Consider the following 72,089-nt stretch of genomic DNA (forward strand, 5'->3'; position numbering starts at 1 on the left):
TTTGGCTTTGACATTGTTGCCCCCTTCTGAGTTTGTGTCTTGATATTCCCTGTCTCATACTAACTTTATATGGTCAGGTTCTTTTGTTGTTGTTGTTGTTGTTGTTTGCTCATCATTTTTGGCCTTTTTCCTTTCTTTTAAATTTGAGCTCTGCTCCTTGGGTAGAAGGGGCACTGTTTCAGGCTTCTGGTGCCAGGGGCTGCATGTGCTGACCATTTACCTGGTGCAGCATTAATATTGCCCTGAGGCCCACGGGGGACCTTCATGTCTGTTGCTGTGCTAAGCTGGCGTTGTGGAGTGTGGTTGAAGCTGCTAGGGACTTCAGCAGTCTGGCAGCTTACCTGATGCTAAGCTGGGATCCTAGTATTGGTGTCTGGCATGTGCTGAGGCTGGTGGGATGTTTCTGCATTTCCCAGGGATACACTGAAGCACATGATGGTCTGGCCACTAGAGGTTGCCAGTTTGTCTGGGGCTATGCTAAAAGCACATGGCATTTCTCAGAGCTTGAGTCTGCCTACTTCCCTGGCTATACTGAGGCATATTGGGGGTCCTGGTGTTGGCATTTGCCTGCTTCACCACACTGGGGCGCAAGATCTACTGCTGGTTTCCTGAGGTGGGGCTTGCTGCTGGTTTGCTGGGATACTTCCTATCCTGGACTGTGTTCCCCTTTCACCTGAGTTGGACAGACCTTTCCTACCAATCTTTCTAGTTTCTTGGGCTCAAATCCCTTCTTTTTGCTGGTTATGCTACTCTAGGATTTATTTTTGGGTAGTATTTTATGATTATTTGAAGGTGAATATGGGAGAGTTACAGTAATTTACTTCATACCCCACCATCTTAGCTCCAGAATTCATCTGTCACTAATCTTTTAACCTAAAGTGTGACTATTAGATTAATGGTATGGTCACTTTGGTAATTTTCTTTAATTATATAACCTATTTCAGAGGATCATGGATATAGAATTTGAAGTGAACTTTGAACTCACTGTCCTTATTTTATGTAGGAGGATTTTTGGGATTTGGCAGGGTAAAATGATATACCCAAAACCACAAAGGATTTAGGTAATGGAGTTGGGATTTATGCCAAGGTCCTGCCACAAATCTACAAGACTAATCAGATGCTTTTAGACTCCTCTGAAGTACAAGACCTGTGGCTACAGAATTTCTTTCCTCTAATCCCTGAGGATTCAGGTTGCATAAAGAAGGTCCTTAGCCAGGGATGTGCTGGAGCCAGTTCCTTCACTATTAAATTTCCCCTTAAGTTGAATTTAATTAAAGGAAACTAAGGATTCTAAGAGGTAGGGATGAGGGAGGACTGAATTCCAAGAATTTGAAATAGGTTGGGCAAAATAATGGAGATAAGTGAAAAAAAACTATACATATAAAAGATAGTAAGAAGATCAGTGTGGCTGTATCACAAAATATGTAATAAGCATGGAAAGATTAGCTATAGCCAGATTGTAATGTGCTATAAATGCCAAAGAGGGGAGTATATAATATAGAGGAATATAACACTTTGACAAAATTACAAAGGCGGGGGCAGAGCCAAGATGGCAGAGTGAAAGCAGTGACTTGCTTGAGCTCTCCTCCAAACCTCTCCAAATACTCATAAAAAATGGCTCTAAACAAATTCTGAAGCAGCAGAACCCACAAAAAGACAGAGTGAAACAAATTTCCAGCTCAAGACAACCTGGATGATCGATCAGAAAGGTATATCGCGCCAGGCTGGGAGCACAGCGGCATGGGCGCACAGGCCGCAGTAAACCTGGAGCAGGCCTCAGAGAACTGAATCACGGGCAGCTGTGGAGGTTTCCAGACTCCTCCATCCATGAATACCAAAGACAATTTAGAAGGTCAGTGGGAAAAGTCTGTTTCTGTCGGTGCTGAGACAGGAAGGTGGGGTTTAAGCTCCATTCCCCAAGAGTGGCCCTGGGGGGGGCAGCTGGTTCCTGAGCTTCCAGCCCACAGACTGAGGGGGAATCCAGTGGCTGATCAGAGAGGGACTGCAGGGATCTCTTTGCCAGTGCTGAGGTAGGAATCTCTTGCTTTGCCCATGTTTGGATCTGAGTCACAGTTCTAGGCGGCATTGCTGGGGTAAGGAGGAACGCTGGTGTGGTGGAGCATGGAGTGGCTGTGGAGAGAAATCCTTCCTCACAGTTACAGGACAGAAAGGAATATTTGTGGTCACAGGCTAGGAAAGGAGTAAACACCTCGCCCCTTATCATACAACCTTGGAAGAACTGAAAATTTACAGGTCCCTACAAGTATCTCTGAAAACAGCTGCACAAACCCCCTAAGCTTGGGACAGTACATTCTCCACATTGGAAGCAGACTCTTACCTTAACAAAGAGTTTAAAACTCAAGTAATTGGCTGAGATCATGAGAAAGCAGCGCAAAAAAGTCATACTATAGAATCTTACTTTGGTGAAAAAGAAGATCAAAATATACAACCAGAACAAGACAACAAAGTCAAAGCTTCTACATCCAAAGCCTCCAAGAAAAATATGAATCAGTCCCAGGCCTTGGAAGAGCTCATAAGGGATTTTGAGAAGCAAGTAAGAGAAGTAGAGGAAAAGCTGGGAAGAGAAATGAGAGTGATGCAAGAAAATCATGAAAAACAAGTCAACAGCTTGCTAAAGGAGACCCAAAAAAATACTGAAGAAAATAACACCTTAAAAAATAGCCTAACCCAAATGGCAAAAGAGGTCCAAAAAGCCAATGAGGAGAAGAATGCCCTAAAAAGAAAAATTGGCCAAATGGAAAAGGAAGTCCAAAAGATTACTGAAGAAAATACTTCCTTAAAAATTAGAATAGAGCAATTGGAAGATAGTGACTTTATGAGAAATCAACACAGTAAACAAATCCAAAAGAATGAAAAATTAGAAAACAATGTGAAATATCTCATTGGAAAAACAACTGACCTGGAAAATAGATCCAGGAGAGAGAATTTAAAAATTATTGGACTATCTGAAAGCCATGATCAAAAAAAGAGCCTAGACATCATCTTTCAAGAAATTATCAAGGAAAACTGCCCTGATATATTAGAACCAGAGGGCAAAATAGAAATTGAAAGAATCCACAGATCTCCTCCTGAAAGAGATCCCCAAAGGAAAACTCCTAGGAATATTGTAGCCAAATTCCAGAGTTCCCAGGTCAAGGAGAAAATATTACAAGCTGCCAGAAGGAAACAGTTCAAGTACTGTGGAAACACAATCAGGATAACACAAGATTTAGCAGCTTCTACATTAAAGGACCGCAGGGCATGGAATATAATATTCTGGAGGGCAAAGGAGATAGGATTACAACCAAGAATCACCTACCCAGAAAACTGAGTATAATCCTTCAGGGAAAAAATGGTCATTCAGTGAAATAGAGGACTTTCAAGCATTCTTGATGAAAAGACCAGAGCTGAATAGAAAATTTGACTTTCAAATACAGTACTCAAGTGGAACATGAAGAGGTAAACAGGAAAGAGAAATCATAAGAGACTTATTAAGATTGAACTGTTTACATTCCTGCATGGAAAGATGATATTTATAACTCATGAGACCTTTTCAGTATTAGGGTAGTTGGAGGAAAAAAAATATATGTAGTATATGTAGATAGATAGACGGAGGGCACAGGGTCAGTTGAAGATTAAGGGGTCATATGTGGAGAATAAAATTAAGGGATGAGAGAGGATTATACTCAGAGAAGAAGAAAGGGAGAGGTAGAATGGGGTAAATTATCTCACAAAAAAAAACAGAAAAGAAAAGTCTCTTGCAGTGGAGGGGAAACGGGGGAAGGTGAGAGGGAATGAGTGAATCTTATTCTCATAGGATTTGGCTTAACGAGGGAATAACATACACATTCAGTTGGGTATGGAAATCTGTCTTACCCTACAGGAAAGTGTGGGGAGAGAGGGACCAGAGAGCAGGGGGATGATGGAGAGGAGGGCAGATTGGGAGAAGGGGTAATCAGAAGTAAATACTTCTGAGGAGGGACAGGGTCAAAAGAAAGAATAGAATAAATGGGAGGGCAGGATAGGATTAAGGGAAATAGAGTTAGTTTTTCACATGTCTACTATGGACATGTTTTGCATAACTGCACATGTGTAACCTATATTGAGTTGCTTGCCTTTTCAATGAGGATGGGTGGGGAGGGAGGAAGAGAGAAAATTTGAAAGCTAAAGTTTTAAAAACATGTGTTTAAAAAAATGTTTTCACATGCTACTGGGAAATAAGAAATACAGGAAATGGGGTACAGAAGTCTATCCTGCCCTATAGGAAAATAGAAGGGGAAGGGGATAACAGAAGGGGAGAGAGATAGAAGAGATGACAGACTGGGGGAAAGGATATTCAGAATGCATGCCATCTTGGGGTGGGGGAGGGAGGAGATGGGGTGAAAATTTGGAATTCAAAAACTTGTGGGAGTGAATGTTGAACACTAAAAATAAATGAATTTATATTAAAAAAATTAAAAAAAATTAGGAAGGCTCAGAAACAAATGAGACAACTCTTTAGGTTGAGGCATAAAATGTTTCCTAAAGGGAAGCCTTGAAAACATAAATTTAACTGTTCCCAATGAAAACTATAGAATTCCTAATCATCAGTATTTAAGGTCAATGTAATTAAAACCATGTAAGCAAAACTGCACTTTTTAAAGTTTCTAACAATGAGTTCACTGGCCCTGATTATAGCCTTCACAATCATTCCTGCCACGGCAGACAGCAAGTACTTCAGATGTATATTTCAACTTTCTCCCTACTTATTGTAGTTTTAGAGAGTTTTTTTTAACGAAGAGGACTAATTTGAATGCAGCAAAATTTTCCTTTGAGCCATTCTTTTCCTTTTCCCTGTGATGATATTCAAAGGGAGAAAAGAAAGTTTCATTATTAATAGATATCATGAACTAGATGAGTCATCAAGTTATGCACACAGCACTCCAGGGTCAAACACTTCCCTCTTTTGTGTCAGTTCGCTACTGATGAGGGCAGCACTTTACTTTGGAGTCATGTTAACGAGGCTGATGTAGTCAAGGAACAATATGTGCAGTGATGATTCACAGGATTTATAGCCATGAGGCCAGGCCAAGCATCCAAGTAATGTTGCTGAAGTAACTGAGTTGAGAAGCAGCCTGATTTCTGCCACCTTATAATTTCTAACTCAATTTGTTTAAATTCTCCAATTTAAAAAAATGTACCTAAGGAAATTGGTATGGAATTTATGAATAAGTTTCAGGAGAGAGATGAAAGCATGAGAAGGACATAAAAGGAAAACTTTCCCTATGCTCAAAGTAAAAAAAAAATTGGCAAACACATAGAATCTCAAACTCTGAAGGTGCATAGAGGTCATCTAGGCTAATACCTATTGAATAATAAATTCCCTTGTAGAATGCTCACAAAAAAGCCTCTGCTCAAGCACATCCAGTGTAACATGCATTTGCTACTTCATGAAGAAATTCATCACATTTTTGCAAAATTTTGTTAGGAATTTCTTCTATATACTGAACTGAACTATGTCTCTTTTTATCTTATTAATCATTAGTGTTTGTTCTGCAATTTGAATATAAATAGAATAAGATCAGGGGCCATTTCCAGTTGTCCTGATCTGTATCTTGCCATTGGGCCCAGCTGGCTCCTGAGGAAAAAATGAGGCTGGTGACTTTGCACAGCCCTCGCTCACTTAAATCTAATTTACTTGAAAGTCATGGCATCACCTTCCTGATGTCATGATCCTCTTTGACAACAAAGGACAAACAACAACCTTGAGTAGTCCTAGCTGCCCCATGGGGGACCCAACTGGCCAGTTCCATTTGGACAATGCAGCTCCTTCCTTCCTTCCTTCCTTCCTTCCTTCCTTCCTTCCTTCCTTCCTTCCTTCCTTCCTTCCTTCCTTCCTTCCTTCCTTCCTTCCTTCCTTCCTTCCTTCCTTCCTACCTCGCTCCCTCCCTCCCTCTTCCCTCCCCTTCCCCTCCCTTCCCTTCCCCTTTGTCCACATAGAGTATCAGACTCTTACCTGCAGCTGCTCTGCTCAAAAGAAAGTAAATTTGGTTTGTGGAAACCTAACAAGATGTCTTTGAGTTTAGGGGGCAGATTTCTTTCTTAAGGACTGTGACTTAAACACAAATCACTCTTCTCTCATTGATTGGCCAACAATAGGTCTCAGCCCAAGACTCACTTGGTCATTCTTGGGCCTGGCTGGCTCCCAGTGAATGTAAATAGTAATTGCTCCTGTTTTGGCCAGAAACCCGGAAGGTCCTCCCCTCCCAAAAGGGGCCATTCTTTGGCTCATTTCTTAACCAATGAATGGGTATTGCCTCAGTAAAAGTGAGAACTCTGAAAAACTTTAGCCTAAAAAGTTCCACTGCCAAATGAATCTTATTATTATTTTTTCTAACTATAAAAATTTTTTTGGTAGTTTGATTGGTATGGCCCTGAATAAGTAAATTAGCTTAGGTAGAATTGTCATTTTCATTATTTTAGTTCTGCCTACCCATGAGCAACTGATGTTTTTCCAATTATTTAGATCTGCCTTTATTTGTGTGAAAATCCACATCCAAAGAAATAACTATGGAATTTGAATGCAGATTGAAGCATACTATTTGCTATTTTTTTCACTTCTGTTGAGTTTTGTTTCCTCTTTCTGGTGATTCCTCCTCTTGGTTCTGTTTTTAATTACAACATCACTAATCTGAAAATATGTTTAATAAGAATGTGTGTGTGTGTGTGTGTGTGTGTGTATATATACACACACACACACACACACACATATATATATATATATATATATATAGACTATATCAGATTGGGCACCATCTTGGGGAGGATGGTGGGGAGTAACAGGGGAGAAAAATTTTAAACTCAAAAGCACATGGAAGTGATTGTTGATAAATCAAAATAAATTAATAATTTTTTTAAAAAGTCCCACTGCGTGGGGGAAAGGGATATTTCCAGTTATCCTGCTTTATATATCTTGCCACTGGACACAGATGGCTCCAGAGGAGAAAGTGAGGCTGGTTACACAGCACAGTCCTGCCTCACTTAAATCTAATTAACTTGCAAGTCTTGGCATCACCTTCCTGTTGTCATGGTCTTCTTTGAGAATGAAGGATAAACAACAACAATAACAACAGAATAAGATCAGCCAATCTTCCATATGAATTACAATTCAATTTAAATATTGATAAATGCCTACTATTTTTTTTGGGGGGGCTGTATATGTAAAAATGAAAGGTGATATAATAGCTCATACTCTCTTAATATCCATTCAAACATTTGAGGACAGTTCATTTGTCACAAGTCTTCCCTATGTTAAATAATTTGAATCCTTTTAGTGAATCTTAAAGCTGTTAGGAATCTCAATGGATAAAATGAGGGATGTAAAATCAGGAAGACCTGAGTTCAAATCCAGCCTCAAATACTTACTGTGTGATGCTGGGCAAGTCATTTAACTTTGTCTGACTCAGTTTACTCAACTACAAAATGAGGATAATAATGGCACCTACATCCCAGGATTGTTATGATGATAAAATGGGACAATATTTATAAAAATAAAAGTGTTCCTTTCCCTTCACTTCCTCTGATATTTCACTCCCACTCTTCCCCATTTTCCATAAGGGTAGAATTTTGTATAAATTCTGGTTTGTCAATCAGAAAATGCCTCAGACATTTAATTTTCTGAGGGATTCTAGGCTAGTAGTCCCTTATTTGTTACACCTCTACATACAAGAACTTTTAAGAAGATCAAATGAGATAACATTTCTGTGAAGTACTTTGTGAATATTAAAGCCCTATATGTTAGCAATTTTTGCAAGTTAAGGCAAACAAACAAGAATTTACTAGACAATTGCTATGTGCCAAACACTGTTACAAGAGCTGTGGCTACAAAGAAGGACAAAAAACAGACTGTGACCTCAAGTAGCTTCCAGTCTAATAGGGAGAGGAGGATTGACACAGAGATAACACTAAAACAACTATGTACAGACAAGATATATACATAATAAATTGGAGATAATCTCCAGGGCATCTAGGTAGCACAGTAGATAGAGTGCTGAACCTGGAGTCAGGAGGACCTGAGTTCAAATCTGCCCTCAGATACTTACGTGCTGTAAGACCCTGGGCAAGTTACTTAACCCTGTTTGTTTCAGTTTCCTCATCTATAAAATGAGCTAGAGAAGGAAATGGCAATGCACTTCAGTATCTTTGCCAAGAAAACCCCAAATGGGGTCATGAAGAGTTGGACATGACTGAAAAATGACAACACCCTAGTATAACTTTCATATGACAGCAAGGTGGCACAATGGATAGGGCTCTTAGTCTGGAGTCAGGAAGATCTGAGTTGAAATCCAGTCTCAGACACTTACTAGATGTGTGACCTCGGGCAGGTCACTTTGGCCTTGTTTGCCTCAGTTTCCTCATCTGTTAATAAAAAAAAAAAGATCCAGAGAAAGAAATGGCACTCCAGTATCATTGCTAAGAAAACCCTAAATGGCATCATGAAAAATCAGACATGACTGAAACAATTGAACAACGAACAATAACAAAAATATCTCAGACAGAATGTACTCATATTAAGGAGGACCAGGAAAGGTTTCTTCCTGAAGGTAGAATTTTAGTTGAAATTCTGAGAAAACTAAGCAAGCTAAAAAGCAAGTGATGAGGAGAAACTGAAATCCAGGCATAGTGATTAATGAAAATGCATCGAGTCTGACGATGATATAGATTGTACAAGGAACAATAAGGATAGTCCATTGTCACTAGATTGAAGAGTATGTAGAAGAAGATAAGGTGTATGAAACTGGAAAGGTGGGAATGAGCTAGGTCAAAGGGGATTTAAAAACCAAGCTGAGGACTTTACATTTTATTGTGGAGGCAATAGGGAGTCACTGGAGGTTATTGAACAGTGGGAGACTGTATGGCCTGCCCTACATTTTTGGAAGATTCCTTTGATAGCTGAATGGAGGTTGGACTAGTGTAGGGAGAAGCTTGAAGCAAGTTGACCAACCAAAGGTTATTGCAAAACTATAGGGCTTTCACAAGGGTTGTGGCAGTGTCAGAGGAGAAAAGGGGACAAATATCAGAGATACTAAGGTAGACTTGACAGCACTTGCCAACAGATTAGATAAGCAGAGTAGGAGAGGGAATGAAGTATTAAAAATGACACCTAGGTTTGGAGTATGGATGAATGGGAAGGTAGTGGCCCCTCAGCAGTATTACAGTAGTTAAGAAGAGGGAGGATTCTGGAACAAAGGTAGGGAATTCAGCTTTGGACATGAAGATGAAGGTGTCTGTGGGACATCTACTGTTCAAGATACCCTAATAAGCAGTTGGAGATGTTAGACTGGAGGTTAGAAGAGAAGTTAGAGCTTATAGATACAAGAATAATTTGCATAGAGTTGATAATTGAATCCATGGGAGCTGATAAGTTTCCTAATGAAATATTATAGAGGGAAAGGGAAGGTCCAGAATATAGAACACTGGGGGACACGAATGGTAGTGGTTACTGGATGAAAATCCAACAAAGGAAACTGAGAAAGTAATTAGAGATGCTAGACAGAAGATCGGGAAAGGGGTTAGAGCTGAATAAGAATATATCTATGCTTTTATATTAACCGATACTTTCTCTTCTTTCTTAAAAGGATTAACCATACTGTGAATAATTTCTAAAGAAGCTTCCCTGTTTTGTTTTCAACAAGTCTTTCTTCCATATCCTCTCACTTATTCTTCATGGAGTAAAAACCGGAAGGGAATAAGGTTTGAAGTCTACATTCTAAGTTATTGCTCACTTCCTCAAAATCCTTATTTAGGCAGTAAGAAATCCTTTTTCAAGGTGAAACAGAAATTAATTCCTCCATTACATACATATATACATATGTACCTACATATAATCTCTCTGTGTGTATATACACATATATACCTACATACATGTGCACATAGGTATGCATACATGCATACATATAATACACACACACCTAGCTCAGGGCTTATACATAAATAATAGCACTTAATAAATGCTTATGGAATTGATTTTTAACTACTCCATTTTTTTTAACCCACAAAAGCATGTACATTGTTTTTGGTTTTGTTGTTTGTCAGTCAATTAATGTTTATTAAGTGCTTACTATGTGCCAGGTCCTATGCTAAGCTCTAAGGATACGAAAGAAGGCGAAAGGCAGTCCCTGCTCTCAAGCTCATGACCTAATAGGAGGGACAACATGCAAACAACTATGTTGTTTTTAATGGCAAATAGCACTTCTAACTTAATGCAATGTAGTATAGTAGATAAAGAACTACACTGTGAAACAGAGGAGGTAGTATAAAGCAGTAGAAAAAGCAATGGTTCTCAATTCAGAAGACCTGCGTTCAAATCCTACACTTGCCATTTGATCTCTATGGGACCTTCAGTGTGTCATATAAACTCTCTGGGCCTCCCTTTCCTAATCTATAAAATTAGGGAGTTGGAGTATCTGGTGTCTGAAATTCTTTCTACTTCTAAATCACAGGCTTTTAACATGGGGTCCACAGATACCCTAGGGGTCCATGCATAGATTCTAGGGGATCCATGAAATTGTTTGGGAAAAATAAATTATCTATCTCTCTATCTATCTTTATTGTCACCAACCTCTAAGTTAAATTTAGCATTTCTTTAAGTTATTTAAAAGTATTCTTCAGAAAAGAGTTTTTAGGCTTTACGAGACTTTTAGAATGGTTCATAACACAGAAAAAAAAGTTTTAATATTCCAAATCTAAATCTACGACCCTAATATTCTAAACTGACACTAACTAGCATTTTGACCTTGAATATTTAAATTCATTTATATGAAATTCAGTTCTGTCATCTGTCTGCTGAAGAAAGGATAGACTGCATAATTGCTATTACCTTCTATTCTAATGTTTTACTCTAATGCTCCATAAAGTCCATAGAGTTTCATGTTATCCAGGAGTTGCTAATCAACAACAATGGTGAGAAAAACTAACATAATAAAAGGAAAATATTCCATATTAATTCATGTTGTTTGTTTGTTTGTTTTTCCCTCAAAGGGTTGGAGTCAGCAGGGTGCTTAGGCTTTCACAAAAATTTCAAAAACAAAAAAAAAGAGGCTAAAACTTCAAGTTGGATTTTCAAGTCACATTCACATCCTGACAGCCTTCATCCTGAAATGATGGTGGTAATCTAAAAAGATGTTCTGGCAATGTTTCTTTATCTCATCCAAGTTGGAAATGAAACAAATGTCTCTCTCCTGGCTCTATGCTCCTATGCTTCTCAAATTACTGCAGGCCTCTGAAAAAGATATATGCATTGGCTCCAGCCTCAATTCAAAATAGGCTTATCCACTCATCACTTACAAAATTGTTATCTCTACCTCCACTACTATTACTAATATTTTGTTAAATGAGGAGGCAGACACCATAGAGTTGTCATCTTTATTTTTATTTCCTAAGTTTTCAGTCAGTACTGACCTAACAATGGAAGCTAAACCAGCTTTTATAAGAAGCCTATGAATACACATTTTACAGGAATGGATTTCTGTAATTTCACTAGGTGATGACTCTGACCTTTCATGTTTGAGCACTGAGAAAGTATGGGAAGGAAGAAAATAATGAAGTCTGAATTGAGGATTAATTGGATTCCGCAGAGTTGGGGTGGTAAGGATGCAAGTGACGAGTGATTGAGTTGTCTCGGGAACTGAGTCAGAGATAGTTGATGGGGAAGCAGAGAAAGTTGTCAAACTATCCTATCTCCAGAGAAAATATTTTATCACAACATTTTATAGCTCTTTGGTTCAGTAGCAATATTCTGCCTTTAAATGACCATACTTCCTTCACCTTTAACCTAAAACAAATTGGTTTAGAAGGAGTTAAGGAATCCAACATTTCTTTTGTGTTATTACCTGATGACTCTGTTGCTTCTTTTAGTCTTTCAGACTAAACAGATGAGGAAGCTGAGGCAAACAACATTAATTGACTTGCCCAGGGTCACACAGCTAGTAAGTATCTGAGGTTGGATTTGAATTCAAGTAAGAGCTTTCCTAACTCCAGGCCCAGCACTCTATCCACTGAGTCACCTAGCTGCCCCAAGAGTCAGGGGACTTAGGTTCAAATCCCACTTCAGACCATTACAGGGTGAATGATCCCAAGGAATTAATTTAATCTCTTTGGATTTCAGGTTCCATATCTGTAAAATGGAAAGCTACATGTGCTACAGGGTTGATGTGGGGAAAGTGCCTTTGCAAGACAAATATGTGTGTGTGTGTTTGTGTGTGTGTGTGTGTGTGTGTGTGTGTACACACATATATATACATTCATGTTGCCTGAATCTGTTGGCTGAAATTATTTTTAACAGCATATGATCACAGAAAATATAAGAGGATAGATTCTTTTAACCTCAAAAAAAATTAGACAAAAAGGGGCTGAGAGGCTGAGCCAAGATGGCAGAGTAAAGGAAAGGATTCACCTGAGCTTGATCCAAACATCTTTAAATAATACCCCCAAACAAATTCTAGAGCAGCAGAACACAAAAATGGACAGAGTGAAACAATTTTCCAGCCCAAAACAACTTAGAGGGTCAGCAGGAGAGATCTGTTGTACCAGGGTGAGAGTAGAGTTTGGTCCAGTATAGACTGTACCAGTACAGACAGGTCTCTAGCAAACCAGGAACAGGCCTTGGGAGAGACTGAATCAGTGACAGTTTGCTGACCTCTCAGCCCACAAATGGTAAGAGGATTAGACAAGTGGTCAGAAGGAGATGATAGGATCTCTGCTGCACTGGGGGAGGAGTGTGTTGCATTGCCCATATTTGTCCCTTATATCTGAAAACAGCTGCACAAAAAATCTGAAGCTTGGGACAATGACTCCTCCATTCAAGAAGCAGAGCCCCACTTTAACCTGGACTTAACAGTGAAGAAATAGGCTGGAAAATGAGCAAACAATAAACAAAATCCTGACTATAGAAAGTTACTTTGGTGAAAAGAAGGATTGAAACACAAATTCGAGGAAGAGAACAAATTCAAAACTCCTATATCCAAAGCCTCAAAGAAAAATATGAATAGGTTCCAGGCCATGGAAGGGCTCATAAAGGATTTTAAAAATCAAGTAAGAAAGGTAGGGGAAAAATTGGGAAGAGAAATGAGAGTGATGCAAGAAAGTCATGCAAAAATAGTCAACAGCTTGGTAAAGGAGGCATAAAAAATTCTGAAGAAGATAATACTGTAAGAAACAGAATAGGCCAAATGGTAAAAGAAGCACAAAATGAAGAGAAGAATGCCTTGAAAAACAGAATTGATTAAATGGAAAAAGATATACAAAAATCTACTGAAGAAAAGAACTTAAAAAGTAGAACTGGCCAAATGGAAAAAGAGGTAGAAAAGCTCACTGAAGAAAATAATTCCTTAAAAACTAAAACTGATAGAGCACTGGCCCTGAAGTCAAGAGGACCTGAATTCAAATCTGGCCTCAGACATATAACACTTACTAGCTGTGTGACCCTGGGCAAGTCTCTTAACCCCATTGCCTAGCCAAAATACAAAACAAACAAACAAAAAACACCTAGAACAACTGGGCAATTAGGAGCTAATGACTTTATGAGATATCAAGAAATAAACAAAATCAAAAGAATGAAAAAATAGAAGAAAATGTGAACTATCTCATTGAAAAAACAACTGACCTGGAAAATATATGCAGGAGATACAATTTAAGAATTATTGGATTACCTGAAAGCCAGGATCAAAAGAAAAGCCTAGACATCATTTTTTTAAAAAGAAGTTATCAAGGAAAACTGCTGTGATATTCTAGAACTAGAGTGTAAAATAGAAACTGAAAGAATCTACCAATCATCTCCAGAAAGAGATCCAAAATGAAAACTACCAGAACTATTATGGGCAAATTCTAGAGTTCCTAGGTCAAAAAGAAAATATTGCAACCAGCCAAAAGGAAACAATTCAAATATCATGGAGCCCCAGTCAGTCTAACCTAAGATTTAGCATTTTTTACATTAAAGGATTGGAGGTTTAGAATATGATATTCCAGAGGACAAAAGAACGAGGATTACCCCCAAGAATCACCTATTCACAAAACTTAGTATAAGCCTTCAGGGGGAAAAAAATGGACATTCAATAAAATTGAAGTCTTCTAAGCATTTCTAATGAAAAGACAAAAACTGAATAAAAAATTTGACTTTCAGATATGACTCAAAAGAAGCATAAAAAGGTTAAACAGAAAAAAGAAATCATAAGAGATTCGATAAGGTTAAAGTGTTTACACTCTTACATGTGAAAATAATACTTGTAACTCCTAAAATCTTTATAATCATTAGGGCAGTTAGAAGTATACCTAAACAGAGGACATGGATATGAGTTGAATATGATGGCATGATAATTTTAAAAAAAAATTAAGGGGTGAGAAAGAAGAATGCACTGGGAGAAGGGGAAAGGGAGAGGTAGAATCCGGTAAATTATTTGACACAAAAGAGGCCTGGAAGAGATTTTGTAGTGGGGGTGAAATGAGGGAAGTTCCACAAAAATGCATTTCAAAAGACTACACATGTGTAACCTATGCCAAATTGCTTGCCTTCTCAATAGAGGGGAGAGGAAGGAGGGAGAGAATTTGGAACTCAAAATTTGAAAAAAAGTTAACATTTTTTTATGTGTAATTGGGGAAAATAAAAATATTAAATCAATATAAAAGGGGTATGGATAAATTCTTGCAAAATGATGCTGAGGAAAAATTACTAAATCTAATCTTAAAATATCATTTATGTCATGTATTATCATTGATACTGTACTATCAAGAAAAACCTGGAATGTTGAAAACATGAAGATCATACTAAATCTCAGTCCTACAAGGAAAGCATTAAACTTACTATATGATATTCACTTCATGGTATATGCTTTCCTTATCTTAAAGCTTAATGAAAATGACTTGAATATCAGATTTACATGTATTCAAGAGAGAAAATATTCATTAAGCACTAAGTGTAGAACTTTGTGTAGAGCACTGGGAAATATATAGAGATAAATATGATGCATTTTGTACCCTGAAAGAGTTTACAGTGCGATAAAAGGACAAGAAATGCGCGCACACACACACACACACACACACGCTCAAAATGCAAAATAGAGGATAAGAACATAAGAGAAATGTAAACATATATGCAATGGATGATTAAATACTTCTTTATTTTCAGTGACCTCTAACTGAAATTTAGCATTTTATTCCATTATGGATAGAGGAAAAAAATATATTCTGAAACAGTATGCATAGGTTTCATTAGACTTCCAAAAGGTTTAAAAATTCTGCTCTAGGTTTTAGTCAAACTGAACTATTTAGTAGTCTCCTGATCTTATAATTTCATCTTCCATTTCTGTGCATTTGCTAAATCTTTTCATCACTCCTGGAATTCACTTCCTTCATATCTGTGCCTCTTCATGGAATACTCTAGATGTCACTTCTTTCATGAAGCTTCTCTATTTAACCCCATTTTTAGTGCTTCCTCTTTCCTTAAATTACTTTGTATTTACTTATTTATGTATGTGTTGTAAGCAGCCCCAGACCCCTCTCCATGGAATGAAAGCTGAGGGAGAGCACAAACTGTTTGATTTTTGTCTTTGTATCCCTATGACACTGCATAGTGTGTTCCATGTGGTAGGCTTTATTAAATGATTTTAAATTGAACTTATGTGGCAGCAAAACTGAAGGCCAATCAAAATACCATAATATTCTCCAAACAATTTTTGATATAATTTTTCTGCTTAATGCTAGAGGCCACTTCTTTTTGTACTGATAGCCTTATTTTTCTATATTACCTGCATTTCCAAATATAGCCCTTCCTCTCCCTACTGCCAACAGCCATTTCTTAAAAAAAAAAAATAATAATGAGAAGGGGGGAAAAAGGGTTTGGTTAAACACACTAACACATCTAAAAAATCTGTCATACTTATCATACTGCATTGATAATGCCCAATGTTTTTTTTTTTTGAAAAGAGGAAGATGGAAGTGCCTTTTTACTCTTCTTTGGCCATTATACTTTCATAGCATTCAGTTTTGATTTTGTTATTGTTTGTACTATTTATACTGTTGTCATTGTGTATATTATTTTCCTAATTACATTTACTTAACCTTGCATCAGTTCATGTCTTCTCATGTTTTTCCAAATTCATCATATTCATCATTTCTTACAACATAATAATATCCCTTTAAGTCATGTTTAGTCATTGTTCAATGGATTGGCATTTAATTTTGCTTGTAACTCTTTCCTACAATAAAAAGTGGAATTATAAATATTTTAGAATATATATTTTTCTTTAAATCACAGACATACTCCAGGCATATGTTTAATTTCTGCCTTCCAGAACACTTTCTAGAACGACTGAACCAATTCACAGTTCTACCAACAGTGCATTAGTGGATCTGTTTTGTTTTGTTTTTTAACATTCCTTCCAACACTTACTCTTTCCACCTTTTTCCATTTTTGCCAATTTGATGGGTGTAATGTAAAAAAAAAATCATAGTTCTTATGATTTGCATTTTTCCCATTATTAGTGATATGAAGCATTGTTTGATATGACACTCAATCATGTGTAATCCTTTTAAGAACTGTTTGTTTATACTTTTGACCATATGTTACTGGAGAGTTGCTGTTGGTCTTATTATTTTATTAGTTGCAGTATGGTATGGTGGATAGAGTGGATGTCTTGAAACCAGGAAGACCTGAGTCAAAGGTCACCTCTGATATATTGAATGTGTCACCTTAGGAAAGTCACTTAACCTTTCCCTTCTCTAGGGAATTCGCTAATATTATAGGTTAGTGGATGCATTCACCTGCTTTGTTATAGGGAGCTTACTCATATTAGAGTTCCCCACAGTAACAAAATCACAGGGTCAGTCCATATCCCTTTGACTTCTTATTAGAGTGATCTGATACAAACACATTTTTCCTACTCTCCTGTTTCCTTCCATATTCTAGTTGCATGATTGTGTGTGTGTTTATATATGCACAAAGTGTGTCAGTTTCATATAATGAAATTCACTCATTTTATTTTTTAGGATTTGCTCTATTGTTTAGTTAAGTTTTACTGACTTAGCACAGGTGCTAATGGGCACCACATCTTGAAGATTACACCACTATAATGAGGAATCAAAAATGCTGTCCTATGTGAGGAATTACTAAAGAAAATTGAGATAGATTAAAGAAGATCGAGCTATGATTTTGTGCTTCTCTTTTTTAAAATCATATTTTAGGTAAGCTCCAATTAACTTGGAGAATGCTAAACCATCTCTTCCCTTTCTAATGCATGCCCCCTGATAATATTGATTTTCAGAACATGGATCAATATGAGAGTTCGGAAAGAATGGAAGAAAACCCAAGTGAATTATAATGCCTCTTCTTCATTGTGAAATACAACCAGTTATAGAATTTTGAAGCATACTGAAAACAAAATTCCTTCCACAATTTAAAATTGCTTTAATAAGAACAGATAGCACCTTAAGCAAATGTTCAAAAATAAATCAAATGAAATTAACTTTGCCATTCCTAGGAAAATGAGTATGAAATTGACTAACATAATATCCTCAATAGAATGTGAGCTTCTTGAGGTCATGCTCAGTTTGATTTTTATTTTGGATCACTGGTGCCTAACACTGTAGCCTACACAGAGTATTTCTTAGTAAATGTTTAGTGAACAGATAAATGCGTGTAAGGCTAAAAAACTCCTCTCTCCCACTATTTTAAGCTTTTTTCATAGTTTAAAGTTAAAACCAACCTAAACTTTTAAAAGAACTAGCTTCATCCATCAAAATATAGTCCCAGATGACAGAACCTTCCTGTGTGTACATGAGCACAAATGAGAACGTTCAAGGTAAAAGCATTAAATATGTAAAGAAATTCTAATCATTTCCAAGCATTTCTTGGATTACTAGATAAATTATTCTTAAACCAACAACATGAACAACCGATGTGACCTTCTGCATGTCACTCAGACTCTTGGGGCCACAGGTAATTCATTTGTAAAATGAAGGGATTTAACTAGGCACACTCTAAGGCCTCTTCCAGCTCTAAATCTATCATCCTATGATTCTATAATGAACTGAAACTGAACTCTAACAAATTGATGGAATTTTCTCCACGGATATTATGTCATCCTTAAGGGGATATTGTTGATCTTTCTTTTTCATTTCTCCTTCTCTCATCCTTTTCAGCTTTGCTGTCTTTAAATAGAACTCTTCCGTCTTCCCGAGTATTTCCTTAGAACTGACGAAATGATACAACTATACTAAATATAAATAGAAAATATCTCTGTGTCTAGAAGTTAACATTGAAAGGTAACATCTACTTATACGTTTATTTATTAAGAATTTATCTTCACCTGTTACTATCTCTCTTGTCTCAAGCCACAAAAGTAGAAAACCAGAAATATTTATTGCTCTAACTTAGCTAATATTCTATAAGCACAACTTCTTTAAGACACATTTCTTCCAGTGACAAAGCAACCTATTTGCTATGACAGAGATGTGCACTATGATGGGACAAGTGACAATATCTTCTTTTAGAAATAACCCTGAAGTCCTTCTTTGGAGAACATAACCATTAAAGGAATGTATTCAAACTTTAACATGGAACATGAGAGAAGCAGCATATCCTCCTTCAGGCAACATTCTCAAAAAAACCTCCAACAACTTATTAAAGGAGAAGAAATGCCTCCACTCTGAAAACAGTACACGTTGTCATCATACTTTAGAAATCTGATTTTCTTTTGCAGTTTTCATTTTGATTCCTTTTTCCTCTTTCCTCTCTGACTGTGGTATGATTTCATCCTTGTTTCATTAGTACCAACGCTAAACAAAGATTAGCTAAAACATAAAATACCTCTCACATTGGGATGTCTAAATATGTTTGCTTTTTTTTAGACTTTACAATATCATAAAAGTAAGATTTGCTTTAGCTTATTATACAGAAATTAATTTCCTTGCTCAAAATCTCCCATCAGGTTGAAACCTAAGCACAAAACAGGATAGATAACTTCACTTCTATCTATACATTTAAATCACTTAAATCACTACTATTTTTTACTCTTAATTACTCACTATCCTATATAAGATCAATAACTGGATAACAGCCCCTTCCCAGACCTTTTCTCACTAAGATGAGGAAACTCTGTCACTCCCAGGAATGGAACAAAAATGTAGGTGTCTGTACCTACTCTACTGTCCTGTACCATCATTTCCCTCCAAACAACTTGAAAATAATGCCTCAAAGTGAATACTGGAGTTGCAGAACCAACAAAATGTCAGAGTGAAATGTTCTTCCATCCTAAGAAAACATAGGAGGTGAGAAAGAGAGATCTATGTCACAGAGATGGAGGCTGGCTCAGGGCTCATGTGAGAAAACACCAGTCCTGGATGGCAACAGCAGCAGCAGCAGTAGCAGATCTCAAGCCAGAGACAATAAAGGGACCAGGGAAATGGTCAGAAAGAGATTGCAGTGGATTCCTGTGCTAGCACTGTACACAGAACCAGATGCTGTTTGGCAACTCTATTGCCTATATATACTTCTGGATCATAGCTCAGAAGTAAAAGGGAGCTCTTTCTGCCAAGAAGGAGTGGAAGCCCTAAGGTGCAAAATCACTTTAGGTTGCAGGGGACCAGGGTTTTTGAGAAACAGTGTGGTTTGCAATATCAAAGGGGCCTTTCCTGGTTAAGGAGCAAAGTATATTCCAGAGGAGCAATGTCTATACCTTTCCTAAGATCACATGACCTTAGACGTACTGAAAACTTCCAGATCCCTGGAACTAGCTGTGAAAACAGCAATACAGAAAATTTCTGAAGCTTTAGGTAGTGCCCCACCCCCACCCCCACACTGGAAACAGAGCCAAACATTGACATAAAGTTAAAAATCAAGAAATAGGCTGGCAAAATGAGAAAATAACAAAAAAAGAAAATCTACTATGGTAAGAGGGAAGTTCATCAATTTAAAAGTCACTGAAGTAAAAACAGCTACAAGCAAAGTCTGAAAGGAAAAAAAAAGTGGATTGAACACAAGCCCAATAAGAATTCCTAAAGAGACAGCTAAAAAAAGGATTTTCTTTTTTCTTTTTTTTAAAAAAAATTTATTAATTTATTTTGATTTATCAACAATTACTTCCATATGCTTTTGAGTTGAAAATTTTTCTCCCCCTTCCTCCCCCCCACCCTCCCCAAGATGGTGCACAATCTAATATAGGATTTACATTTACATACCCATTAAACATATTTTCATATTAGTGAAGTTGTAAGTAAAAATTAAAACCAATAGGAGGAACCATCAGAAAGATGAAACAAAACTCAACAGAAGGTAAAAATAAGTGATAGCGATTCGACTTCCATAGTTCTTTCTTTGGATGTGGACAGCATTTACCATCCCGAGGCCTCTGGAGATGTCTTAGATCCTTGTAATGCTGAGAAGGGTTCAGTTTCACAATATTAGTCATTGCATAACGTGGCTATTATTGTGTACAAAGTCCTCCTCGTTCTGCTCACTTCACTCAGCATCAGACCACATTAAGTCTTTCTGGTCAGCCTGTTCATCATTTCTTATAGCATAATAGTATTCCATTACATTCATATACCACAACTTGCTCAGCCATTCCCCAATTGATGGGTATCCTCTCAATTTCCAATTCTTTGCCACCACAAAAAGAGCTGCTATGAATATTTTTGTACATGTGGGTCCTTTTGTTTGATCTCTTTGGGATATAGCCCTAGAAGTGCTATTGCTGGATCAAAGGGTATGCACATTTTTGTAGCCCTTTGGGCATAGTTCCAAATTGTTCTCCAAAATGGTTGGATCATAAAAAAGGATTTTCAAAATCAAATAAGAATGGTACAGGGGAAGTTAGGAAAATAAATGAAAGCAAAGGAAGAAAATTGTGAAAAGACAATTAAAAGAAGCACCAAAAAACTGAAGAAAATAATATCTTAAAAATTAAATTGGTCAAATGGAAAATTAGGTACAAAAATTCACTGATGAAAATAACTCCTTAAAAAGCAGAATTGGTCAAATGGAAAAAGAAGTACAAAGGTTCATTAAGGAACACAATTTCTTAAAAAATAGAATTGGGTAAGTGGAAGCCAATGATTCCATGAGACATTAAGAAACAAAAAAGATAGTCAAAAGAATAAAAATAAAATAAAATGTGAACTATCTGTTTGGAAAAACAATTGACTTGGAAAATTGGAATGAAAATATATACACATTAATGCACATATATGGCATAAAAGTATCCTTTAATTGTTTTTTTAATTATGAAAATATTTCATTAAATATTTTCAAATATGTAAACATTTCAACTATGTATATGTACATATATATATGTGTATATATATATATATATATATATATAATTTTGAGTATCAAATTCTCCCCCTCCTTTCTATCTGTTCCCCCTCTCCTTGAGAAGGCAAGTAATTTGATAAAGATTGAACGTGTGTTGTCATGCAAAACATTTCCATATTAGCTGTATTGCAAAAGAACACACAAACAAAAAAACCCTAAAAATAAAGGGTGAAAAAAGTGTGCTTCAATCTGTAGTCAGGGCTTATCAGTTCTCTCTCACTGGAAACAGACAATTTTTTTTCATCAGGTTGTTTTTATTGTTCATTTGTTTCAGTCATGTCCAACCCTTCATGACTCCATTTGAGGTTTTCTTGACAAAGATATGGGAGTGCTTTGCCATTTCCTCTTCTCCATTTCATTTTATGGATGAGGAAACTGAGGTAAACAAATTACTTGCCCAGAGTCTGTATGACTAGTATGTATCTGAAACCTGATTTGAACTTGGGTCTTCCTGACTCCAGCTTAGTGTTCTATCCTCTGTGCCACCTTGCTGCCCTTTCATCATGACTCATTCATAATTCTCTTGGATCATTATAATATCCAGAGTAGCTAAGTTTTTACACAGTTTATCATCCTTACAATATTGCTCTTATTATGGACAATGTTCACCTGGTTCTGGTCACTTTGCTTTTCATAAGTCTTTCCAGGTTTTGCTGAAATCATCATGCTTGTCATTTCTTATAGCAAAGTAGTATTCCATTAAAATCATATATCACAATTTGTTGGGCCATTCCCCAACTGATGAATATCTCCCCAATTTTCAATTCTTTGCTATCACAAAAAGAGCTGCTACAAGTGTTTTTGTTTTTTTACAAATAGATCATTTTCCCTTTTCTTCAATCTCTTTGGGATACAGTATTGAGTGGTACTTCTGGTTCAAAGGGTATGTATGGTTTTATAGCCTTTTGGGCATAGTTTCAAATTCATAGATCTAGAGAATGGTTGGGCTAGTTCATAACTCTACTGAAAGTGAATAAATGTCCCAATTTTTCTACATCCTCTCCAGCATTTGTCATTTTCCTTTTCTGTTATGTTAATCAATCTGATAGATGTGAGGTGGTAACCCAGAGAAGTTTTAATTTTCATTCCTCTAATCAGTAGTGCTTTATAGCTTTTTTTTAATGTGACTCGATAGCTTTGATTTCTTCTTCTGAAAACTATATATTCATATCCTTTTATTATTTATCAACTGAAGGATGGCACTTTTTTATATGTAAATTTGGCTCAGTTCCCTATATATTTGAGAAATATGGCCTTTACCAGAGAAACTTGCAGTAAAAATTTTCCCCCATTCCCTATTTTACTTCTCATTTTGGAGGCATTAGTTTTCTTTGTGCAAATACTTTTTAATTTTATAGAATCAAAATTATCTGTTTTACTTCCCATAATCCCCTCTGTCTTGTTTGGTCATAAACTCTTCTCCTATCCACAAATCTGGCAGCTATTTTTTTCCATACTCCCCTACTTATGATTTCATCCTTTATGTCAAAATCATTTGTTTATTTTCAACTTATCTTTGTATACACTATGAGACAGTGATTTATGCCTAGTTTCTGTCAAACTGTTTTCCAGTTTCCCCAGCAATTTCTTTTGTCAAATAATGACTTCTTACCTCAAAATCTTAGATCTTTGTGGTTATCAATACTAGATTACTATGATCCTTTACTTTATGGGTTTTGGGTACCTAATCTATTCCATTGATCCACATTCAACTTCTTAGCCAGTACCAGATTGTTTGATGATTACCACTTTGTAATATAGTTTTATAATATAGTTTGTAATATAGCATAATATAGTATGCTAGGCCATCTTCCTTAACTTTTTCCCATTGATTCTCTTCATATTCTTGACATTTCGTTCTTCAGATAATTTTGTTACTATTTTTTTCTAGCTGTATAAAATGATTGTTTGTTTGATAAACATGGAACTGAATAAGTAAACTAACTTAGGTAGAACCATCGTTTTAATATATTGACTCAGCCTACTAAAAAGCCGTTAATATTTTTCCAATTATTTAGATCTTTGTGAAAAAGTATTTTGTAACTGTCTTCAGAGAATCCCTGAGTTTGCCTTGGCAGGCAGACTTCCAAGTATTTAATATTGTCTGCATTTATTTTAAATGGAATTTCTAATTCTATCTCTTGCTGTTGAACTTTGTTGGTAATATATGGAAATACTAATGATTTATGTGGCTTTATTGTATATCCTGCAAACTTGCTGAAGTTGTTGATTATTTCAATTAGTTTTTTTTATTTAATTCACTAGGGTTCTCTAATTATACCACTATGTCAACTGCAAAGAGTGAAAGTTTTGTTTCCTCATTGCTTATTTTTATTCCATCACTTTCTTTTTCTTGTCTCATTGCTATACTTAGCATTTATAAATAATGAGTAACAGTAGTGACAATGGATAGACTTGCTTCACTCCTGATCTTACTAGGAAGGATTCAAGTTTATCCCCATTATAGATAATGGTCATTCGTGGTTTGAGATAGATACTATTTATTATTATTATTATTATTATTATTATTATTATTATTATCATTATCATTATATTATTATTATTATTATTATTAGGCAATTGGGGTTAAGTGACTTGCCCAGGGTCACACAGCTAGTAAGTGTCAAGTGTTTGGTCTGAGGCCAGATTTGAACTCAAGTCCTCCTGACTGGGCTGATGCTCTATCCACTGTGCCACCTAGCTGTTCCTACTATTTATTATTTTAAGAAAGGCTCCATTTATTGCTATTTTCTATTGTTTTTAATAGTAGTTAATGCTATATTTTGTCAAAGGCTTTTTTTTACATCTATTGATATAAATTTATGATTTTTGTTCTTTTTCTTATTGATATTGTCAATTATGCTGATAGTTTTCCTAATATTTAACTAATTTAACTAATATTAACTGAATAACTGATATAGATCTTATCTGGTGATAGTGTGTGATCTTATTGCAATAATCTCCTTGCTAGCATTTTATTTAACATTTACATCTATATTCATTATGGAAATTGATTTATAGGTTTCTTTTTCTGTTTTTGAGCTCCCTGCTTTAGGTATCAAAACCATATTTATCTGTGTAAGAGTGAGAAGAGAACTATCTCAAGCTTTACGTTTTTCACACTGCTATTTTCAGAGCTAATTCTAGGCCTTTGGATGTTTTAGGAGCTTCCAAGATGGTATGATCTAGGGAGAGGTGTGATCTCTTGTCCGGGTCTGTACTCTGGTCCTTACCAAAGAAGGAACCCTTATTTCTTGGGGTTGCAATTGATACTGTTCCTCAGGCCTCCTGCTTCCTTTGGACCAGAAGTGATACTATTCTTCAGGGTCCCTGATTCCTTGTGACCAAAACTGATATCGTCCTTCAGGGCCCCTGCTCCCTGACCAAAGGCGCACCACTGTATACTTGAAGTATGACCCAGAAGTGTGTATAGGCAGTGAAGTTGCCAAACAGAATTTGGTCCTGATTCCAGTGCTATCACATGGTCCCCTATAAACTCTTTCTGATCAGTTGCCTGGTCTCCTTACCACCTCTGCTAAGTTTCTGATGCTACTGCTTCTGTTACTACTACGTAGTTCCACCACTAGTGTTTTATCCTCATGAGGGCAACTTGTACCTTCATGTCACTGATATCTCTTTCTGACTACCTAAACTATCTTGTGCTGGAAAAATGTGTCATTCTGACCTTTTTTTGGCTCTTCCCCTCCAGAATTCCATTTGAGGCATTATTTTAAAGTCATTTTGAGGGAAATGTTAGGAGACCTCAGATAATTGATTTTTCTACTCTATCATCTTGGTTCCTCGTCACTGTTTTTATGTGTAAATGGTAAGGCATACAATGACAGTCCATATTCTCCATCAGAAAAACATTACAAAAATCTAACTAACATTCTGTGAAGGTGATATTAGCCAAATTTTATCACTAGTTCAGTAAATATCCACAAAGATAAAAGACAATGATGGTTGCTTTCCACAGCCTGCCTCAACTCTTTTCTTATCTCAATATATCCTCCTGACATTTTCCTAAAGTGCAGGTCTGATCATGTTACCACTCTATTCAATAAACTCCAGTGGCTTCCTATAGCTTCTAGGAGCAAACAGATATTGCTCTGTTTGGTATTCAAAGCCCTTTATATCCTAACCCCACTCTTACCTTTGTCAGTCTTCTTACACCTTACTCCAAAACATGTACTCTTTAATCCAGTGACACTGATCTCTTGGCTATTCTATGAACAAGACACTCAATTTTTCAGTTCTGGGATTCTTTCTGGTTATCTTCCATGCCTGGAACTCTTTCCCTCCTCCTTTTGACTTCTTATTTCCCTAGCTTCTTTCAAGTCCCAAGTAAAGTCCTACCTTCATCAGGAAACCTTCCCTAACCTCTCTTAATTTGAACGTTTTCCTTCTTTTAATTATTTCTTATTTATCTTGTATGTAGTTTATATACATTTGTTTGCATATTGTCTCTTTATCAGATTGTAAACTCTTTTAGGGCAAGGACTATCTTTTGTTCTTTTTTTTTATCCCCAGTGCCTAGCATAGTTCTTGTCACCTAGTGTATGTGTACTGATTGGTGGTTTCATTCACGATACTAGACAGTCAATGATTCAATTGAAAAGGCAGGATGCCTTTAGTGATAGCAATGTCCTTGTCCCTTACCCCATGTAAATTAGCCTAGGCTTTCTCTAAAGAATGACAAAGCTTTCTCCATAATTTGTTTGGCCCAGTAGACTAAAGCTCAAGCTCTGTCTCCCTAGACTTAGTTTCCTTATAACCTTTGGCCATAGTGATGTATCTTCTTGGTTACCTAAAGACAATAAAATACAAGCCTATTCCCATTTAGTTGGTACCCTTCAGACATGGCATTATTCCTAGAATCTCACAAGTTACTACCTCCTGCCCTATGGACCATATGGATTTACTTAAGGAGATGAGTGGAAGAGGGCACATCTACTCATGCTAAGTTCCATTGCATGTTCACTGAATATGCTTTTTGTGCATTGTGCTGACAAACACCTTTTTTTTAAATTGTTGAAGTAAGGTAGCAAACATGTATTTATTAAGTGGCTATAATTTATGAGGGACTGTGCTAATTTAATTATGAATGTTATCTCATTTGATCCTCAAAACAACCATGAGAGATAGGTACTATTATTATTCCCTTCTTACAGTTAAGAAACTGAGGCAAACAAAGCTTACATGACTTGCTTAGGTTACACAGCATGTAATATCTGAGGCCACATTTGACCTTGGTCCTTAATTCTAGGCCCTTCACCATATCCACTGCAGCACCTACAGAAGTACCTCTGTTTGAAACCTCAGAGTGTTTCATTTCACTCTAGTGTGAAACCTAAACTCATCAGGTACTGGCTTGACCCAGGCCTAGCCTTAACATTGTCCTAATGAGAAGCAATAAAAATACTCACCACATGTAGTTAAAGAATCAGTAACAGGCTTGTGGTGGTAGGTAACTGTAATCTCTCTATTGAGAAGAAGAAAGGAAAAGAGGGGAGAGGAAAGGAGAAGCAGTACAAAGTTGGAAATGGGGTCCCTACCAAACACTCTCCTAATCTTAAAGCTTCTGATTTTGATATGTTATGGCCACTTAAAGGGCAACCATAGGTCCACAAGTCTAGGAATGGCAGAGGTAGTTAAACTTCAATGCATAATGGATCTCTTTTCTAAAAACTTTTTTCTAAGGTACAGTCAAGTCTAGAAGCTTGTCAATAGCTGAAATAAATGAGTTGGGATGAAGTAATTATACTGGAAAAAAATATTTTTCCTCTTTTTGTAGCAAGCTTATTTGATGCTATGCTCATTTGATTCTCTCTTCTCCCCCACTTTTTATACAGTTGTAGAATAGAAAATAGAAAAAAAATGGTTATTTTTTCATTTGTTTTCAAAATAGATTCCATGTATGGATGAAAACCATTTTTACATTTAAAAAGCTAAAAGAAAAATAATAATTTCATGATTAATTCATCCAAATCTTATAAGGAATAAATAACATGTCATGTAAAGAGTATATAAGGACTTGAAACTTTGGTTCAAGGCTCACTGCAATTCCATTATAGCTACATGGATATATTCCTTAATCTCTTTGAACCTATTTCCTCATCACTAAAATATGAACTTTATAAAAGAGCATTAAATTTGGAGTCAGAGAATCTACATTTGAATCTTACCTCTTCCACCTACTATTGAAGTGAACTAGTCATTTCATCTCTGAGCATTTGTAAAATGCTAGATGATCTCAAAGCACTTCCAGCTCTCAATCTATGATATAATGACTATGTGACTAGCCAATCTGTAAGGTTTCTCCAAGCAATGAAATTCTAAGATATATCAAAATGAGCCCTTTAGGAATGGCTTTTTTTTCAGCCAATATTCATAATTTATTCCTTGAGAAAATCTGCAGTGCTATTATATATCACTTAAATTATGTGTAATTTCTCTTAATATTTCTCTAATGTGATCTTTCTGAGGTGTATGGAGGTTTTATCCATACTTAAATTTCTTAAGATGGGGGCATCCATGTGACAGATAGCAGCAGTCTGTGTCTAGAAGATATCCTCCATTGCCCTATTATGTAAGCAGAAGAAGCATCTTTCTATTTGTTGCACACACAGAATAGGCTGCTTATTTTGAAATATTAGACTAGGGCAATTTTGTTCTCTTTCTAGTTATGTCAAGGGGGAAAAAGGTCCTTCCTGTTCACTTACAGCATAGACACCATGACCAAAATTGTGTGGGGAAAAAGACTACTTTCTGCCATCCTGAAAACTGGCTAAGCTTCAAACAGAATTCTTCTCCCCTCCCCGGAGACTGGGGTGGTAAAAGGGGGAATTATACCATCTAGCTGTTAGAGGTGGAATGTTTACTTATTGGTTCTTATTATACCTTTGGAGTAAATATCCCTTTATAAAAGCTAATCTGACTTTTAAGTATTTATAAGTAATTAGGTTGCTTGGGGACCCCCTAACATTGGCAAATGAAATCAATAGCAGCTTCAGCCAGTGGCAGAGATATTAGACACTGCCAAATCCCCTTAGGGGAATCAGAAAACACTGTAGGAGGGGTTTAATGTAACACATCTGACCTTCAGACAGTATGATCCAGGCTAGTTACTGATATATCAGAATATCCCAAAGAATTTTAATTTCTCTGTTAATAATCTGAGTCAATACCACCATGCCCCTCCTTTCTGAATCCTTTTCACTGCATTATGCTTTGGTAAAGGGGGTTTGAATTAATGATTCCAAAACAAAAGGAAAGCAAAAATATTAAATTGACAAGATTCTAGTTGAGAGAGGTGAGAAAGAGTGGCTTAGCTAATCCACAAAATAACCCATCTCAAATCCTGGAAGATGAACTTGAATTTTGTGAGGCACAATGAATGGCTATTTTTAAAATTAGTATTCTGATTTGACCAGTATTAAAATATGATATGAATGCAGTATTTTTCCCCTACTGAAGTCTTTCTTGACATTGACTTGTCTGCTGCCACTTCCTTTTTAACATTGTAGATTATTGTAAATTTGATGAGTAAGACATTTTAAGCTTTCCCAAGCATGACCTGAGTTTCTTTCAATTTTTCTAACCTTGGGCAAAAAAACATTTTCATGTCCTGCAGCTGATATAATGCTTCCAGATGGCTAATACCAAAAAGTAACATCTCCAGAGACATTCAGAAACTTTCTAGGTGTGGGTTACTGAATATTTCTTTCTTGTTTCCATTGTTTAGGCTTTTATGGGCTACAACAGTATACTTTCACTGTTCTTACTTTGCTGAACTGATATGCAGTTATATATGTATATACACACACAAACACATATATATGTATATGTATGTGTATGTATGCATGCACACATATACATATATAAACAAGACCATGGGAAACTCATTAGACATATAGTACAATAGAAAAATTCAGTTTTAGTCCTGGAAGACCCCAGAGATTTTCTAGTCTTACCTATACCCTAATGTCCTCAACAGCTTCCATGGAAAGTGGTTACCAGATTCCACTTGAAGATTTTCTCTGAGGGTGAACAATGTCTCTGAGACAACACGTTCCATTTGTGGGTATCTTTATTTGAGAAACCGTCCTTGACATCAAGTTTAAATTTCCCTGTCTGCAACTTCCACCCATTCTAATGCCTTTTGGAGTCAAGAAAATCTAAAACCGTGCCCAAATACCAATCTGTCAAATTTTTTTTAAACTGCTAATATGTTACTCTTTTATGCAATCTACTCTTCTCCAGGTTAAACCTATACTATTATTCGAACTGAACCCCAGATGACACCATCTTCAGTCCCCTCATCATCATAGTCTCCTTCTTATGAGGTGCCATGTTATAATAGAAAGAGTGCTAGATTTGGAGTCACAAGACATGGGTTTAAAATCCTGTTTTTTCCTCTTATAAGGTCTGTGACCTTGGACAAGCCATTTAATATCTCATTACCTCAGATTCCTTTTTTTGTAAAAGGAGGGAGTTGAATCAGATCATCTCTAAAGTAAATCGTAGCTCTAAGTCTGTAACTAATTACATTCTAAGGTCCTTAAGGTTCCTTTTACCTCTTTTTGTATCCAGGCACATATTACGCACTTAACAAATCATTATTGAGTGAGTGTTCCTATGGAAGTACTTGATCTTGAAGAAATCCTTCCAAAAATATTAAGCCCAATGATGAGTACATTATATTAATTGATCAAAAAGTATTTATTAAATATGTACAGTACACCAAATGCTATTCTACCATTTGGGAATATGAAGACAAAATTGAAAAAAGCCCCTGTGTCTCAAGAACATCCTGTGATTCAATTAGGGTAAAGTTATCACAGAACTACCACTCCCTTCATGCTGGATACCATTTGGATATTTAAAGGATTTTGATGTTTTTAGGTTTACTAAATAATGCAATAGTTCTATCTCTTCCTGGGTTAGGAAAAGTCTACAATTGCTATAGACTTTACTAACCAAATACCCCTAACATAGCAAATTGATATCACTTTATTGTCAAATGTATTGAAATTTGACCCAATTGGGCCACACAGTTTTCTGGGGGCTGAGAGCTTTTTACAAATTTTATAGATAATTCATATTTTAAAGTGTCAGAGAAAAGAAGCCAAGTGGAATCCCTGTTATTTGACTTAGACTAAAACTTTGCAAACATAAATATGCATTAGAATCTGTAACCATCTCTGTAAGGATAGGTTGAGGGCCATCCTAGCACCACCAGCAATCTAGCTGGGGGAGAGAGAAGCAGACAAGATCCAGCACTACTGAGTCTGTACTATTTCTCTTATCTCCAAGAAGATGATTAGGCTACACATATCTATCTATATACATCACTTCAAATATCTCTAGTCTTGGGATATGCTTCTAAGAGTTCAGAATGAAAGCCACTTTTCTGATCTCTCTTAAGGGGGAGAATAGGTCTTAGATTACACTCACTCTAGCTTAGCCCCCTTTCATCAGATGCTGGTTACATAAAATACCATCATGAATATTTAGTAAACCTCTTTATCAAAGAAAGCATCAAGCAAAAATGAGAGAAATTATGCAGATTAGAATATACTAAAGAACATACAAGAGTAAAAGGAGTCTTATATAGGAGAAAGATAACAACTCAACTCACATTAAGAGAGAAAATGATTCCATTGAGAAGGACTCTTCTCTCAGAAATCTCTAGACCTGCAGGCCTATGAAGCTGAGAGACATGATGTGACCAGCTTCCCCTACATGTCTGTGATTTCAAATGCTCACACTTTACCTCTATTACAGGCCATGTCTCCAGGTCCTTTCCCAGTGTGCCCAATAACAGTTTCCCTTATGCAGTTATGTGGTTTTATGCTCAGCATTCTCTCAGACAATTATGAGTCACATTTCCCTCTGTGCAGGATGCAGGGCACAGGGCTGTCTTTCAGGAAAACCACCCATAGGTTTGGTAGAGCAGGGTGATCTTCAAGTCCATATTTTTTTTTTGTCCACAACTTTGGCATCCTCTCCTATTTTATATAAAACTTTAGAATTGAGTAACCAAAGCCTTCAAAATTGGTCATTACCACTATGACCCTCTTTTATGTGTACTTTGTCTAGAACAGCTGTATTCCCTCCTTTTTTCTTTCTTTAGTGATATTTCCACTTCTTCAGAGATTCTGTTGGTAATTATAAAATCAGAATCCCAATTTGTTGAGCAGTATCCTTGACAATAAAAATTACTTGTTATAAAAATTCTTATGGGTAACCCAAAACAAAATCTCCAAATATAATTAATATCGATGTTGTAAGAAGGAAATATAGGAAAATATTTGAAATATATGGATATACATATATATTGCTTAATGCTTATAAGTATATATTAGGTAAAGATGCCTGAATATATCATGACAATAATAGTAATAATGATGTAGTGATTACTATGTCTCAAACTATGAATATGCTAAGCACTTTATTATCATTATCTCATTTGGTCCTCACAATAGCTTTGCAAAGCAGAAGCTATTATTATCCCCATTTTACAGATGAGTAAACTGAGGTAAAAATGCTTATGTGACTTGCTCAGATGTACAGTAGTAGCCAGTGCCTGGGAATTTGACCCCAAGTCTCACAGAGAATACAAACTACTTTGAGTAAATGAAAAAAGCAAAAAAAGCTCCAACTATCTCATGGAAATGTTTGCATATGACCTTGGCCCATCTCTGGCAATATGCCCTCCTTAATCTGTTTCTATATAATATCTCACCTGTTCTGGGGTTGGTGCAGGGATCTATTATACCATTCTGTCCTCTTGCTGTCAAGGACTAGGTCTTGTGAGTAAACTCCCTTAACCCAATTAACCCTACTAAATCTACATATATTTACTACCAAGTTGGCATGAGCCCCACTTTCTTCAGTGTCTCAGTATCATCTCAGAGGGTCTGCATTCCTACCATTGGCATAGTAGAGCAGAACAGATCAACCTCTTTACAACTGGCACAACTGGCAGGATAGTTTGACCCCCCTAGTAATCTTGTGTCTTTACATGAAGGACATACAGCTAGTGTTTGAGGATGTATTTGGACTTGACTGTAACTGATGCCAGGCCTTGTTCTCTTTCCACTGCAGCCACCTAGTTCATTTGTTTATTGATGCACCATTATAGATTTAACATATTAGACATTTGGGAACGCAGATTAAATTAAAAACTATTCCTGCCCTCAAGGAGATTGCAGTCTAGTAGAGTATAGAAGATAATCAGCCAATCTACAGATATTCATATGGATGTATCCACATATATAATGGAACTGTGAAAATGAAGTGAGAGGAAAGCAAGACTTTATTTCTCAGTATGATGTTCCCCAATACTTGATTTCTACCAGCTTCCTTGGAAATGAAGATCTGGTTGGACTGGATTGTGTCTGCAGCACAGTACATTGTGAGAAGCCTTGCTGTTGTTCAGCTCCTTTTCTTTCATTATATGAGCATACACCCTCCATCCCCCCCAAAAAAAAAACACTCCCTAAAATGTGTTGAACATTCAAAGGGTTTTTCAGAGTTAACATATGGGTTGGAGAAAAGAACAGACCATTTTCAGACAGCTTCTAAAACAGTAAGGTCATAGGTCTTGATTTTAAGAAGGATATAGTATAGTGAAGAATATTAAATAGGAAGATAATCTTTCCATTGACACTACTACATTTCCCCTCTAAGATTTGTTTTTAAGACATTGTGAATTGTTGTAAAGTCAAAAGGAAATGAAGACATATGCCCAACTGATGCCTGCAGGCCCTAATTCTGTGCTTTTTCCTATAAGAAAATAAACTTTAAATTGCATTCATTTGGAAGCTATTGTTCCTTGTGAATGAAATGCAGAAATGCAGATGACAAGGTCTCCAGGGAGCCCAGATTCAAATACATAAGCCCCTAAGCTGAGTAATGTAGGAAGGCAATATTGGTTAAGCAGAAAAAGAAATCAAGAACTTCAATTTTTGCCATTTCTATGTAGACAAGGGACAATAAATAACAAATTATTTAAATATCTGTACTCCAGCTTCCTCCTCAGTACCAAAACACAGAGACATTATAATATAGTAAAAAAGAGAACTGAACTTTGAGGCCAAATAATATTTGGCTGGATTTAAGTCCTAGCTCTCAAACTTATTAGCTACATGACCTTGGACATGTCATATAATCTCTCTGACTCTCTGTTGCCTAAAAGTAATTGAATAATTTGGATTAGATGTTTTATTATTTCCTCTCCAACTCTAAATCTTTGTCATCTATGATATTGAGGGCTGGTGAGGTGGGGAGGCAGGAAGGGTTAGACTAGGTGTGCTTTGGGATCTCTTCTAGTTCTATATCTAACCCCATAAGCTTCATGCTATGTTATTTTGAGCAATCTAGAACAGTTTACAAGATTATAATCCATTTATATCCATTTTTGAAAGTTAAATGAACATTTGATCTTAGTTACTCAAATCAAGTAGGAAAGCCAGAAAAAAAAGACCAAGAACTTACTCTCTTTCCCTGACTACAATGAATATTTCATTGTTATAAGCTTTATTTCATTAGAATTAATAGATGACTTCCCGCTAGAATGCCCTGTGTTTACACAATGAAATTGCTATTAGGTAGCAGTTAAAGACACAAGGGCTCCTTACTATGGAGAAATTTGGTTTTGCAAGATACTAAGAATAATATTTTAATGATGTATGCCTCACAAAAATATTTTAAAATGAGTTTTTTAGAGTTAATAAAAATCTATTCTCTCCCCACTACTACTAAAAAAATTAGGAAAAGCAAAGCATTTATAACAAATAGGCATAATGGAAAACCAGTCTATTTAAATAGTTTTATATACAAGCAGGTTTTAGAATTTGATGATAACCAAGGTTTTATAATAATGCTCAGCAAAACACAATTATATGTTCGTAACAAAGACTTTGACATTATTGGCACAAGAGATAAAGGCTCATCAATTAATTTGCGGTTAGTATTTAATAAGCATAACCATAACTTCCAACCTTTTGTGTGAACTTTACAACAAACCCATGGATTTACAAGTTATAATTAGAATGGATATTGAACCTATCCAATCCCCACAAAGTAAACATTTCTGTTTATTCTGGAGAAATGGCAATAAATCCTGACTGATTATGAATCAAAACATAATGCCAAACCATTGTTTTCTTACATTAAGGACTTAATCTCATGCTTCAATAGGATATGAAAGTAACTCTCAGTTCTAGAAGGCTCTGCCAATTATCAGCCCTGATAGGTCATAACAACTTGGAAAGGGCTCAGGTCTGGGCCTAGGGATGGGCTAAGAATCAGAGTAAATAAGTTTGGAGAGGCTCTTTAATGGAAAATGATTCACCAGGGGATATACTCTTTTGGCCATAGCAATTATCAAAAACTGTTTGCTAAAGTGTGTTTGCAATTTATGTGATGAATATTGTTAAAATCATAGATCTTTCCAAGTGTTCAAACATGATTCCCTAGTGTTTCAAGCAATCACCTACTTATTCAATTTGAAATTAAGTAGTGTACATAATGATTTCATTTTGGTCCTCTTTAGGAATGAAGTACAACATCCATGTAGTGTAAATGGTATGGACAAGGGGCAGAACCAAGATGGTGGAGTAAAAGCAGTGACTTGCTTGAGCTCTCTCTCAAATACCTGTAAAAAAATGGCTCTAAATAAATTCTAGAGCAGCACAACCCACAAAAAGACAGAGTGAAACAAATCTCTAGCCCAAGACACCTGGATGGGTGATTGGAAAGGTCTATCATGCTGAGCTGGGAGTTCAGCATGGGCATACAGACAAAGACCAGGCCTCAGTGAACCTGGAGCAGGCCTCAGAGAACTGAATCACAGGCAGCTGTGATGGTTTCCAGACTTCTTAACCCACAAATGCCAAAGACAACTTAGAAGGTCAGTAGAAAAGATCTGGGACCATGGTGAGAGAGAAGTTCAGTCCCAGCCCCAGTCCTGGTGCAGCCCTGGGGCAGTGGCTGCTTCCAGAGCTCTCAGCCCATAGACTGAGGGGGAACTGAGTGGTTGATCAGAAAGGGATTTCAGGGATCTCTTTGCTGGTGCTGAGGCAAGATTCTCTTGCTTTGCCTGTGCTTAGATCTGAGTCGCAAGTCCTGGGTGGTGGTCCTGGAACAAGGAGTGCTGGTGTGGCAAAGCTTGTGGCAGTGGTAAAGAGAGAATCCTCCTCACATTTTCAAGGCAGAAAACAGTGCTTATGGTCACTCATAGACCAGAGCACAGGCCAGGAAAGCAGTAAATACCTTGTCTTTGATCATACCACCTTGGAAGAACTGAAAATTTACAGGTCCCTAGCAGTATCTCTGAAAATAGCTGCATAAAACCCTTGAAGCTTGGGACAGTACATTCTCCACACTGGAAGCAGACCCCTACCTTAACAAAGAGTTTATAACTCAAGTGATTAACTGGAAACATGGGCAAACTGTGCAAAAAAAAAAGTCAGACCATAGAATCTTTCTTTGGGACTAAGAAGATCAAAATATACAACCAGAAGGAGACAGCGAAGTCAAAGCCCCTACATCCAAAGCCTCTAAGAAAAATACGAATTAGTCCCAGGCCATGGAAGAGCTCAAAAAGGATTTTGAGAAACAAGTGAGAGAAGTACAGGAAAAACTGGGAAGAGAAATAAGAGTGATTCAAGAAAATCATGAAAAACAAGTTAATAGCTTGCTAAAGGAGACCCCAAAAATACTGAAGAAAATAACACCTTCAAAAAAATAGACTAACCCAAATGGCCTAAGAGGTCCAAAAAGCAAATGAGGAGAAGAATACCTTAAAAAGCAGAATTGGCCAAATGGAAAAGGAAGTCCAAAAGCTCACTGAAGAAAATACTTCCTTAAAAATTAGAATGGAGCAAATTGAAGCTAGTGACTATGAGAATTCAAGACATTGTAAAACAAAACCAAGAGAATGAAAAAATAGAAGACAATGTGAAATATCTCGTTGGAAAAAAAAAACACAACTAACTTGGAAAATAGATCCAGGACAGATAATTTAAAAATTATTGGATTATCTGAAAGCCATGATCAAAAAAAATAATGGTACGTGCAATGTCTCTTGACTCACACATAAACTGGATTTAAGTGAGGCAGAGTTGTGTAAAAATGTCTCACTCTCTTTTCCAGAGTCATCAGAGTCGACTGGCAAGATCAAATTCAAGAAAACTAGTGATGACTTGGGATACAGTGGATGACCTTTGGTGTCTAAGATGTCTAAACAATCTCTAAGCATTCCACAATGTCTGCTTCAGTCACCTTCATGGCTGTTGCAACACATTTTTTCACCAGCCCATTCCCCCAGGAAAAGTCTTTACATGCTTATGATGGACACACTCTTAACTCACCAATGGGTTTGAGACCCTTCAGTACTCTAACATGGTTTAGCTCTTCTGCCCAGTTTACCAGGGTGTGGTCACTGTGCATTTTACAGCTTCTTAAAGCCCCAAGTGAGAGTAGGGTGACAACACAGGTAGATGAACAGCCTTGAAATGGGCTTGGCAAACCCTTACACCAGAGGCATTAGTGTTCTCTAAACATCCTGCACCCCCATACATACAAAAGCTGATGGAAATTTTTTGGGTTATGTGGCAAGGGTAGGTTATACCCCAGGAGATCAAGGATACTTCTACTGTCCATCTATATAAAGGAAATAGGTTGTCCTGTGACAATTACAGGGTTGGGGATGGGGCCCTATTTTAGTCATTGCCAGCAAGACTCTTGCCACAGTCCTCCTTAAAAGGCTGATCCTTCACCTGAAAGATGGTCATCTACATAATAGCCAGTGTGGCTTCAGAAAGCACCAAGAAATGGTCAACATGGTGTTTGCTACCCAACAACTCCAGGAGAAATGCCAGGAGCAGAACAAATGTCTGTACACTATATTTGTTGATTTGACCAAGGTCTTTGATACTGTTAATCTTGAGGGCCTGTGGAAGATCATGACAAAATTTGTTTGCCCAGAAAAGTTTACCAATATTGTATGCCAGTTTCATGATGACATGCTTGCATGGATTCTGGATAAAGGGCAATGTTCTCACAGTTTCCCAATAGCTAATGGAATGAAGCAGGGCTATGTACTTGCACTAAGGGAAGTAGTATGGAGAAGAAGAGAAAAGGACTAGATGCTTGCTCTCATGCTATTGTTAGCATGATGTTTTCTATAATGCTGTTCCATGCCTTCAAGGATGAAAACTACATCAAGGTCAGCTACTGCACTGATAGTAAATTATTTAATTTGGAAAGGCTAAAAGTCAAGACTAAAGTGGAGGGAGCATTAATGTATGATTTTTTTGTTTGCAGATGATTATGCCCCTCAATGTAGCCTCTGAAGCTGAGATGTAACAAAATATGGATTGATTCTCTGAAGTTTGTGCTAATTTTGGGCTAACAATTAACATCAAGAAAAGAGAGATTTTCCACCAGCCTGCACCATACCATCCATACATGGAGCCAGTTACAGCAAATGGAGAAATTTTTAATGGATAAGTTTACTTACCTCAGAAAGTATACATCACAGGCATGTAAACATACATGATGAGGTTGATGTATGCATTGCCAGAACTAGCTCATTGTTTGGGAGGTTCCAACAAAAAGTGTGGGAGAGAAGAGATATTAGACTGCCTACCAAACTGAAGATCTACAGAGCCATAATGCTAACCTCATTGTTGTATGCTTGTAAAATCTAGACAGTACACCAGGGAAAATGAATTTCTTCCATTTGAATTGTCTTTAAAAGATTCTGAAGATCATCTGGAAAAATAAGGTACCAGAAACTGAGATCCTTTCTCAAGCTGAACTGACAAGCCTTCAAACTTCACTACAGAGAGTACAACTATGATGGGCTGGACACATTGTTCAAATGCCAAAAGCATGTTTGCTTAAAAGACTATTTAAAAAGAACTCACACAAGGCAAACATTCACACAAAAGTCAGAAAAAGCAACACAAGGACACATTCAAGATCTCTCTGAATAATTTTGGAATCAATTGTAAGACATGGTATACAATGGCACAGGACTGCCTGATATGGCATGCCCACATCAAAGAAGATGCTATGCTCTATGAGCAAAGAAGAATTGCAGCAATGCAAAGGAAACATCAGATGTGCGATTTAGAGACCCCCAACAGCATCACCTATGGTAGAGCCTTTTTAGCTTGTAATGGTCTGATCAGTCACAATCTGGAACACTGTTAATTGACCCCAACCTTTTGGTTGGACTTATATCCTTTTGGTCCTCTTTGATTACAAAGGACAACAACCACCCAGGAAAGGCCCCTGAATCTTTGGTATTGCAAGCTTTGCTCCTCATGGTCTCTACTCCCTTTCAGGTCAAAAGTGATACTGTCCCTCAGGGATAGTGCTCCCTCTAGATGGAACATGTTCCTCTCTGCCCTTGAACTGTCACACAGAAATGGGCATATGCAACGGATTTGTCAAATAGTGTCTGGTCCTACATCCATTGCCACCATAGGGTTCCCTTGTAGTCTCTTTCTGACCTGTAGTCAGTTGCCCTTAGCATCTCTGGCCTGAGAACTCCTGAAGCTGCTGCTGCTGCTTCTGTCACCTCCACTTGGTCCCACCATTGAGGTTTCTTCAATGTAGGCTTCAGGCCAGCCTCCAGCCCTATATAAAAAACCAAACCAAGAAACCAAAACAACCAGATGGCAAAAAAAAAAGAGTTAAATAATTCCACTTTCTTTCCACTATTAGCTATTATCCCATCCATCCCACACAATAAGGCTAACTTTCTTACTTATTCTTCTGATATCCACCATCTTAAATGATTCATTTTTCTTGATCGTAGTATTTTTTCAAAAAATTCTGCCATTCAGGCTTTAAACTTTGTAAAGTTATTACAAGTTTGGGTTTTTCTTTTGAATTTTTCCTTTTCCAAATCCTATTTCCATGTTTAGTGCATATGCATTTTTGAGTAATCCTCAATTTTAAAGTCACAGGTTATGGAAGCATGCTCTAACTTTCTTAAAATCTATTTTCCAAAATCTTTGGTACAATTTGATTATATTTTTTATTTCCTTCCTTGGATATCACAAACTTTGGGATACTAGGGTCACTTTTTGCCAAGCTTCCCCTTGCTTAGCTTTAGCCAGCCACTTCTTCCTTGTCAGTCACAAGCAAGCCCAAAATAATTTTTTTTCCTCATCAATTCCTATGCCAGCAGAAGATGAAGTTATTAGAAAAGTATATAACATTTTCATGTATTCCATTTTTGGTAAAAAAAAAAGTTAAAATCCCCATCAGAACTACATTTTGCTACATTGCCCATATTTGGACTTTTCAGGAACTCATCCTCTATCCATACCTTGCTTTCTGATATCAGGGTCAGTTCTTTTTTTAATCATTGCTCTGCACATCGGAAGATAAGACATCTAAATCAATAAATATATTTTGAGTCCCCTTTTCCTGATTCTTTTTTTCCTTTTAATACTGTAAAATTTCTTCCATATTTCCCAAAGTCATTTTAAATAGATACCTTTTCAGGTTTCTGGATGAAAGTTGTATTCCTTTGTTTTCACTGAGGTCTTGAAAGTAGAGGCACACTGTTGCTGCAATCCAACTTTAGCAACATTCTCTTCTAATCCTCAGGAAGAATGTCAAGACAAGCTGTTTCTGAACAGGAATGAACTCTATTGTGGCAAGGTCTGTGTAGTCCTGCCTGAATTAAGTTCATTCCTGTTGCAACAGAACTGCAGAACAATATCACAATAGCATTCCTACCAAACAATGATCTCTCTCAACCCTCCAGAAGTGTGCTGGAGCAGGCCTAAAGTGCTCTGAACAGCCAACTGTTAAAATAGCAGTGTGAGCATTTGCCTCTTGGAAAGTATCAAACACACTACAAATCAGGGCTTGATTTATTGATTGGTGAATGTGTAGCCTTAAAAAGCTGATGTATAAAATGTCAACAAATCCAAATAAACTTAGAAGTGTGTTGGGCAAACATTTTTTCCCCCAAGACTGAGTTGTGAAGCATTTAGCAGCACATTTCTGCTACCACCATGTGTGCATGTGTGTATGTGTACATGTATGTGTGTATGTGTGTGTGCGTGTGTGTGTGTGATGGTAGCAGGAATATATATATATTTGAAATATATACATATATGTGATATATCGTATACATTGAAATTATAATATGAAGAAGATGAATGAGGATATTCCATCATGAATCAAGTCCTAAGCACAGTTAACAGAATGGACTGAAAGTGAAAACTTTAAGTACTTTAAATAAGATCATAGAATCAAATTATATTAATGCTTTAAGAAGCCTTAGAGATTATCCAGTTCAACCTTCTCAATTTACTTTGACATTTCCAATTTCATGTTAATTGTACTAGTGACTAAGTTAATCGTTCCTATTCTCCTCCTCTGAACAATGAGAAGACCAGAGATAACCTAGCTGAAATAAAATGGACCAGTCTACTTCTGAATGTTGGATGATTTTCTATTCCACATGAATTCTAGACATTATAGATTAAACTCATCTATTCATCCTCATTATAACAATACCTCCTTAAAATACAGTGAACATGTGGGGGTTGATGTTATAAAGAAGGCAGAGAATGGATTTAATAACAGTAAATGACTAGGCTATTCATTACTGAAGACAGAGACATGCCTCCTTTTAGATTCTGCATGAGAGATGAACTGTATGAAGGATGTTCTCTGAACTTCATAATTATTTCAATACATTTTAAAAACATAAAGAGATTTCATAAATACTTCTTAAAAAAGAATTCCAATGTAGTTTTCTTTCCTGAGATTTTATTTCTTCATTCTCTATGAACTTTGAAAATCAACTAGGTCTTTTTGTTTTTTTGACCCATTCACTACCAGAATGAAGACCAATTCTAAGCAACCAGACCACTGACATCCCAGAACATGTTGACATCTCTCTTAAGGGTCAGACAGTTATTGTGAAGGGGCCCAGAGGAATCCTCCACAGGGATTTCAACCATATCAATGTTGAGCTCTCTCCTTGGAAAGAAGAAAAAAAGGCTCTAGGTAGACAAGTGGTGGGGAAATTGGAAAGAATTTGCAACCGTATGCACAATATGTAGTCATGCACAAAACATGATCAAAAGCATTACCCTGGGTTTTTGTTGCAAGATACGGTCTGTGTATGTTCTTTTCCCCATCAGTGTTGTTATTCAAGAGAATGGCTCACTTGTCGAAATCAGAAAATTTTGGGGTGAAAAATACATCCAAAGAGTGCGCATGAGACCAGATGTTGTTTGTGCTGTTTCTCAAGCCCAAAAAGATTAGTTAATTCTTGAAGAAAATGATATTGAACTTGTATCAAACTCAGCTACCCTGATTCAACAGGCCACCACAGTCAAAAACAAGGATATCAGAAAATTTTTGGATGGCATCTATGTTTCTCAGAAAGGCACAGTGCAACAAGCTGATGAATAAGTTGCAAAAGATGCCAAAGGCCGTGTCCTGAGCAGTCAACACTTATTCAGATGTCAAAATGAAAATAATTTTTGTCAAATAAAAAAAGAAAGAAAATTAACCAGGTACAAATTATTTATCCTAAAATTGCTCCAGAGAAGGAATCAGAAATATTTTCATTTCACTATCACTCTATGTTAACAAAAACTTTTTTTTAATGTTCTCTGCATCAGTTGGGCTTTATTTCATTACAAAATGTGTGACTTATAAAAGAAAATAAACTTAGCAAAACTTACAGTTTTGATGATTAAGAAAGTAGCAATTAAGTGAGTATAAACACTTACATAATAATAACGACTTGGAGCATGCCCAGATCACCAAGCAGGGCCAGAGTAGTCAGTGTTAGATTAAAAGAAAAGTAAATCAACCACCAAATGGAGAAATCTCCTGGTATATCCATTGATCATAATCTTATAACGACAAAATAATATGCAGAAAGTACTCTATATCTTTTAAGAAACAAATAACAGGTATTATTTCTTTAAGATACATTTGTGATTTTTAAAAGCCATTAAGATATAAAAGAACCTTACACTTGAAGATTTATTAAGTTATCTCTCCAGCATCATTTTCAGACTAATTTCAAGTTCTTTAACCTAAAAAGCACTGATGTTTTCCAACTATATCTAAGTCAAGTATGGAGTCATACATTACAAGGTAACTTGATTTTTTTAAGCTACACAAATATTAGAGATAATTTCACTACGATGAATATATGATAATAGGAATATTTTTGAGGATTATGAAATGCATCATTAGAAAGTAGCTTATTAAGCTCTTCCTGGACCTAGTATAGTTTTGAGACTGTAGAGACATGATCTGTCCTGGTACTCTTAAATTCTGAAATTTAAAGCTAAGAGTATGAACAGAGTGACAAAGCAAGAAACTGTAACCAGACTATATCTTCATTTGAGATAGTGGATAGGGAGTTAATCTGTGATTTCATTACATCAAACTCAAAGAGAAATGCAGATGACATATCAACTAAGAAAACCACAAATTAACACTGTCTTGTTGTATTTTTATTCATTTTGTTAAACACTTCCCAATTATATTTAATTTGATTCTGGCTAAACTGGAGCTTTGTTGACTAATATCTGCAGGTCTAGAGCTTGATAGCTCTGGATGGAGAACTCACAGGTAGGGAAATTGTTTTTTTAACAATTCATGTCTCCTCTTTTTCTATAATTTATAGTATTAAGAAAGTTGTCTAGAGCTCTCATAAACAAATACCAAACGGTAGAGATATGACTATGCATTTAAACAACAAAAAAATCCTTTGTTTTTTAGATAACCAAGAGAATCAAAGAAGAAGGCACTGCTTATGGAAAGAGATTAGCTATAAAGACAATTGTAATATTTTGCTAGGTGTTCCCCAGGACTCCGGCCTTCTCTCCACTCTGTTGTTGTTTTTCAGTTGTATCTGACTCTTTGTGTCCCCATTCAGAGTTTTCTTGGCAAAGATACTGGAATGGTTTGCCACTGCCTTCTCCAGCTCATTTTACAGATGAGGAAACTGAGGCAAACAGAGTTAAGCAATTTGCCCAAGGTCACACAGCTAGTAAGTATCTGAGGCCATATTTGAACTCAGGAAAATGAGTCTTCCTGACTCCAGGCCTGGCACTATATCCACTTTGCCACTTAGCTGTCTCTCATTCTATTTGATGAAATCAGATAAAACTTCTCAAATGAAACTTTGATCACATCATCGCCCTTTTCCAATGGCTGCCCATTATTTAGACTCTAAATTTTAGAACATAATATTCCCCCTTAGCCTGGCAGCCTAGGTCCTCTATGATTTGCCCAGAATTTTCTTAAAATTAATCTCATTACTCCTCTACATGATTTTCTACAACAGCAAGATTTATGCTTCTGTTTCCTGACCCTGTGCACTGTTTATAGTTACCCAATTCATCATGAATTGCCTTTGGCCTCTCCTGATGATTCCTATATATGGAACTCAAAACATTCTATTTTTTTTTCATGGAATGCTTCTATGCAATTTAACTAACATTTACTGGTTTTATGTGCTAAACACTCTGTTAGCTGTAGGAGTTGAATGTCAATATGGTTTGGCCCCTACCCTATCAGAGGATATAATCAAGTAGGGGGATATGACATAGATGTGGATAACTATAATGAATGAAAATTAAAAAAAACATTTATTAACTGCTTAGCTACGTGTCAAGGACTGCTCTAACATAATACATAATACAAAATAGTTTATTATGTAGTAATTTACTTTCTTAACTACCCCAAGAGGAAGTGATATTTCCTTCCTCTTGATTGCTATGGTAAAGATCTATGTGGCATGAAAAAATTTATTGAGTATCATTATTTCAAAAGTCAAGCATGGAATCTGTCCAGCCCATTTAGAACTTATTCACTGATTATATATGAGGTTTGCTTCCAAGGAAAGTCAATCATCTGATACATGACCCCCTGAAATCAACTGCTTTGTATCACTAGATAGAATGTACATACATACACATACATAAATTTTATCTTCCAATCCCAATTTTAAGCTCCTCGACCATAAGAATTGTGTATCATATCTTTTATGTGAATTTTTTTTAGGCAATTGGGGTTAAGTGACTTGCCCAAGGCCACACAGCTAGTAAGTGTCAAGTACTTGGTCTGAGGCTGGATTTGAACTCAGGTCCTCCTGACTTCAGGGACAGTTCTCTATCCACTGCGCCACCTAGCTGCCTCTGTGTCATATCTTTTAACACCACCATCTACAGCCAAACTACTAGCATAGTACTTTATATATTTAAATTACTAAATAAAATATTTTCAATTCAAAGAAGGTATTTAATTAACCTAACAAGTGTTAAGTGCCTTATTTATGCAAGGTGCTGTGTGAGATGATAGACATAACCTAACAAAAAAGAAAACATCTCTGCTCTCAGAAAATTTATGTCCTATTGTGGGAACAAAACTTATATACAATTGAATATAATAAAACAATGACTGAGGAGGTAGAGAGCAAAAAATAACTTGGAGGGAGTGAAGAGGGAACAAGAATCAGGAAGAAAGGCTTCATGGAGAAAATGGAACATGAAGTGAGACAAGGAAATGGGTTGTACAAATACATGGAAGTGGGAAATGGAGTATAAAGTTCAGGAATGAGTTATAATTGTTAGCTAAAATGGAGAGTTCATGAAAGGGAAACGTATGGAATAAAGTTGGAAAGATAGTTAAGACATAACAACAACAGTAATAACAATAATAACAATAGCAATATTTATAGGATTCTTTAAGATTTGCCAAGCTCTTCAGAAATAATATCTCATTTGACCCTCACAATCATCCTGGAAAATAGGTGGTATTGTTACCCCCATTTTACAGACAAGGAAATTTGGGCAAACAGAAGTTAAGTGACTTGCCCAGGGGCACACAGTTAATAAGTGTCTGAGGCAGTTCTCCTTGACTCCGTGTTCAACACTCTATCCATTGCACCACTTAGTATCTTTTGCTAGATTGTAGCTGTTTTTAAATGCTAGGTTAAAAAAAATTACCTTTCTCCTCAAGGCAACAGAGGATGACATGATCAGTCCGGTGCCTTGTTGTTGTTTGTCCTTCATTTTCAAAGAGCACCATGACACCAGGAAGGTGATGCCATGATTTGCAATTGATTTGGATTAAGTGAGGCAGGGCTGTGCAAAGTCACTACCCTTACTTTCTACCTATGTACATCTGGGTCAAGTGGCAAGACATAGATCAGGATGAGTGGAGATGGCCCTGGATGCAGTGGGAGACCTTGGTCTTGTTAAGTTAGGGTCTTTCCCAGGTTTCAGTTTGAGGCAACATCCATTCAGTGATTAAGGCTAAGTAAGAAATGAGGGGAAAAAAATGAACTCTTTTGCCTAGTTAAAAAAAAAATCAGGTAGGAGGGGAAGACCCTCAAGATTTCTGGCCAAAACAGAAACAACTGCTGTTTTACTCACTCTGAGCCAGTAGGGCCCAAGAATGACCAAGTGAAGGTTGCGCTGGGACCTATTGTTGGCTAATCAATGAGAATCAGAGTAGAGTTTAAGTCATGATCCTTAAAAAAGAAATCTAGCCCTTAAACCCCAAGATATCTTGAGAGATTTCAGTGATCAAAATTTATATTCCTTTGGGCAGATCACAAGCAGGTAAGGGTATGATTTCCTATGTGGACAGAGGGAGAGGAGGGAGGGAGAAGGAGGTAAGGCAGAAGAAAGGAAGGGAAGGAAGGAAGGAAGGAAGGAAGGAAGGAAGGAAGGAAGAAGGAAGGAAGGAAGGAAGAAAGGCTGTGTTGCTCTACTGAAACTGGCCACTTGGGACCCCAGGAGGGCAGCTACTACTACTCACAGTTCCAGTTGGGTAACACAGCTCTCTCCCTCCTTCTTTCTCTCCTTCCTTCCCTCCCTCCCTCCCTCTTTCCCTGCTTTTTTCCCTCCCTCTGGTCCTGCACCTTAGAATACACATTGATATATTAGTAAATCTTTTAATGAACTCATGAATTCCAGAAGATATAGTTTCTTTGGTTGTCCAAAAATAAAGTCTTTAGTTACTGGGCACAAGCCATAATGAAATCTTTTTAAAATCAAGACTACTACTAGATTTGAAACCATTCAGAGTAAGTAAAATATATTTATATAATTACTTAGAAAAAATATAATAATCAACAATAAAAGTTTGAAAGTATAATATAAAAGTATAGCAAATTCAAGGGAAATACATTTTGATAAAGAAACAGTTCACATCTGAAATCAAAAGACATGGATTCTAGTCCTAACTGTGGCACAAACCAGTTGTATAATCTTTGGAAATTTATTAAACTCTTTAAGCCTCTTTTTTGTTTGTTTTCACAAAATGCAAAAAGTTGTCAATATTGTCTTAGTGACTCTTTCTAGTTAAAAATTCCATTTTATTCACATGCACAGTAAAATTATTGGGTAAGTCAGTTATCTAATATGTTACCAATAATATAGACAGTTGGTGGTACAGTGGGTAGAGCACTGGAAGTAGAGTAAAGGCTAGTTGAGTTTAAATTCTATCCCTGACAATTACTAGTTATGTGACCTAAGGCAAATCAGACAAGCTTTGCTTCTCCAGTTTGCTAATCTGTAAAATGGGGATAATAATAGCACCTATCTTATAGGGTTATTGTAAGGATAAAATGAGATATTTTAAGCACTTTGCAAATCTTACAGTTCTATGCAAATTCTAGATTTTATAATCATATTATTTAATGATATTGCAAACATAATAATACTTACATAATTATGTTATAGTGTAATTCATAATTATAATTAATTTCCAAATCTAATAGCTTTTCTTAATCCTCATTCTTCTGTATCTGTCTACAGCATTTGAATCTTGATCAACTTCTGCTCCTAGAAACTCTCTCTTTCCTTGATTTTCGTGAAACTGCTCTGTCTTGTTTCATCTGTTCCCCGCCTGATTGTTCCTCATTGTTCTCTTTTGTTGCATCACTGCTCATGTCCTACTAGTAGAAGTATTTCTCAAAGCTCTGTCTTGGCACCTTCTTTTTTTCTTTTCTTCTTATGTCACTTAGTTTTATGTTTGTGTTTATAACCCTAAACTCTTTCTTGAGCTCTAATCCTGCTTGCATTACCAGCTGTTTTTTGGACATTTTGAACTGATGGTCTGGTATGGTTCCTGGGCTCAACATGTCAAAAACAGAACTTAATATCTTTTCCTCAAAAAATCCGTCCTTCTTCCAAACTTTCCTATTACTGTCAAGGCACCATTATCCTCCCAATCCTTTATGTTCGCAATGGTGCTGTTGACTTCAGTTCTTCACATTCACTCACTTCTCATAGCCAATATGTTGCAAAATCCTCTTTCTACTTTCAGAATATTTCCTACACATGTTCTCTTCTTACCACACTCATCAGCCACTTTCCTAATTCAAGCCCTCATCACCTCATGCGTAGAATATTGCAAGAGCCTGCTGGTTGATTTCCCTGCCTCGAATCTCGCTCTACTGTAATCTACCTCATATTCTGCACATATCTCAAAGTCATTTTCTTAAAGCTTAAATTTGACTAAGTCCACTTCCTACTTAAATTCTAGTGGCTTCCTCTTAACTCCAGAATATAATATAAAATCTTTTATTTGACCTTTAAAACTTTTCAATAGGCACTGACTACTCCCAACTAATGTCTATTTCACATAGCGTTTAATCACAGGATCCTAGGATTTGAAGGAATGTTACAAGATTATCTAGTTAAACTCCATTTTAGATATGAGGAAATAAAATCAGAGAAAAGGGGCAGCTAGGTAATACAGTGGATAGAGTGTTGGACCTGGAGTCAGGAAGAAATGAGTTAAAATCTGACCTGAGACCCTTGCTCATTGTGTGATCCTGAGCAGGACAGTTACTCTTTGTTTACCTCACTTTTCTTATCTGTAAAATGAGGGTAATAATGTTGTATGGATAAATTGAGATAATAATCAAAAAATACTTAGCACAGTACCTGGAGTGTGTGTATATACAAACATATACACATATATATGTGTTTATGCATGTGCATATGTATATTTTGATATGTATATATGCATGTATTGTACACATATGTGGATATACGCATGTGTATATGTATGTACATGTATGCATGTATGTGTGTATATACATATATGCACACATGTATATGTATGTATGTGTGTACACACACACACACACTTAGATTGTTAGTAGCTCAAAGTGGCAGAGCTAAATTGTTGTAGACCCAAGACTAGAATTTGGGACTTCAGAGTCTTAGTTGGATGGCTTTCCATTATCCCATGATGCAAACAAAGAAATCCTTAACAAATTCATTTCCATCCACAAAACTCCCTGTTATAAAATACTGATTTGAGCAACTGGCTGAATCTCAATGTTTTCCTCTCAAAAGACACATGAAATGAATTGCCTGCAGCCTCACTTGAGAAAAAAACCTAGTTCTTGTTGCTGTAGGATATCACACGCTCTATTTCCACTTTAGTAGAAAATTGTGACCTTTCCAATTGCTTTAAAAACATTTTTATTCAGCTTTACCTGAAACTCCTTGAAGCCCTCAAATTGACCTTAGAGACCTTCTGTCAATTTTTGTGAAGTTTCAAATTTTTATTTCATTACAAAGGACCATCTAAAAGCAAATTATTTTGTACAAAATGACATTTGTCAACAAAAAACACCTGGCAACTTAGTGTCTAGAGATGGACTTTTTGCAGTAAATAATTGATTTACATATTCAGTGAAGCTCTTTTGATGCATGTATTGAAAGACTGTGAGGGATTTTTTAGTTGGATATAACTTAGGTGACCACAATTACAAAGATGTAAGAATGCAAAGGGGAGAAACTTGAGTCTTTTATTGTTTTGAATTATTTGAGAAGAGTGAGCTCCTTGTGGAATAAGTAGTCCCTCCCCCAACCCACACAGCCCAATCCCTCTCCCATTAAGCAGGGGCTACGCAGTCACTTGTCATTTGTGTATATTAATAGGAGGTTTATTATTCATGTACCACTTGGCCAAGGTGGTCTGTGATGCAGCTCCTGGATTTCTGTGACATAATGATTTTCCTCAAACATTTAAAGAGCTGGCATATGTGCAAGGTGTGAAACTTGGTCAGCTTTGGACCAGAGAGTAAAACCAGGAACAATAAATGAGAGTTGCAGAGAAACAGTTTTCAGATCAAAGTTAGGGAAAAAATTAAAAACAAACAAACAAACAAACAAAAAACTTCTCAACATTAAGATCAGGTTAAAATTGAAATGAGCTTCTTTTGGAAATAATAGGAATAAGTGGTTCCAGTATGGTTTCTATGTGTGTATTGGTACAATGTCTAGAGTTGTCAGTTGTCAGTGTCAAGAATTAACTATGAATGATGCCTTGACAACTGGTAACTGTGTGGACCTGGGCAAGTCACAAAATCTCTCTCACTCTCGATTTTCTCATGTGTACAATGAAGGTTTTTGACTCAATGACTTTTAAAGTCCCTTCTAAAACCAACTTTATGATGCACATATCAAGTCAACAACAAATCAACAAGCATATGTGCTTTGTGTCAGACACTGTGCTAAGAGCTAGAGATACAAAGAAAGACAAAAGATAACCTCTGCTCTCAGAAGCTCACAGGCTAATAGGTAATGTGGTATATAAACAACTACATACAAACAAGATATATTCAGGTTATACTGGAGATAATTTCAGAGCGAAGGCACTGAGGTTAAGAAAGACTGAGCAAAATTATTTTTGTGATATGAATATGGTACTGATATGTAAACCAGGAAGAGCCAAAACAGAGAAAGAAAATTGTAGACCAATTTCCTTAATGAATATAGATGCAAAATATTAGCAAAGAAATTACAGCAACTTATCACAAAGACAATACACTAGGACAAGATGGGATTTATACCAAGAATTCAGGACTAATTCAATATTAGAAAAACTATCACAATAACTGACCATATTCATAACAAAATTAAGAGAAATCATATGATTATCTCAATAGATGCAGAAAAAGCTTTTCACAAAATGCAACACCCATTCCTATTTAAAAACAAAAACACTAGAGAGCATAGGAATAAATTGTTTTCCTTTAAATGATAAGTAGCATCTATCTAAAACCATCAGCAAGCATTGTATATGATAGTGATAAGCTAGAAGTATCTCCAGTAAGATCAGGGGTGAAACAAGGATGCCCATTATCACTGCCGTTCTTCAATGTTGTACTAGAAATGTTAGCTTTAGCAATAAGAGAAGAAAAAGAAATTGAAGGAATTAGAATAGTCAGTGAAGAAACAAAGCTATCACTCTTTGCAGATGATGTGATGCTACACTTAGCAAATCCTAAAGAATCCACTGAAAAACTACTTGAAATAATTAACAACTTGAGCAAAGTTGCAAGATGCAAAATAAACCCACATAAATCTTCAGCATTTCTATATACTACTAACAAAGCCCAGCAGTAAGAGACTGAAAGAAAAATTCCATTTAAAGTAACTGTAGACAATTTAAAATATTCAGGGGTCTACCTCCTAAGACAAACCCAGGAACTATATGAATACAATCACAAAACACTTTTCACACAAATAAAGCCATATCTAAATAATTGAAAAATATTAGTTGCTCATGGGTGGGCTGAGCTAATATAATAGTGCTATACCAATCAAACCATCAAAATTATTTTATAGAACTAGAAAAATAATAACAAAATTTATCTGGAAAAATGAAAGGTCCAGAATATCAAGGGAAGTAATGAAAAAAAAATGCAGAGGAAGGTTGCCTACTTGTACCAGATCTAAAATTGTATTATCAAGCAGCAATCATCTAAACTACTTGGTACTGGCTAAGAAATAGAGTGGTAGATCAGTGGAATAGGTTAGGTATACAAGACACAGTGGTCTACAAGAATAATAATCTACTGTTTGATAAATCCATAGACTCCAGCTTCTAGTATAAAAACTCATTATTTAACAAAAACTTCTGGTAAAACTGGAAAAAAGTATAGCAGAAAGTAGGCATAGGCCAATATCTTACAACATATGCCAAGAAAAGGTCAAAATGGGTACATGATTTAGACATAAAGGTTAAGACTATAAGAAAATTAGGAGACCAAGGAATAGTTTACCTGTTAGATCTGTGGAGATTGGAAATATTTATGACCAAACAAGAGATAGAGAACATTATGAAATGCAAAATAGATAATTTGATTATATTAAATTAAAAGATTTTTGCACAAAGTCAAAGCAACCAAGATTAGAAGGGAAGCAGAAAGCTGGGAAACACTTTTTACATCCAGTATCTCTGATAAAGGTCTCATTTCTAAAATGCATAGAGAACTGAGTTAAATTTATTTTTTTTCTGAGAGCACAATTTTATATATTTTTAGTTTTCAACATTCACATCCACAAGATTTTGAATTGTAAATTTTCTCCCTATTTCATCCCTCTCCCAACCCCAAAGGCAGAGTGCATTCTGAATACCATTTCCTCTAATGTGCCCTCCCTTCTATCTGCCCCTCCCTTCTCTTATCCCCTTCCTCTTCTATTTTCCTGTAGGGCAGGATAGATTTCTATACCTCATTGCCTGTATATCTTATTTCCCACTTGCATGTGAAAACAATTCTTTAACATTTGTTTTTAAAACTTTGGGTTCTAGATTTTCTCCCTTCTTCTCTACCCACTCACCCTCATTGAGAAGACAAGTAACTCAATACAGGTTATACTTGTGTAGTCATGCAAAAAACTTCCATAGTAGTCATGCTGTGGAAAACTAACTGTATTTCCCTTCATCCTATCCCACCCTCTGTTTATTCTATTCTCTCTTTTGACCCTGTCCCTTCTCAGAAGTGTTTTCTTCTGATTACCCCCTCCCCCATCTTCCCTCCTCTCTATCATCCCCCCACTCCACTCTCTTTTTCCTTTCCCCCCCTATTTCCATACCCAATTGACTGTGTATGTTATTCCCTCCTTAAGCCAAATCCAATGACAATAAGATTCACTCATTTCCTCTGAGTCAAATTTCTAAGAATATATGTCATTCCCCAATTCATAAATAGTCAAAGGATAGGAACAGATAAATAGTCAAAGGATAGGAAGAGGCAGTTTTCACATGAAGAAATCAAAACTATCTATAGTCATATGGAAAAATGCTCTAAATAATTATTGATTAGAGAAATGTAAACCAAAACAACTCTAAGGTACCACATCACACCTATCAGATTGGCTAACATGACAAAAAGGAAAAATGACAAATGTTGGAGAAGATGTGGGAAAATTGGAACACTAATGCATTGTTGGTAGAGTTGTGAACTGACCCAATCATTCTGGAGAACAATTTGGAACTATGCTTAAAAAGGCTATAAAACCGTGCATACCCTTTAACCCAGCAATACTACTTCTAGGTCTGTATCACAAAGAGATCATAAAAATGGGAAAAGGACCCACATGTACAAAAATATTTAGAGCAGCTCTTTTAGTGGTGTCCAAGAATACGAAATTGAGGGCGTGCCTATCAATTCAGAGATGGCTGAAGAAATTGTACTATATGAATGTAATGGGATACTATTGTGCAATAAGAAATGATGAGCAGGCAGACTTCAGAAAACCTTGGAAAGATTTATGTGATCTGATGCTGAATGAAGTGAGCAGAACCAGGAGAACATTGTACACAGTAACAGCCATATTGTGCGATGACCAACTTTGATAGACTTAACTCTTCTTAGCAATGCAAGGATCTAAGACAACTCCAAAAGATCCATGATGGAAAGTGCTGTCCACATCCAGAAAAAGAGCTATGAAGGCTGAATATGGATCAAAGCATATTATTTGCTTACTCTCTCTCTCTCAGTTTTTTTTTGTTTCTTCTTTTTCATGGTTTCTCCTATTCATGCTAATACTTCTTCAAAGCATGACTAATGTGAAAATAGTTTTAATATGAATGCATATGTTGAGTCTATATCAATTTATATACTGTCTTGGAGTGGAGGGAGGGGAGATATGTAGAGAAAATTTGGAACTTAAAATATTATGGAAGTAATTGTTGAAAACTAAAAATAAATAAATTTATGAAATAAAAACAAAGGAGGGAATCAGAAAGCTAAGAAACAATTTTTACAGCCAGTGTCTCTGAAATAGGCCTCATTTTAGAAACAGAAATAGAGAACTGAGTCAAATTTATAAGAATACAAGTCATTCCTCAATTGACAAATGGTCAAAGGACATGAACATGCAGTTTTCACATGAAGAAATTAAAGCTATCTATAGTCATATGGAAAAAATGTTGTAAATCACTACTGATTAGAGAAATATAAATTAAAACAACTCTGATGCACCACATCATACATATCAGATTAGCTTACATGGCATAACAGGGAAATAATAAATGTTGGAGATGTGGGAAAATTGGAACATTAATGTATTGTTGATGGAGTTGTGAATGGATCCAACCATTCTGGAGAGCAATTTGGAACTATGCCCAAAGGGCTATAAAAGTGTGCATACCCTTTGATCTAGCAAAAGATTGTAAAAGAGTGAAAAGGGTGTTCAAAAATATTTATAGTAGCTCTTTTTGTGGTGATAAAGAATTGGAAACTGAGAGAATGCCCATCAGTTAGGGAATGGATGAACAATTATGGTATATGAATACAATGGAATACTATTGTGCTATAAGAAATGATGAGCAGGCAGACCTCAGAAAAACCTGGAAAGACTTATATGAACTGAGGACAAGTGAAATGAGCAGAACCAGGAGAACACTGTATACAGTAATACCAACATTATGTGATGACCAACTTTGATAGACTTATCTCTTTTCAGCAGTACAATGATCTAAGACAATTCTAAAAGACTCATGATGGAAAATGTTATCCATATCCAGAGAAAGAACTATGGAGTCTGAATTCAGACCAAAGCATATTGTTTTATGTTTTTCTTTCTTTCTTATGTTTTTTCCCTTTTGTTCTGATTTTTCTTTTACAACTTGACTAACGTGGAAATATGTTTAATATGATTTTACATGTATTGCCTATATCCGATTGCATGCCATTATGGGAACAGGGGAGAGGAGGGAGAGGGAAAATAATAGAACTCAAAATCTTATAAAAGGGAATGTTGAAAACAAAAAAATAAATAAATTTATCAATAAAAAATAAATAAAAAACTGTTAAACGCTTCATACAGAAGGTGTGGTACTTTAGCTGAGATTGGAAGCAAGCCAGAGAAGCTGGAAGGCAGAAGAGGGAGAACAGAATTCCAGTCATTATTTACAGACATGGAAATACACTGAGCTGGGAGAGGAAGTGTCTTGTGTTAGGAGAAGCAAAGAGACTAGTGTCATTGGGTCATGGAGAGGTGTAAGTTGTAAAAAATCTGGAGAGGTACAAAGGGATCAGGTTATGAAGGGTTTAAAATGGAAAAAAAAAAAGACAGTTTTACATTTGAGCCTGGAAGTAATCAGGATCTACTGGCATTTTTTGAAAAACCAATAACATAGTGAGATCTGCACTTTAGGAAGATCATTTTGGCAGTTGAGTAGAGGAATAAGTGGAGCTGGGAGGGGCTTGAGGAAGTAGTTATTACAATATATACTCACAGAGGTTAAATCACTTTCTAGGGTCACAGAGCTACTAAATATCTAAGGCAGAATTTGAGCTCAGGTCTTCTTGACTCTAGGACTGTTACTATATTTACTGAGCTACCAACTTTTCATGGAAAGAAGGAAAATGGAAAGAATGAGAGAAGAAAGGCTATTTGATTTGACAGGAGTTCATTGATGACCTTTGAGGTAGCGATTTAAGTAGACTAATGGTATAGGTTTAAAAAGATTACAAGTAACACAATATTTCCCTTACCTGGGAGATAAAAGAATATTCAAAATCCCAGAAATCTCTGCTGGTTCAGGCTATTCCTCCTGTTATCCAGGCAGTTCATTCCAGTGTTGTATGGTTGTGTGTGTGTGTGTGTGTGTGTGTGTGTGTGTGTATTCTTTTCTTCTCAGAGGACTTAAATAATTTTATATGGGTAAAAGCCAGCCTTTACTTCTATAAGGGTAGCAAATCTTTCATTATTAACCCCATGTAAAAGCAATTACTTTCATTACATAAGAACACTTTAGGCTTGTGCATCTCCTTGCAACAATTAAAACCCTTTTGAGAGAATCTTGATCATTCCCTAATAATACCGAATAGGAGTAAGAAGCTGTCTCAAATGAAAATTCTGAGGGTTGGAAATGAAGAGGACAGAATAGGTCATACAGAGTTGAGCCAAGAATCGGCTGCCTTAATATAATCAATGTAAGAAATAGGGGTTAGGGCTGAGTTGTGACAGAAAAGCAATATATTGAGAAATGACATCAATTCTACAAGAATCTCTGAGCAGGAAACCCAGCTTGAATACCAACAAGTATATCCATCCCTCCTGAAGGACTAAGGGAAGTCCTGAGAAAAGGTCTGCTCTTTCCCCAACAGTTTGGGAGAAACATTCCTTTGTCATGCTGGCTTCCTTCTACCATTGGTAAGTTCCTCCAGGGCCCAGGCTGGCCTCCTTTCATTCACCTCCTGGCTCTGCATGTAGTAGTAGCCAAAGTGACAATGTGATTTGTGACTCCACAGAGACTATAAACCACCTTGAGTGAATAAAAAGACCAAAAGAAGTTCTGACTATCATGCTGAAACACCTGCACCATATGTCTTTTTGCTCTGTTTCTATATAATATCTGACATGGCCTGGGGTTGGAGAGGGGATCCATTGCACCATTCTGTCTCCTCCCCCCACCAAGGACGGAGTGTTGAGCAAAATCCCTTAAAGAATCCTATTAATCCAAGCAATCCTAATGAATCTACACTTATACAGCCAAGCTGCCATGGGTTTCTCTTTCTTTGGTTGGAGAGTTAGCATCCCTACAATTGGCATATCAGAGCAGGACAGATCAGCCTCCTTCATTTGGCCTTATAATTGGCATAGCTATCAGGATAGTCTGCCCCCCAACACACATAAAGATTTGGGGTGCTTATACTCTTCTTCTGACTTTTCAGAATTTGAAATTATGCCCTCCTGTACTTCCCCTCAATTCTGCTTTTCACTTCCCTTTTATATATTGTCTACCCTCATTAGAATATGAGCTCCTTAAAGTCAGGGTCCACCTTTCTTTTTCCCTGTATTTCTAGCACTTAGCACAGAGCCTGGAAAGTAGTCAGTTCTTAATAAATGTTTATTGCTCTGCATTGATCATAATATTTATAGTTCTCATAGTATTTGCCCATATACAGTCACTATAATTCAGCAAAAATGTGGTTTGGTTTACAGATATTTCAAAAATCTGAATTCAATTTTATTTCAATTGCAAAGAGCCAACTATTTAACTAGAGGTAGAGATAAATGTTAACAGAGCTAGTTATGTCTAAAAGTTAGGAATTTTCCTAACTGGAGAAACGAGTGATAGTGATTGAATTTACAACTTTTTGTCTAAAATCACATCTCCATAGTTCCATAGGAAAGATCCGTGTAGGCCTTAAGGGCAATTACATTGTCCCTAGTCTTGACATTAAATAGTTATTACAATAATATGTTAGCTTTAGCTCACAGAAACCACAAATAATATTAAAGCCCCATTATAGCTATGGAAAATACTGGGTTCAGAGTTAAGATGCTTGGGTTCATATGCCATCTCAGGTACTTCCTTGCTGTGTAACCCTGAGCAAGTTATCTAACTCTACATTTGATCCAATATGCTTTACTTATCTACTTTGTGCGATTCACTGACTAAAGTCCTTTTGATACAAAAACAAAGTAGCCTGAGTCCTTGACCCCTAGTTCCCTCTTCTTCAATATTTTAGAGATCAATAATTTTGTTGGCGTAAGTTGTCTTAATACCAATACAGATTGTAAGCTTTTTTTTTTTAATTTCAAAGACATATTTGAGAATTACTGTGACTAAAAAATCTTAGGTGTAGGTTAAACTTAGGTATGCTAAGCTTCTGGCAAAAACACATTACATATCACTCAAAAAAGTGAGGATAAGAATTATACTTTGTAAACCCTAAAGTGTTCACAAATACGAGCTGCCTAGTAGTCTTTATCCATAGTAAATTTCAGTGGTACTAACCAAACAACCTATGAATGCTTGCTTTAGACCTAAATTTGAACAGGTTATTTGGAAGAAAACAAACATATAATTGGCTAGACAGAAGTTGATGGCCAACTAACACAGGAATTGATACAATGAGTCAAGGAGATGAACGAATTTATAACATCAAGGATAAGAGAATATATATGCTTTCGAATCCTATGAAGGTCAAGTCTGTCAAGATGGTGCCTTTTTGCTTTTATTTAAAAAGATAAGCAACATTGAAATAGAATTCCAAGCGTTTGTTGACAAAGATAACACCTTCAGAGTTCAAACTCCTGTGGTCTGTTACTCTTCAAAGAAATCATGATGGTAATTCAATTATCAGATTCCATGAAGACCTTGTAGAGGATCTAGCATTTCCAAGGCTATTCCTGAACTTCCTCCCTTTCCTCAGTACCCTTCTGTACATTCATGAAGCTTAAACTATCAGCTGTACTAAAGCTAACTTTTTTTTAGGCAATTGGGGTTAAGTGACTTGCCCAGGGTCACACAGCTAGTAAATGTCAAGTGTTTGGTCTGAGGCTGGATTTGAACTCAAGTCCTTCTGACTTTAGGTCCGGTGCTCTATCTATTGCCACAAGCTGCCCCTGAAGCTAACATTTAAGACTATACATGTAGCCCAGATTATATCCTGGCATCCAGACTGCATTCTCAAAATGTGTACAGGTCACCCCAGTTAAATATTCTATGGGGCTCTGAAACTCAAGATATCCAGAAAAAAATAGATTATCTTTTTCATGAAAATAATTTCTTCTTCTGACTTTCTTATTTGTGTCTGCCACAAAACTAATTACTCAGCCACTCACCTTCATAACTTTGGCATTATTTTTCACTCTTTCTCTCTTTACATTTAAAATACAGTTTTATTTTTATTCTAATATCTTGAATCTGATATGTCTTGTATCTGCCTTTTACTGTAGATTCTTTTTTTAAAATTAATTTGAGGGCAGAGCCAAGATAGCGGAGTAAAAGCAATGACCTGCTGGAGCTCTCCTCCAAACCCCTCCAAATACCTGTAAAAAATGACTCTAAACAAGTTCTAAAGCATCAGAACCCATAAAAAGAGTGAAACAAATTTCCAGCCCAAGACAACCTGGATGGTTAAAGGGAAAGGTCTGTTGAGTGGGGCTGGCAGAGGAGCACAGTTCAGTCTGGGCTGAGCCTCTACGGTATTCAGGGGATTTAATCACAGGCAGCTGTGGCTGTTTCCAGACTTTTCCACCCACAAACACACAAGACAACCTAGAAGGTCAGTGGGAAAGGTCTGTCAGACCTGGGTGAGAGAAGAACATAGTCTGGCCCCAGCCAGGGAGCAGCCCTGGGGCTGTGGTGGGGGCCTTGCTTTAGGAGCTCTTGGCCCACAGATGGTGGGGGGATCAAGCAGCTGATCAGAGTGGGATTGCAGGGATCTCTTTGCTGATGCTGAAGCAGGATCCTCTTATTTTGCCTGTGCTTGGACCTGTGTCATAGTTTTGGGTGGCAGTCCTGGGGCAAGGAGTGCTGATGTTGTGGCAGTTGTGGTGGAGCTTTTGGTGGTGGTGGTGGTCATGGTGCAGAGTGAATCATCCTCACAATTCCAAGGCAGAAAACAGTGCTTGTGTTCACTCATACACCAGAGCACAGGCCAGGAAAGGAGTAAACACCTCACCTTTGATCATACAACCTTGGAAAAACTGAAAATTTACAGGTCCCTAGAATTATCTCTGAAAACAGCTGCACAAACCCCCTGAAGCTTGGGACAGTATATTTTCCACACTGGAAGCAGAACCCTACCTTAACAAAGAGTTTAAAACTCAAGTAATTGTCTGGGAACATGAGCAAACTGAGCAAAAAAAAAAATGTCAGACCATAGAATCTTTCTTTGGTAACAAAGAAGCTCAAAACATATAACCAGAAAAAAACAACAAAGTCAAAGCTCCTGCATCCAAAGCCTCTAAGAAAAATACGAATTGGTCCCAGGCCATGGAAGAGCTCAAAAAGGATTTTGAGAAGCATGTAAGAGAAGCAGAGGAAAAACTAGGAAGAGTAATGAGAACAATGCAAGGAAATCATGAAAAACAGGTCAACAACTTGCTAAAGGAGACCCAAAAAAATACTGAAGAAAATAACACCTTAAAAATAGACTAACCCAAATGGCAAAAGAGGTCCAAAAAGCCAATGAGGAGAAGAATGCCTTCAAAAGCAGAATTGGCCAAATGGAAAAGGGAGCCCAAAAGCTCACTGAAGAAAATACTTTCTTAAAAATTAGGATGGAGAAAATGGAAACTAATGATTTTATGAGAAATCAAGACATTGTAAAACAAAACCAAAAGAATGAAAAAATAGAAGACAATGTGAAATATCTCACTGCAAAAACAACTGACCTGGAAAACAGACCTGAAAGCCATGATCAAAAAAATAGCCTAGACATCATCTTTCAATAAATTAGCAAGGAAAACTGACCTGATATCCTAGTACCAAAGGGTAAAATAGAAATGGGAAGAATCCAATGATCACCTCCTGAAAGAGATCCCAAAGGAAAACTCCTAGGAATATTACAACCAAATTCCTAAGTTCCCAGGTCAAGGAGAAAATATCGCAAACAGCCAGAAAGAAATAATTCAAGTATTGTTGAAACACAATCAGGATAATACAATATTTAGCAGCTTATACATTAAGGGGTCAGAGGGCTTGAAATATGATATTCCAGAGGTCAAAGGAGCGAGGATTAAAACCAAGAATCACCCACCCAGCAAAACTGAGTATAGTCCTTCAGGGAGAAAAATGGATATTCAATGAAATAGAAGACTTTCAAGCATTCTTGATGAAAAGACGAGAAGTAAATAGAAAATTTGGCTTTCAAATACAAGACTCAAGAGAAGCATGAAAAGTTAAACAGGAAAGAGAAATCATAAGGGACTTATTAAAGTTGAACTGTTTACATTCCTACATAGAAAGATGACACTTATAACTCATGAGACTTTCTCATTATTAGGATAGTTTGAGGGAATACATATATACGTGTGTGTGTGTGTGTGTGTGTGTGTGTGTGTGTGTGTGTGTGTATAATATAAAGAGAGGGACAGAGACAGAAAGAGAGAGGGACAGAGAGAGAAAGAGAGAGAGACAGAGAGCATAGGGTGAGATGAATGTGAAGGGATGATATCTAAAAAATAAAATTAAGGAGTGAGAGAGAATTGTACTGGGAGAAGGAAAAAGAGAAAGGTAGAATAGGGTAAATCATCTCACATAAAAGAGGCAAAAAAAGAGCTTTTATAGTGGAGGGGAAATGGGGGGAGGTGAGAGGGAATGCTTGAATCTTTCATCAGATTTGGCTTAAGGAGGAGAATAACATACATACTCAATTGAGTTTGAAAACTATCTTGCCCTACACGAAAATGGGGGGAAGGGGACGAGAGAGGAGGATGATAGAAGGGAGGGCAGATTGGGGGAGGGGGTAATTAGAAACAAACCTTTTTAAGGAGAGACAGGGTCAAAGCAGAGAATAGAATAAAAAGGGGGTGGGATAGAGAGAGTAGGGGATCAGTGCAATCGATTGGCTACATTATTTATAGTAGTGAGTGTCTTTGGTAATCTAGTGTTTCATAAACTCAAAGAGCCAAGCTTTGGAGGAAATAATTAACCATTTAACAAAAAATGGTTGGGAAATCTTCAAAGCAGTTTGGCAAAAACTAGACAAAGAACATCTCACACTGTATATCAAGGTGAAAATGGATAAATTATTTAGACATAAAAAGTAATATCAAAAGCAAATTAGGGGGGCATAGAAAAGTATACCTGTTAGATCTATGAATAAAGGAAGAATTTATGATCAAGCAAGAGATAGAGGGCATCACACAATGTAATGTGAATAATTTTGATTACATGAAGTTAAGATTTTTTTTTTTTGGTTAGGCAATGGGGTTAAGTGACTTGCCCGGGATCACACAGCTAGTAAGTGTTATGTGTCTGAGGCCAGATTTGAACTCAGGTCCTCCTGAATCCAGGGCACCGCCTAGATGCCCCCAAGTTAAGATATTTTTGCAAAAGCAAAATGAAGGTAGCCAAAATCAGAAGTAAAACAGGAAACTTTAAGTTTCTCTTTTAAAAGCCTCATTTCTCAACCATATATGGAACTTAGCCAAATTTATAAAAATAAGGATCATTGCCTAGCTGATAAACGGTTGAAGTATGTGACCAGGACATTTTCATAAAAAGAAATCAAAGCTATTTTCATGTGGAAAAATGCTCTAAATCACTACTGATTAGAGAAATGCAAATTAATACAACTGAGTTACCATCTCACACCTCCCAGTTTGGCTAACGTGACAGAAAAAGGAAATGACAAATGTTCTAGGGAATGTGGAAAAATTGGGACACTAATGCACTGTCTGTGGAATTGTGAACTCCTTCAAACATTCGAGAGAACAATTTGAAACTAAATCCAAAAGCTATAAAACTGTCCATACCCTTTGAACCATCAATACATTAGTAAGTCTGTACCTCAAAGAGATCAAAGAAAAGGAAAAAGGACTTATTTGTACAAAAAATTTGTCTAACCCTTTTTGTAGTGATAAAGACTTGGAAACTGAGGGGATGCCCATCAATTGGGGAATGGCTGAACAAGTTATTGTATGTAATTGTGATGGAATACTATTGTAGTATGAGAAACAAGGAGGAGAATGATTTCAGAAAAACCTGGGAAGACTTATATGAACTCATGCAAAGTGAAGTGAGAAGAACCAGGAGAACATTGTACCAAGTAACAGCACTATTGTAAAACAGTGAACTGTGAAAGACTTAACTACTCTGATCAAGACAATGACATGCTGAAAAATGCTATCCACCTCTAGAGGCAGAATTGATGAATTCTGAATAGGAATTTAACCATAATTTAAAAAAATCTCTTCATTTGTATTGTTTTATTTTGTTTATTCCTTTTTAACAAGGCTACTATGGAACTATATTTCATGATGTCAGATGTATTGTTGATATCAAATTACTTGTCTTATCAAGGAAGGTGTGGGGTAATAGGAAAGGAGAGAATATGGACCTCAAAGTTAAAAAAAAAAGATTGGTAAATTTTTTACATGTAATTAGGAAATATTTAACAAAATAAATTAAGATGGTTTTTTAAAAATAAAATGATTCATTTAGAAATTAAGTGTAATGGAAGAATATTGTAGTACAACAAACACTATTAACAAGGCATGATGCATATAGATAGTTGAAGATAAAGTAGGTATCAGAATATGTTATGATAATTCATGACCTTTAACAAGATAAAAACCTGAATAAGAAAAGGGTAGAAGACAAAAACCAAGGTAGATCTTAGAATTTATAGTGAGAAGGAATCTTAAAGAGCTTCTAGTTTGGTTCTTTCATTTTTTATAGGTGCAGAAATTTGTCTGGTTATATAAAGTGATTTAACTACATTTATACAGATTCCTAACCTCAGATAAAATGTTTTGTTTATTTTTCAGTTACACCAGTGGGTTAAATTCTGCCATATTCAATGCTGACCAGTAATGAGGCCACATTAGAACCAGAGGAAAACTGAGAGCAATGTTGACTTCAGAGTGCTTTTGCACATGTAAATATTGATAGCAAATGGTAAAGAGTAAAAACTTGTAGCCAGCTATCATGTGAGAATTGTATGCTTTCTTCATGTAAAGAGAAGATAATAATAATAATATTTATAAGAATAAGAAAATAAATTGTTCATCAGCAAAAGTCATGTAGGGAAATGGTAGAAACTGTTAGCATCTACTGAATGCCTTGAAAGACAGAAAGAAACTGTACATCCAAAGCTTGTTGTCTTTCACAAATTAATAAATGGCTTATATACTGCAAATTTTAGGACCTAAACTATTCTTGGGAATTCAATAAACAAACTATATTAGATCCAGAGTATTATCACAGATAAAACAATTGCCCACAGTCACCATGACATAACATGAATCCAAATAATTTAAACATAACATTTTTCAAGATGTCACCATACCTAGTAATCTACAAATTATGTGGGATAAAAAGCTTTCAAAATATTGTGATTAGTAGAAGTTAAAATGACAGGTGAGAATAAAGGTCTATATTATCCCTGTTGTCCCATCTAGTACTGTAGTTGACCCAATGATGTGAGTGAGCCTGCAGAAGTGGAGGTTACATCTCAATTATTTTATTTATTTACATAAAGCAGTTGTTTATTTTATCTAGCTACTAACCCACAGAATATAAATATAAATAATAGCATGCCATCACCTGATCATGTATCTATTTCTGTCTAAACTCCATTTAAAAAAAGTGAGAATGAGATTCTTATCATAGCTGATATTTATGTACCTTTGTAAGATTTACAGAGCACTTTACATATACTATCTCATTTAACCTCACCAATCCCCTGTGAGTCAGGTACAACTACCATTATTACTTTTACTCATTTTCTTACTAAGTTGATTAACCTACTTTAAACACTTTGCAATCCTTAAAGAGTTTTTATGAATGCTATCATTTTTATTGTTACTCTTATTGTTGTTACTGTTATTCCATTTTATATATAAGGAAACTGGGTTTCCAAGAAATTTAGTGACCTGACTAAAGCCACAAAGCCTTCAGAGGCCAGATATGAACAGAGGACATCTTGATCGCAGTTCAGCACGCTATCCACTTTACCAAATCAAGTCTACAGGAACCAAAATATCAGCCTAAAGACTACATATCTAAAGGGAAGAGACAATGGTCCAAATGTCTTTACAGAAATGGAAAGGAATAACAAGTAGTCATTAGATCTGTACTATCATAGCGTTGAGCAAAGACAAAAGTGAAGGAAATAAAGACAACCCAGAAAATTCCTCCAGAAAAAGCACACTCTTCCATGGCAAATAGGCAAGAAATCTTCATCAAGATTTAGGGAAAGAATTTCTTAATAGTCATGCACTTCTTAAAATGGCTTTTGTTGCTAATTGTTCATATTAAACCATTTTTGGATATAGATAAAAGTCATGAAGCACCATGGGAGCACTAATTTAAAGACAGAAGAACTGGATTCAGACCTTAACTATGTCACTATTATCTATGCAATATTGGAAAAGTCACTTAGTATCTTACGGTTTCAATTTCCTTATCTGTAAAAAAAGGATCAGACTTGGTGACTTCTAAGGTTTCTTCCTCCTCTAAATCTATGAGGCTATGAAATGGTAGTTATTAGAATCTTAAACAATTACTTTATATTTACTTAATTTGAATTTAAGACCCCTGTGAACTACATCATTCAAACTGTTGCCCCCAAACCAAAGTTAGGCTCAAAGGATAGTATTATCTCAAAGGATATGCAGATTTATAGATAAGATTTGTCAATGGGACACATTTGTAAAATGTATCATTATTTTTCATGTTATGCTGTGTTTAATATCAGGAGTCAGCCTTGTCAGATGGAGAAATATTTCTATATTCTCTATGACCATATCCATCCAGACTTTTCTAGCTCTTATAATATGAGCCAGAATACATGCTATTCTACTTGTTCCTATATTTCCTTTAATTAGAAATTATTAGTCTTTTCTAGAAACAAAGGTACTTAACTAAATGGAGCCCTAACACTATATTTGAGATTATGTTTTTCCTAAGGTTCAGAATCCAGGTAGTTTTACAGAATTATTTATATTTATAAGTGACAAAAATTTTCCTTGTTCAGTGACACAGAAACAACAGAACCATTAGAAACATCTTTCCAACAAAAATCTGGCTCTATTATTTTGGTTATGTAAACTGAGGACTCCCTGGAGCCATAAAGTTTTTTTGTTTGTTTGTTTTGCTTTGTTTGTTTTAAAGCAATCATTGTTCTCTGTGTAACAGTAGATATAACTATAAAGCCTGGGGGCCCTGTTGATCTTAGTGAGTCAGACACCTGAGTTACATAGCAGAACAATAATCTAATGGGGCAAACTGAAAGGCTCAGGTTCATATTAATGCTGCATTTAGGAGTGTAGTTATGAAATATAGGAATGGCTTATGATTAAGAAATAAGAAAAAAAAACTCTCTACCCACAGGCTAAGGTTTAGATATACTCTGTTAGGAAAGTTCACCATCTTCTGTGTGATTTTTAGAGCTGTCCCTAAATTACAAACCTACCTATACACAGAAATATATGAGCCTGTGTCAATTACAGGAGTTTATGAAAATAAAATTGGTACAGTAATATAATTATTAAAAGAATGATGAAATATGCTTAGAAACAAGTGTTAGTTGCACCCAACAAAAGGGGGTGGAGATTAGAAATCATTTACTGTGAGCCTGGTCATTATATAGTAGAGAATTTTGTGTTGCTTTGACCAAATCCCTCATCTTACCTTTCTTTCACTGTGGATGAGGAGGAGAAAGCCTGGCTGCTGTTCAGATTGTCATATAAACTACCACTGTGCTTACCAATCAGTCAATCACCCCCAGCTCCATTTTCTACTTATCCATGCCCCCCCCTTCAACTCCTGCCATTGGACTGCCCAGGGGACCATCATACCCCTTTTCCTCCAGTCTATGACGCCTGTTCTTTTTCAAGGGATTTTCATCTAATCTCACCCTAGTCTCCAACCATGCAGTGGTTTCCTCTCATGAAGAGATAAGGCAATGAGATGGCCCAGTGTTTAGAGCAATAGGCTGAGAGTTGGGATCATTTAATTTCAAATTGAGAATCAATCACTTACTAGTCGTATAATTCTGGGCAAGTCACTTAATCTCTGTCTGCATCATTTTCCCTGATTTAAAATGGGTATGATGATAGCACCTACATTACAGGGTTATTGTGAAGATTAAATGAGATATTTGTAAAGCAACTAGCATAGTGCCTGGCAAATAATATAAGCTATATAAATGCTTATTTTTCCCCCTCACTCCCCACCAGGAGATGAATGAAGAACTTCAAATGTCAGAAGTCTATGTTAGTTCATACCATTCTTCCCCACTCTAGATATGTCATTACATGTGACCACTATAAATGATTAAATGGAGTCCAATATTTCTGCATGTACTAGAACAAGACAGAAAAAGCCTGTCAAAGGAATCATCAGTTCTGGTTGTTTAATAGATTGTTAGCTAAGGAAATGGTGGTTGGGGGGGGGGAAGATTCTGCATTCCAGAGACACAGAACAATAATGTTTTTATTCTTTATCATATTGTAGAGTGAACATAGCATGTTTAATATATGCAAAAAAGAAAATGGCATGTCCTTGCATGAAAGGGCTTCATAATGTATTAGAGTTCACTTGAATTCTTGTAGTTAAATGCTGTAAGGATTTTGAGTAGGTTTATGCCAGAATGGCTTTGAAGCAATATAGGAGAGTCACATCAAACATCTTCTCATCCTCTATCTGCTTTCCTTATATGTCCCAATGTCAGTAACAACCTTCTCCCTGAGCTTATAAAACACACACACATCATTTTCATCTCTTTAATGCAGCTATCATATAATATTGTAGATAATATTTATGATTTTTGTGCTGGATTATATATTCCATGGGGTCAAGGACTGTCTGCAGGGTATTCTCCAAACAAAGAGAATTTTCAAGGAAAAGAAAGACAGGATGGGAAATCAATCTCCAGTTGGCAACTGCTAAGAAAAAAAAATTGTTGGAAGCCGGCAACAGATATCGAAGCAGCTAGTGGGAAGGTTTATTTAGTACCAAGTTGACTTGCAAGCTCTAGAGACATGTTAAAGAAAAGACTTTAGCTAGAATCAGATCAATAGTTTTGAGGATTCATATTCAATAATGCTGATTTTAATAATTCTAGTTACTATTCAGAGGCTTACAATTCCCCACTGTTAAAGAATACAACATATTCTAGAATTCATTTTCTTACCCCCACTTTCTTTTCTATTTTAATTTAATTCCTACTTCATTCTCATCTTTTTGCCATTGATTTATTTTTTTCTCTCTCCCTGCTCATTCCCTTCTCTCTCTCTCTCTCTCTCTCTCTCTCTCTCTCTCTTCTCTCTCTCTCTCTCTCTCTCTCTCTCTCATCCTTTCTCCCTCCCCCTCATTAATCTCCTGGTAAACTGTGCATCTCCAATAGCTTGATCAACTGCACATTCCACTTAGCTTGCTATACTACTCTGTCTTGAACTTTGCCAAGTGTCAAGCTGCTTCCTCATCCCCTTCTTTTTGAAATAATGCAGGAAAAATTAAGTGGCTGGCCAGCAAGGCAAACTAGAACATTAATCCTGGGTAATCAATAACCAAATGGGCTGACTCTGCAGTGACCTTAGGAAAGAAAGTCTCCATTTTTATCTGCAATTTGAAGACATTTGCCACAGTTCACTTACATATTCTATTAATCCATTGCCTATTTTTTTTTATCAATAGGAACAACAAATTGTTCTTTTTTAATTAGTAGAAGGCTCTTTCTTTAGGTAATAGGGTTGAATGTGCATTGTAAATGTTTTGTCATAAATAAATAAGAAAAAAAGATAAAGAGTTTAACTTCTCTGTATCTCTGTCTGTGTCTCTGCCTCTCTCTGTATGCCTATATCTAAACATATATACAACTAGAAGTAGATCTCCTCTCCTCTTCTCTCCTTATTACCAGTGGTTCCCACATACAAAAAAAAATCTTGTTAAATTGACTACTTAAAAGAACCAAATTCTGTGGTTCAGTCCTGTTTCTGACACATATTAGATGTATGACCATTAGAAAGTCATTTAGTCTCTCAGTGTCTTGGGCATCTTTCTAAAACTATAAAAAAAATTGTTTGCTTAACATAGTTGATAGAAATCTCCAAACTTGGAGTTTTAGACACTGATAATATCATAGGTATTGGCCAAAAGAACAAAAATAAATTAACCAAAAAGTCACATTCTACCTTACACCTTAAAGATTTTAATGTAATAAATTTTATCATTAAATTTTTATTTCAAATATCTTTTGAAACCAGTGTAATAAGAGTCTGGTGCATGTGAAGACCCCATCAACTTGCTTAGCTGATACAACTTCTCCATATAGAGGAAGCTAGAAAGCTTTTAGAAGACTTTTGATGACATTGGAGAGATTGGAGCATACATGGACTGGTGAATCTGTAACCAACTTTTCAGTTGGTTAACCTTGTGGTTAAAAGCGATATTTTTTTTGGTTGGTTGAATTGCTGGAACTATTTGGTATGTTCAATAAGACCTACATCCGCTTTAGCCTTCTCTTTGTTTCTTTCACAACTAGATGAATGTGGTAACTCTTTCCCTTATAGAACCCATTCAAAAATTACATGGCAAGGGGAAGGTCCTTAAGGTCTTCTTCTCTCTTTGTATTATGTACTATATGAACTCCAAGAAATAGACTTTAGTCTATGACATTTGTTATTGTTATTTTTAAAGGGGTGGCTAGGTGTCAGTGGATAGAACACTGCATTAGGAGTCAGGAAGACTCATATTCTTGAATTCAAATCTGGCCTTAGACACTTACTAACTGTATGACCCTGGGCAAGTCACTTAACCCTGTTTGCCTTGGTTTCCTCATCTATAAAATAAGTTAGAGAAGTGGGAAACCAGTCCAACATCTTCAGCAAAAAAACAAAAAACAAATGGGGTCACAAAGGCTCAGACATAAGTGAACAACATTGCTATTTTCCATTCTAGGTGAAAGGACTGGGTCTCTGACCTTGAGAGGTTCAAGGGATTAGAAGAGTGAACTGAAGGACTCAGAGTCCAGACCAGTTTTTTTTTCCAATGATGCAGCATCAATGTCCCAGGAGCAGCAACCTTCAGGAAACAAATCCAGTGGAAGGACCCATTCAGCATGGATAACAACTTTGGACATAATCTTGGTAAAATCAATGATATGAAGGAACTAGTTTTGAGTATATTCCTTCAGAGAGTGAGGTAGTATGAGGGAGAGTACACCGTGGAAGTATTGGGAAAATATCTGTGCTTTATTCTTGTCATATCTTCAAAGTAAATATCTTTGTAAAAGCTAATTAATGTTAAATGAACTAGGCTAGTTAATGGAATCCTATTATAGGTTTTTAGGGATAGGGGATAAAGGTAGGAAAAGACATACAGACAATGGCAATAGAGAAATGCAACCCCTCAACCCACGTATTTCCCTGGCCACCTACACAGGTACAGAGTTAGGCTTTGGGAGAGGAGTCAGAGCATACAAGTGACACTGGAGTCTGCTATGAAGCCTTATAACACTTAGAGTATAATTAGTCTATCAGTATCATTATACAAAAGAACAGAAAAATCTAGTGTCACATTAAACACAAAATCAGTTATGTTTGGTAAGAGCAATACTCAGTTTTGAAAATAACACCCAGATATAGCAAGTGAATTGCCCTCTGTAATATCATCCTCATTGTTTGGGACACCTCTAAATCATCCCTAAAGTCCCTTTCATAGTTCATTATGGAGCAATCAGAAATGAATAAGGACAGTCAGAACTTCAGAGCTAGAAGGAAACTTATAACCTAGTCTGATACCCTCTTCCCCCTGCCCCCGACATGCACACACTGCTGAGGAAACTAAGATACAGAGTTGAATCTTCTCCAGACTCTACTTTTAGCTTTTAATCAGCATTTAATATAGCAAGCTTCATGCATTTACTACATATAAATGCAAATTAAATGAATTATTACTTTAAAAAAATTATACCAACAGCAATGCCTTCAACTAAACTTTCAGTCTGAAAACAAACAAACAAACAAACAATATTTTAAAACACACCTCTCCCTACTCATTGTTGGTATTCCTAAAAATCACTCAACAAAGAAAGAAAAAGAAATCATGCAATTAGTTTAGGATACATTGACCTACTTGAAATTCATTAGGGGTATAATGATGAAAAATTATCTTCTTTGTCTCCCCCTCTATGTATTCCTCCAGATTTCCTCCTAAAGTCTATCTTGGCATCATACTATCAAAAGGAGGGAAAAGGATTAGGAGCAAAAGCAAGGATTTGTTGAGTCACTTCAGTTGTGTCTGACTCTTTGGAATCCCATGTGGGGTCTTCTTGGCAAGATACTGAAGTGCTTTGCCATTTTCTTCTTCAACTCGTTTTACAGATAAGGAAACTCAGCCAAACAGCATTAAGTGACTTGCTCAGGGTACACAGCTAGTAAGAGTCTGAGGCCTCATTTGGACTCAGGCCATCCTGACTCCAGGCCCAGTACTCTAGCCACTGAGCCTGGAGACCAGGAAGTAGGTCATTCTAATTTCATGATACTACAGCACTTGATTATGGTATTTTGCTGAAAATGTCAAGGCTGAAGAGTTATGTTTGGGCCATATCCTGCCTCTGTTAGGTCCTAACATATCCCTACCCCCTCTGATTTATATGGAGCCTCCACCTCTGAAGATCAATATTATATACCTTGTAGAGAATATCTTTACTACAGATGATAGACATTTTGGATGTCACTTTGGAGATCTGTCATCCTTCCACAAACACAGCAAATGAGTTAATAAACTAGCAAATTTACAACAATGTCCATTATGGAAGAAGGTGTGAGGCCCTGTATTTGACTAGATCCCAGAAGAGAGGTTCTGAGAAAGATCCATAGCTATCAAAGCTGACAAACAGGTCAAGTCCCACAAAGCAATGCAAGAGCAAATTGTGGAGCGTCAGGAGGAAACCTCTGGCCTTTCAATACAAGTCCTCATAGGAAGAGAAATAAGGATCCCAAGAGACAGACCACTTGTGCAGAAAGTCTGAGATGTCATCATGGTGGAGCCCATCAAAGAGAGAAGGAAAATAGTAGGACAGGTTAGGGAGGAGATCACAAGGGATGTACATGTGGTGGAGTGGGGACAAGAGTGTGCTGGTAAATATTTAACAATCAGATCTACCCCAAAAATTTATATTCACAGCACACTTATGTTTTATTTAAATTATTAACACATTGCCCTTTATGTTCTTAAATCTGGACGATCAACAAAACAATAAATTTAGTCCTGATTTGTAGCATTTGTCAATTTCTAAAGTGAAAACACAAATTTACAATTTAACAATTGATTCTTGACAGTTGGTATGAAGTGACTCTATCACACTCCTATTTGGGGAAGGGGAGAAGAATTATTTGGAAAGCTTTTTATTTTATCTAATTTTTCCTGTTACCTAAGTGCTAATTGCTTTGCCCTGGTGAATGGATACGAGTGCTCTGAGTGTCCCCCAAATTTTGATGCCTTGGGAACAAACCCCAAATACACTGATTTCCAGGTCTGTTTAGAGTTAATATGGCTATCACAATAAGCACAAATATTTCTAACATACATCACACCACAATCCAGGGTTCACAAAGTAGGGCATACACTTGTACTAGAAAAGAGGAACACATCCATTATATGATGTGTTCAGTATTTCATATTCCTCCATTTATACCTCTCACCACACTTAAACTTTGCATAAGGAATACTCATTCACTTCAGAGTCTTCTCCCTAATCTTTGTTTTTTGAAGGAAACATCTCAAGATACGATCACTTATAGGATGTCAGTTCCTAGGGTTTGATCTATCTCCATTAACTTCACCAAGTGCAATAGAAAAAAAAAATAAAACAAAACAAAATTGGTCAGAACAGAAAATTTGATAAGTGGGTGAAGACTCTCTACCTGGAGGAGTTGTCTCTTTCTTCGAGAAGAGTTGGAATGCAGATTATGGGTACTCAACTTCTAAT

General features: G+C 36.4%; 1 pseudogene; it reads left to right on the forward strand.

Annotated features, from left to right (window-relative positions):
• Positions 1-34,229: 34,229 nt before the first annotated feature.
• LOC110205429 (large ribosomal subunit protein uL6 pseudogene) lies at positions 34,230-41,831 on the forward strand (annotated as a pseudogene).
• The last annotated feature ends 30,258 nt before the right edge of the window (positions 41,832-72,089 follow it).

The sequence above is a fragment of the Phascolarctos cinereus genome, unplaced genomic scaffold (assembly GCF_003287225.1).
Source record: "Phascolarctos cinereus isolate Bilbo 61053 unplaced genomic scaffold, phaCin_HiC Scaffold_5;HRSCAF=322, whole genome shotgun sequence".
Lineage (NCBI taxonomy): Eukaryota > Metazoa > Chordata > Mammalia > Diprotodontia > Phascolarctidae > Phascolarctos > Phascolarctos cinereus.